Source organism: Tachypleus tridentatus, chromosome 1, assembly GCF_004210375.1.
Source record: "Tachypleus tridentatus isolate NWPU-2018 chromosome 1, ASM421037v1, whole genome shotgun sequence".
Lineage (NCBI taxonomy): Eukaryota > Metazoa > Arthropoda > Merostomata > Xiphosura > Limulidae > Tachypleus > Tachypleus tridentatus.
In genome coordinates this window covers 5,388,031-5,459,144 of record NC_134825.1, presented here as the reverse complement: position 1 = coordinate 5,459,144, position 71,114 = coordinate 5,388,031, and the positions used below count along the sequence as shown (strand labels likewise).

Genomic DNA, 71,114 nt, shown 5'->3' with positions numbered 1-71,114 from the left:
ATGTAAACAATACATTTAGAAGTCAATGTATTCTACTGTTTTCTGGGTTTTTGTAGAGCTACCCAATGTCCAGTACTGGATGATGGTCAGTTGATCAAGCCAGAAGCAAGCGATGGAGCTATTTTAAATACAATAGTAAACTATTGTTAAGTTCCTAACAATAATTATTACCATTTTCTGTAAGTTGTAATACAATGTACGCTACTAAAGTGTTTTGTTTTGACAGATTCTTTAAATAGATTTGGCAAGTTTCATCTCCTCCCTACCTACAAAAGGTTTATACACTGTTCTTAATGTTTCTGAGCGTAGAATTAGAAGGTCTGTCATGTGTTTAGAATAACGTAGAACTAGTTTATTCAAGTTTCGTTGTTCGGCGTATCTTCGAGCACACGTGGGCAAGGAACAGGATAAGCCTAACTGTTTACAATGTGTTACTGTAGGTTTAAATATGCATGACATTAAGAATAGTGTTTCAGGGTTATCTTGTATTATAAAAACAAAAATAACAAAACAACTGTAACATGAATGTTATTCCCACATTATATGAACAATATGTATGTATTAATTAACGGAAATGTTGCTGAAGCCAGTTGTAACCTTAATGGAATGAGGTTACCACCTATTTATATGAACAATATGTGTGTATTAATTAAGGGAAATGTTGCTGAAGCCAGTTGTAACCTTACTGGAATGAGGTTACCACCTATTTATATGAACAATATGTGTGTACTAATTAAGAAAAATGTTGCTGAAGCCAGTTGTAACCTTACTGGAATGAGGTTACCACCTATTTATATGAACAATATGTATGTATTAATTAAGGGAAATGTTGCTTAAGCCAGTTGTAACCTTACTAGAATGAGATTACCACCTATTTATATGAACAATATGTGTGTATTAATTAAGAAAAATGTTGCTTAAGCCAGTTGTAACCTTACTAGAATGAGGTTACCACCTATTTATATGAACATTATGTATGTATTAATTAAGGGAAATGTTGCTGAAGTCAGTTGTAACCTTACTGGAATGAAGTTACCACCTATTTATATGAACAATATGTACTAATTAAGAAAAATGTTGCTGAAGCCAGTTGTAACCTTACTGGAATGAGGTTACCACCTATTTATATGAACAATATGTATGTATTAATTAAGGGAAATGTTGCTTAAGCCAGTTGTAACCTTACTGGAATGAGATTACCACCTATTTATATGAACAATATGTGTGTATTAATTAATAAAAATGTTGCTTAAGCCAGTTGTAACCTTACTGGAATGAGGTTACCACCTATTTATATGAACAATATGTGTGTAATAATTAAGAAAAATGTTGCTTAAGCCAGTTGTAACCTTACTGGAATGAGGTTACCACCTATTTATTTCGTTTCTAGTGAATTTCAGACCTTTAAGCCACTTAACATGAGGTTTGATACTCACAGTGAATATAGTGTTGAATAATGCTGAGAAAATACAAAGATATATAAATATATATTTGGTATGAGAGTAAGTATATATATAAATTTGTTATTTTAACTCATAAACAAGCCGAAACAAATTCAAATTAAACAAAATAACGCTGCATCAACTGAAAATATCCCAGGGTACAAGTTACAATGTAAGGTTATAAAATGTACCCATTGCAAAGACAGAATATTGTAAAACTGTGTATAACTAAGAGAAACATTATTTTATTGTTCTCACTGGAAAAAATTAACTTCCCACAACTTAAAGTTTAGAAAAATAAACGAACTTCAAAATGACATCCATTACCCATCTTAATCAGATTGAAGGGTACCATTAATAAACAGAACATCAGACCTCATAACCTCACTGTGATAAAACAGTGTTATGGAAATAATACGAATCACTTTATATCAACTCTCAAGTACCTTAGCTGCAAATAACTTTTATGTTTAAACTTGGTCCTCAAATCAAACGTCTGTATACAGTAAAGGAAAAATTTGTCAATATTTCTAATATAAGATTGACCTCACCATTTTTTAAAAACTTGTTACAATGGAAGTTGAAATGTTGGACAATAATGTGTAGCGATGGTCACCAGAATGTCAAAGATAGTTAAAGATATTTTGATCACAGAAGTGCTACTTTAGAAATCACAATGTTTGTTTGTTCGTTTTGAATTTCGCAAAAGTTACTCGAGAACTATCTGCGCTAGCTGTCCCTAATTTAGCAGTGTAAGACTAGAGGGAAGGCAGCTAGTCATCACCACCCACCGCCAACTCTTGGGCTACTCTTTTATCAACGAATAGTAGGACTGACCGTAACATTATAAGCGAGCATGTTTGGTGTGACGGGGATGCGAACCCACGACCCTCAGATTACGAGTCGCACGCCTTAACTCACCTGGCCATATATAAGAAAAAATCACATTTTTATGCGTATATTGCATGATATAAAGATACTCAGATCTATATAAACAGCCATATATCACAGACAACCTGTGTTAAGGAACACAAAATATACTTGCACGAATCTGTAGTTTAACTTTAAGAGAAACTGAATATCCAGTGAGGTGATCTTAGCCACAAATATTGTCTTGGGTATTCATAGTTGGTATTACTGAGCTCTCCTGTGGTAAATGTCCCAAGTTAGCGAAGATCACTCCACTTAATCTATAATAAATAATACTTTATATATATTTAATTATTTACACATATTTACTGACACAAGCTTATTTATCATACCGAAAGAAAATTGATACACAAAATGTGTTACTGAAATATTCTAATTGTCCAAAACATTTCATGAACATACATTATTGTTAAGCCTTTCGTTTACATTAATATTTGTTACAAGTTATAGTTATAACTTTAGTCTGATGTGTAAAGCAGCACCATGGTAACACACAGGTGCTTCAGATTGCACAGTGCTTCTATGAAAATAATTTTATTAAAGTATGATATTTCTGTGGATGGATTATCGTTATTAGAAGCTGAACATTAGTGCTTATACAGTGGCTAATCAGAATTTTCTCATTTGTGAAGAATATTGTATCAATAGTTTTATAACCTTCATTCCCCATTGGTTACAAGCTCTTTTCTCATGTATCTATAGTTGTACAACCTTCATTCCCCATTGGTTACAAGCTCTTTTATCATGTATCTATAGTTTTATAACCTTCATTCCCCATTGGTTACAAGTACTTTTCTCTGTATCTATAGTTTTATAACCTTCATTCCCCATTTGTTACAAGCTCTTTTCTCATGTATCTATAGTTGTATAACCTTCATTCCCCATTGGTTACAAGCTCTTTTCTCTGTATCTATAGTTGTATAACCTTCATTCCCCATTGGTTACACGCTCTTTTCTCATGTATCTATAGTTGTATAACCTTCATTCCCCATTGGTTACAAGCTCTTTTCTCTGTATCTATAGTTTTATAACCTTCATTCTCCATTGGTTACAAGCTCTTTTCTTTGTATCTATAGTTTTATTATTTATTTTCCATTACACCTAAGCTTTATGCCCCTATATTTATAGTCTTATTCCCCCCTTCTTAATTGAAACAAAGGTCAATTCCTTTAACAATCCCACAATGTGAGCTGTAACTCTGCTGAGATTGTTGTTAGGAGACATACTAGTCACGTGTATTTCCATACAAAACTTGTTAGGCTAAAACGTTCACGAGTGCTTGAATTTATCTGTAGAAATGGGATTTGACAAATGAAGTAGCTTCATTGGTCTAATAAAAATCAGCTTTTAAATCGAATTTAGAGCTAAAACTTTTCACATTTACCTCAATTTCTGATCATTCATGATTTAAATAGAAGATATTAAATTATTCACCTTTACAATGAGTTTTCCAACTGTCACGATGTTTCTTTAACCTTAATTTAAAATTGAATAAACTATCCATAGTGTATTATTCTTTCCATTTGCCCAGCTTCACCGCCTTTATAATTGGTAAATGTCAGATTAACCCGTAAAAATAAGTTATTCAAGGTTAGGATTGTTGAATGACAAGAGAATGAAATTTGATTGGTTGTCACATACGATAATGTACAACTGCTCACATTTTATAAATATCAAATGTTTAATATGTTTCACTGGCGGTAGGAAAGCACTTTTCAAGGTAACAAATCGAGAAAAACCTGTGTAGAAAATTATAATAAAACGTACAACAAGACTAGAGTCAACAAAATTGTCAGAGGTGTCGTTTTCAATGGTCCTGGCTTAAATAAATTAATTAAACTAATAGACATACGTGAGTGTATGAAACATTGCTCATTTGATTTGAATATGATCCAGACTGTTAAAAAGTCGATAAATGAAAACATAAAAAATTATTTCCATGAGTATTGTTTTCATTTCAAAATTTCATTTGTTATGGAAACTCTACAGAAGGGAAGAACACTTTATAACCACTTACATTCATCACTGTAAATTATATAGTTCTCTTTCAACATTCTTATGCTATAATATTTGTGACATGAACTTGCGTAAAACTTAAATATTTACATGTAATTAAGTTAAAATATATTAATTTTTGTTTCATTCAAAACTATTAATTCTTCTAATTTATTGTAAATTAAGAAGCTTCAAGTTTGACAGATAGATACAGATTTATTCTTCACATAGTTTTAGACTGTGTCTAGTCCCTGTACTTCAAGTTTGACAGATAGATACAGATTTATTCTTCACATAGTTTTAGACTGTGCCTAGTCCCTGTACTTCAAGTTTGACAGATAGATACAGATTTATTCTTCACATAGTTTTAGACTGTGTCTAGTCCCTGTACTTCAAGTTTGACAGATAGATACAGATTTATTCTTCACATAGTTTTAGACTGTGTCTAGTCCCTGTACTTCAAGTTTGACAGATAGATACAGATTTATTCTTCACATAGTTTTAGACTGTGTCTAGTCCCTGTACTTCAAGTTTGACAGATAGATACAGATTTATTCTTCACATAGTTTTAGACTGTGTCTAGTCCCTGTACTTCAAGTTTGACAGATAGATACAGATTTATTCTTCACATAGTTTTAGCTGTGTCTAGTCCCTGTACTTCAAGTTTGACAGATAGATACAGATTTATTCTTCACATAGTTTTAGACTGTGTCTAGTCCCTGTACTTCAAGTTTGACAGATAGATACAGATTTATTCTTCACATAGTTTTAGACTGTGTCTGGTCCCTGTACTTCAAGTTTGACAGATAGATACAGATTTATTCTTCACATAGTTTTAGACTGTGTCTTGTCCCTGTACTTCAAGTTTGACAGATAGATACAGATTTATTCTTCACATAGTTTTAGACTGTGTCTAGTCCCTGTACTTCAACGCAGTCAGGTCACAGATTCATTTTAACCTCATAATACATTTCTCTAGTGATTGTTGTCCCGATGACTGCCCGAATATTATCTGTGTATCTGAGATTTCCACACTTTTTCAAGTCACATTTGAAGTGAAACGTGAAAACAAAAACCGCCAAGAAACAACAACAACAACAAGGTGTCTTTCTTCCAGGTAACAACCTTTTTTATCTATTGTTCCACATCTTGGGTACTGCTGTGAATATTTAACCCTTGAAATGGTAGCTTAAAATATCTAATCCTTGAAGATATAATTGAAGATATAAAATAAGAACCAAAACTAGTTTACTTTATTGTGAATTACTTGTTTCCTGCCTGATACTTGACGTCACTCTCAGAACAGTAAACAGCTAACAATTTAATATATTTCAGAGAAACTGCTACAACAGTTTTAACACTATTGTGCTAGGTTTTTGAAAAGCCTTTGATCCTGTTTATCACCACAGTTACGCTACACTACATATCTTTAACTACTGTAACTACAGTCTTGGATCGTACCGTGGACATCAATTTTTCGTACAGAGGGCGCAAAAGATACAATATATGGAACTAACACCATGTATCTGTAAAAAATTCTGATAAAAGGTAAAATAGTTATACAAATTATGAACTGAAATAATGTAGAATATTCCGGTTAGATTTAGTTTGTTCAGGATATTAGAGGAAGTTTAACAAAGACTGTCTTTGCTAGCCATTCTTAAATTTCAACTAATAGACTTGAACAAAGACAACTAGTCAACAGCGCCTGCCACAAGAACTTTGTAGAATTATTGAGCTGAATAACAGAGTTATTTGTTACATTTCATAATTCACTCAGACCATTGTCATAATCATTAGGTCACTCTCGGTGCAATATCGTAAATCAGTAATTTAAGAAACTTAAACTTATGATTATATTTAACTTAATCACAATTTTAGTTGCATTGCATTTAATATTAACAGGCTAAGCAAACACACCATAAAAATCCAAATTTTAAGTTTACAAATATTCAGAATTAACACTGAGGAACTGGAAGCTCCTACTTTAAAGTTCACACACGCACACAGTGCTGAAATATGCAATATGGTGTTCACAAGTTCAAAATATTTTAAACTATAGCTGAAGTATCCGTCACCTGGACGAAGGCTATACAAATTCATTATTAACAAATGGCTGTCTTAGAGCATGAAAAGTTACTTCCCTTATATGTAATTGTAAAAAGTACAACAAACAAACGCAACTACGCCTATAAAAACTGCAAAGCACGAAATGTGAAACGAAATTTCTATGTATCTCCGAATAATTTGTGGTGGGTAATGTTGACTAGCTTCATTCACTCTAATCTGTATTTTCTGTATTTTCATTTGTTATTTCGCATATTTTCATTTCACCGAATCAGTTAATTTCCTTTCCTCAAATTTTCTCAAATGGCTTCCTTTATATTATTTCCTGCAGTATTGTTAGCAACAGACAACATCAAAACTCAGCTCCTGCCATCTAGTGCATTAAACGTACATTAAGAGCTAAATATCTGCTGACGGAAAATATTTATTTTCGCCAGTTTATGACTCATTTCATTGGGATTATGTAAAAAATTAATCATTTTAAAATAAAAGATAATTACCATATCGATGATTCTTAAAAGTTTATCTTCACTCATTTACAAAATTCTGGTTTTCTTCCCAAAATTACTTCATCTGTTCTAACCCAATCTTATACTTTAAATTGATACGAACATCAGGACATAAAATATAATATTTATGACGTATATAAACACGACATAAACAAGTACGTAAAATGAGAAGTCATTTTTATATGAGTCATTAAACAGCACTACTTTAAGATGATGTACTTTGACAAACATTCATAGCTCATGAGAACTACAACATAGTGTAGTCATCTTTCTGTGAAGTTCTATTACTCGGTATCTCACAATAAATATCATAATTAAGTTTCCTCGTCATAATACCATTAACTATATTACCTCACTGGTACGTTCAAATTGACGCATAACACTTTTAGGATACAGAGACTCTCTTGATACATAGTTGCAACTCATGAAAGGACCAACTAATAACACGGCAGTTATTTGTTTTCCAGGACACATAAGAAATGGTGAGAAAGATAATTCAATCATATTTGCGTATTTAATCTTGTGATTATTGAAATGACATAATAAGCCAGCTCGGGCATCGGCAAGTAATAACGCATATGTATATATATGCGCGCAACCTGGTTGTAATGTTGTTGTTTTTTTAAATAGCAAGTTATCACTTCTGCCCGATAGCCCTAAGTGACTATTCTTAGATAATTTTGACGGTAACATATAGCCTAAGAACGACGTTAACATATTAGGCCTACTACAGTATTCTTTCGATCAGTTGATAGTTTTTTTATTGGTTTTAATTTTTAGAATGTCACAATCTATTGGGAGAAATAATGTAGGCCTAATGTCTATACACGTTTTACTTTTCTTTTTATACCAATAGGTGTTAAGAATGTTGACTACAGATACGCAGTTTGGGAGCATTTGTAAAAACACGTAAAACATTTATATTTATGAGCCGCTTGATGAACGTCGATAAACTGTTAAAAACGCAAGTATTGGTGAGTTTACGCTCAATTAAAAACAATATATTTATGAACCGCTTGATGAACGTCGATAAATTGTTAAAAACTCAAGTATTGGTGAGTTTACGTCTCAATATTGGTGAAAACAATATATTTATGAGCCACTTGATGAACGTCGATAAATTGTTAAAAACTCAAGTATTGGTGAGTTTACGCTCAATTAAAAACAATATATTTATGAGCTGCTTGATGAACGTCGATAAATTGTTAAAAACTCAAGTATTGGTGAGTGTACGCTCAATTAAAAACAATATATTTATGAGCTGCTTGATGAACGTCGATAAACTGTTAAAAACTCAAGTATTGGTGAGTTTACGCTCAATTAAAAACAATATATTTATGAGCCGCTTGATGAACGTCGATAAATTGTTAAAAACTCAAGTATTGGTGAGTGTACGCTCTATTAAAAACAATATATTTATGAACCGCTTGATGAACGTCGATAAATTGTTAAAAACTCAAGTATTGGTGAGTTTACGCTCAATTAAAAACAATATTTATGAGCCGCTTGATGAACGTCGATAAACTGTTAAAAACTCAAGTATTGGTGAGTTTACGCTCAATTAAAAACAATATATTTATGAGCTGCTTGATGAACGTTGATAAATTGTTAAAAACTCAAGTATTGGTGAGTTTACGCTCAATTAAAAACAATATATTTATGAGCTGCTTGATGAACGTCGATAAATTGTTAAAAACTCAAGTATTGGTAGGTTTACGCTCAATTAAAAACAATATATTTATGAGCTGCCTGATGAACGTCGGTAAACTGTTAAAAACTCAAGTATTGGTGAGTTTACGCTCAATTAAAAATAATATATTTATGAGCCGCTTGATGAACGTCGATAAATTGTTAAAAACTCAAGTATTGGTGAGTTTACGCTCAATTAAAAACAATATATTTATGAGCCGCTTGATGAACGTCGATAAATTGTTAAAAACTCAAGTATTGGTGAGTTTACGCTCAATTAAAAAAAAAAAGTCAGTGGAGCTACTTTGAAAAATAATGGGGTGTATTTTTTTTTAAATGGCGTGACTCATAAGAGTAGTTTAAAGTCATTAAATATGGAGTATAGTGTACAATTTAGCCTAATAGTTATGCTTAAAGATGGTGTCGCGCATATAAAAGTCACATAAGTACAAGGACCTGTAATTTAAAAGAAATACTTATTTTCCCTATCTAGAATGTGCTAAAGTGGTCATATCGCACGAAAAATGTGTGAAATATCCACATTATTTGGGGCCAAGGCACAGAAACCAAAAATCACACCAACCAGACGGTGTGCGTACTGTACATATGTTATTAGTTGCCGACGCTCCATTTAGCGTGTTATTTTACTTCAATAATCATGAGATGAAATATGCAAATATGCATGGCTTACGTTTATCGGTGGAGTTCATCTCTGAGTACTTCTAAAAAATAGCAGATAGAGGTACTCTATCCCCTACTTCCAATGACCACTATTGTAATATTGATTAAAAATTTATCTTATTCTTTACACTGTAATATAGTGTATTTTTTTACTTATGTATCACACGTAAGTCACCCCAATAGTACAGTGGTATGTCTGCAGACTAAGACCCCTAGAAATTGGGCTTCGATAACCGTGGTGGCAGACCACAGACAGCTCATAAATGTTGCTTTGTGCGTAATTCAAAATAAACAAACCAATCGACAATAAGGTTGTGAGAGAGTATTCATAAAAGTTTTATTATTTTTTATGAAATTATACAATAGGAGTTTAGTATATATAAAACCTGAAAAGTAATATGTTATCAAGATGCCTACTGTTATTCTATAAAGAGACCTAGCACCTCGTAGGGTGCGCTTCTCATCCAGATGAAGATATAAAGTTTTACATCTCAAACCAAACCATTTTAACATTTTCTTCTATAAAGGATATGAGATATAATACATGTTGTCTTTAAAAACAAAGATAGAGAGGATATAACTTTAATTTTGCGCATATTGTTAATCCAGAAGAAATAAATTATTTATTCGCTTGACTTTGAGACACGTGTTGACAATATTCAAATATTGGTTAGATTAAAAACAAATTAAGTACAGATAACACTTGATATACATTTTTGTTAAACACGTTCACTGTTGTTCTTTCATTACATCTCATGATCGTATAGTTTGGAACATTAAATTAATTCATTCTTAACGAAAAGTAAAATCAAAGGTAAGATTCAAGTCCTGTTTCATCACATAAAGACACGTAAAGTTATTTTTTATATCAACTAATATCTCTCTAATTCAGTCGGTAATGAAACTGATTTGGTTCTAAGCTACAGTAGGTCCTGTTAAGTGGTATAAATAATACCATTCATATTTTATTACTACATATGGTTATTTTGGATAAATATTCTAAAACGTTGCGGGTTGCTATTATTCGGCGTCTTATGGATGTTAATTTTCAGATTTAAAATGTTCCCTTTGTAATTTAATAACTGTCTCTACAATTTAAAATAGTTTGGTTTCGTGTTTAGACAACTGTCTAAAAACTAGGTATATTTATTGTTGTTGTTGTTAAATAATATATTTTCATTTACTTTCTACATATGTGTCTGGAGAGTTTAATATTTAAATTATTATATATTAAAAAGATAAGATAATGTTATGACTTATTTTTCAAATTACCATATTATGTGATTATAATATAATGAATAATATTATAATTCTAAGATACAATACAACTTTTTATTAATTAAGATTTACACCCTGATGGCCAAAATCTTAAGGCCAATGAACATAAAGAAAAAAAATATGCATTTTGCGTTGTTAGACTCAACCACTTATTTGAATAAATATAAAAGGGGAAATAAAAAAACAACGTTTTTTTAGCATTTAATAGGAAAAATATGAACACAATGAAATTAGCCTGAATACATGTTAACACATGTTTATTCATGTTTTTGTTGTAAGACATTTTCACTCAAATTCGTCCTTAATACGGCCCAGCATGGCAAGGTGGGTTGAGGCGTTCGACTCGTAATCTGAAGATCGCGGATTCGAATCCCCGTCACAACAAACACGCTCGCTCTTTTAGCCGTGGGGGCATTATAATTTGACAGTCAATCCCACTATTCCTTTGTAAAAGAGAAGCCCAAAAGTTGGCAATGGGTGGTGATGACTAGCTGTCTTCCCTCTACTCTTACACTGCTAAACTTGGAACGGCTAGCGCAGATAACCCTCCTGTCGCTTTGCGCGAAATTTAAAACAATTTTGTTCTTCACAAATATTGTTCTTTCTTCAAAGTATGAAGAAAGTTGTTTTTTCGACTTGTTAAACTACTTGAACTATTTTTGAATTTTGGTTCAAATAACGAAACAATAGCAAAACGACTTTGTTTGTTCCTTTATAATACATCACGAATAAAGCTGTGAGAATATACTTAACACTATAAAATAAAAATCTGAGGAAGTAATATATATATAGTATATATATATATATAGTTATATATATAGTAAAATTAAATAATTTGTATGTAAATGAAGTTTAATGAATAAACACAATCATGAAGAAGGACTGCGTTAAAAACAACAAATCACTAAATCATTTTTCATGTAAAAATCAAAACTTATAAAAATAAACAATGTACACAAACATTAATCCAACACTTGGCACAAAATCTCGAACAAATACCAACTTCTTCCATATCCACTGCTGGTTTATAGTTACAAATAAAACAAAATAATGGACACAGAAACCAAGTGAAGTATTCTGTGGAGTTATTTTGCTGGGAGCAATGGAGGATAGCTAACACGTGCTTAGTAAGCCATGACAGACTTGTTATGCCTTGATTTTCATGTGGTATATGTCACGTCTTTGTCTGGATATCAATAGATATCTGATTTAAGAACTCACGATCATTTTATTAGTTTCTTATATTACATTTACCCCAATATATACTAACTGTTTCCAGCTTCAGGGTAGTAAAGGAAGGAGTTAGTACACTTCTAACTCTCTTCCAGTGAGTTCCACGCTGGAAAGATATGACTAGGTTAATAGCAGTTTTCTTAGTGGTTCTAATTCGAAAAGACCCGAAAAAAAACAGTGATAAAAGTCGATGTAACAACAGAAAAAACGTTCTATATGAGCCACAGATTCTATGCAATTATTTTCTTAAATCTCACTATGTTGTAAAGAGAACAATTTATTACATTTTGGTAAATATATACCAAATATATACATATATACATATGTAAAAATATACATATATAACACCGTCAACAGAAATAAAAAACAGCGCCATTTTGGTTGTACCGGAGGGAATTATATATAGTTATTGGAATTTTGGATCACATATTTAAATAACAGTTAGTTGCCAATATGTAGAGTTACAAGGTACAGAGTCGAACAACACAGACAAGGTTTGGAAGTCATTGTCATACCACAGGCTACGTAGTTACTATTTTATATCTATTTGATATTACTTTTTATATAGAAATCACCTTGTCATAATTACATTGGATAGATCTTTATAACATCCTTAGCTTGTAAATATTTGGAACATCGAGTAGTCTGAAAACAATGACACAGGCCTTTATTGGAAGGACCCAGCGAGCGAAAATGTGGCTTGTCATGACGGATAGTCGTAAAATCCAAGGCTTATTTATGAAAAATACGTGGCAAAGGGTTACGAAGAAAGTGGTCTTACAAGACAGGAGAATTTAATATGGAATACAATACAAGTTAATATATTACACATTTACTAGTCAAAGATCATAAAATTTAGGTCTCGTCACTAAAATCAATTTCGACTCACCTACAGGACTTTAGTGTTGGTTTCTAGGCCTACTTTGAAGAGGAATCTAGCGCGACTATCGTTATTGACAGGATGGAACAAGGATCAAAGTGTCAATAATAACTTTTCTGCATGTTTGTTTATATCTTTACTTGTATATATTGTCCAATTTGTTAGTAAATTCGTGAAAACTGAACGGAGAACTAGCTGAGTTGGTTGGAGAAACCAAATATTCACGAATAATATTTACATGTAATACTGCAGGAATTATTCTCGTGTTAATTTGGTCACGTGACTCCATTGTTCCTCCAGCGAGAAAAGAAAATTAATAAATATTTTGTTAAACCGTAAAATAGAATACCATAGGAACTTAAGATTTTTCGAATTTTTGTTTAAAGTTAAAAACATTAAATTTAATTATTTCTGAATGTTGAAAAGTTTAATATGTACTTAGTTCTGTTGGTCCATAAAAATCCAACAACAAAGGGTGTTAACAGAAAATATAGATTAGAGTAAAAGCAGCTAGTCAATAGAAAATATAGATTAGAGTAAAAGCAGCTAGTCAACAGCAAATATTGGTGAGTGAATGCATCTAGTTAATACAAAATACATGTCTGATCAACTGTTGGGATCTGACCGTATCTCTTATAGTCCGAGTGTATTTTTCATTTTATTGCGACATGGATCCACAATCCTAAACACTATGTACTAGCCCACCTGTCTCTCTGATATTTTGTGAACTGGATTTTGCTTAAAGGGTTAAATAAGGACAGTTTAAACATGTAATGTACACAGACGATGTGACAAAGGTCACTGTATTAGTATACATAACACAACAGTAGGAACAATGCTGTTATAATGATGACAGTGTTGTTAGATTACTATTCATACCACATTATGTAGAATACTTCTTGAACTATAATGGTACTCAAACAAAATATGGTAATCTGACGTATTCTTATAGAATCTCACTTACTTCAAGTGTAAAAATCTGAATAATAAGCACTCTACACGTATATTCAATCCGTTTGACAGAGACATTTCTTAAGAGTGATAAGGAAACACTTAGAGTTAGTATCGAAATCTTATCAAATTTATCTTATGTGTAATGAGTGTTCTAGACACGAAAACAAACACATCGAAACAGAACAGACAAGGTAATAAATTCTACACAAGAAATTAAACTACCACTTGCATTGCCTTTATCTAGACACTTATTCTGTCGGTTATCACACAACATAACGTATACTAATTCTATATGGGTGAAGTGGAATTTCATCAAATGGTTCGATATGCACAACAATCCCACCTCATACAGTGTTGTCGTTTAATATTGAGGATGTTTTATGTGTGACAATACAAAAAGTAGTTACACCTCATATTGAGTTTTTCCTTAACGTTCTATCTGTGTGTGAATAATGTTCTTACGTCAGTTAAACCTTATACAAGAAGTACCAATTCTTCAGATAGGTCAAATATAAAAATATATCAGGGAAGTTATCCTTCTTATCAAGGTCTTGTGATTTTATATATTAGTTTATTCACTTAAGGTGGTGGTATCAACCATTATATTATAATTACATATTCAGTAAATAGAAATGTTTGAATTTACTCTGTACAAACATCTCTACTATTTGAATGTTACAATCACAGAAAATACAGACCGATATCTATGTTTAGAATCTCTACTAAATAGTCAGGATCAAAACAACATTACATATACATATTCATTAATTAGAAACCAAATGGTCATTAATAATTGTCTAATAATGCTCTGTTTATATATATATACTTTTTTTCAGAACATTTATGTGTGTCGGATAAGATAAAAAATTCAAATTTTGAAAGTAGTGTTTACCGTTCTTGTTTTTATATCTGATCAAAATACCATACTGTAATAATAACAAGTTAAAACTTACCGTTATTTAAAAACTGATGAGAGAGACGAGATACATTTATATTAAAACTGACTTGTGAAATAAGACGAATTCACTCAGAACGAAAGACGAGAATCTTTACGGTGACCTTCAAATGTAAGGGTAGAAATGCTAAATGATACTGTAACATGATGAAAACCTTTTATAATGGTGAGCGATCAAGAACCACAATAAATAATAAATCATGTCACGAAAAGACTGACTCTACTAGTCCAGTACAGATCACGTGGTGTATATACGTATCATCTTACATCAGATAAGAACGTTCTTGTTGAATCACTTATTTATGAAGTACCATTTCTTTAAACAGGTCAAACATAAACATATATCAGGGATGGTAGTCTTCATATCAAGGTCTTACGTTTTTATATAATAGATTATTTACTTAAGATGGTGGTATCAACCATTATATTATAATTACATATTCAGGAATAATAGAACAAGAAATGAGGTAATTTAACAAATATTTATAGGATATTACTTGTAGTATTGTTATCTGAATAATAAACATTACATATATATTAAGAAAACGTTACATAAAGTACAGGTCCAGAACAATATAAAATGTATCTCAACGTTTGATAAAATTGTATTTGTCCAAAAGAACCATTTCTACCACTAAAATGTGAATGTTGTAATTCATACCAGAGATAAATCAGTTTCACATGCTTGTATTTTTACTTTTTGATTTTATTTTCCAGTATTGGTGAGTTAATTTGATATTCCAAACTATAAGATCATAAGACGTAATGACAGAATAAGACTGAATGTATTTAACAAAAGTGTACATCACACCATAATTGTACTTTATTTGTTTTGAATGTAACCAATATTTCAACATTGTCACATGTGTACCTCCTACAGTGAATAAATGATTTATTGTTTCTAGGTTTACAATGTATAGAAGAATTGAATTTATATCCTTGATACACTTGTGTTTTTAACAAAATATCAATTATATCTCACATTTTTTTGAGAATATTAAAATCATCTCGTTTGATTATCCATAACACTTTGTTCTTTCATCTAAATAAACATGCCATAATTACTGTTGGACACAAAATATGTTCAGAATATTCCTTTTTGTTCTATCTCTAAACAAAAGAACCGATAGGGTCATTTATGCTCAAATATTAAAAGACTGGTACGCGTGTCGACAAGAAGCAGATTCAATATAATTTCCGTAATCTATCAATATTTATTTAAACAGTAATTATTAAAGATCAATAGACAATTATGTTTGTATGGTGTTCTGAGAGAATTTCAACAGAACTCAAAATGATGAAGTGACGTATCAATGCCTGTATAGGCTTTTTGGTAATAATACTTTTAACTCTCTCACGTCCCAATCATACTTATGAAATAGAGTTCACAGAATATAACATTAATCAGTAAAGTAAACTGTGTGTTTCATTTCTTATAGAAATATTAATGTTGGTCTCTGGATCCCAAAGTGTGCTTTCTGTGTATGTTAAAATTGGTTACCAAGATACTGGAATATGGTTCATCTTTTGAACCCCTTTCTAACGTGAGGTAATAATTGTATGTATAAAAAATGGAACGTTCATGAGTTGCTCCATGTGGATCCTTAGAACCTTTGCTTTAAAACACTAACAATGTGATTTTAAACTAAAGATAGAACTTTAGTATTTCATACGAACCATTTGATGAAATTTCACTTTTCCCATATAGAATTAGTATACGTTATGTAGTGTGATAACCGACAGAATAAGTGTCTAGATAAAGGCAATGCAAGTGGTAGTTTAATTTCTTGTGTAGAATTTATTACCTTGTCTGTTCTGTTTCGATGTGTTTGTTTTCGTGTCTAGAACACTCATTACACATAAGATAAATTTGATAAGATTTCGATACTAACTCTAAGTGTTTCCTTATCACTCTTAAGAAATGTCTCTGTCAAACGGATTGAATATACGTGTAGAGTGCTTATTATTCAGATTGTTACACTTGAAGTAAGTGAGATTCTATAAGAATACGTCAGATTACCATATTTTGTGTGAGTATCATTATCGTTCAAGAAGTATTCTACATAATGTGGTATGAATAGTAATCTAACAACACTGTTATCATTGTACCAGCATTGTTCCTACTGTTGTGTTATATATACTAATACAGTGACCTTTGTCACATCGTCTGTGTACATTACATGTTTAAACTGTCCTTATTTAACCCTTTAAGCAAAATCCAGTTCACAAAGTATCAGAGAGACAGGTGGGCTAGTGGATAGTGTTTAGGATTGTGAATCTATGTCCCAATAAAATGTAAAATGCACTCGGACTATAAGAGACACGGTCAGATCCCAACAATTGATCAGACATGTATTTTGTATCAACTAGATGCATTCTCTCACTTATATTTGCTGTTGACAAGCTCTGTTCACTCTGATCTATATTTTCTGTTAACTAGCTCTATGTACTCTAGTCTATATTTTCTATTGACTAGCTGCTTTCACTCTAATCTATATTTTCTCTTGACTACCTCTGTTCACTCTAAGCTATACTTTCTGTGACTTTTTCACACAGTTTAGTTTCTACTTGTCACTCAAAGTACAATCTGATATCAGTGTTTTCATTTGTTATTTCGATACACATATTTTAACATTATTTGATTTCATCATAATGAAGTTATTACAGAAATTTCCTTTGCTTCTTAATTTTACTGTTTTCTCATATGATTTCTTTTACATTATTGCATCTTGAAATGTGTTTACTAACTCATAATATTAAAATTACATAAACACCTCCTGCCATCTAGGTTGTTAAACTTACATTAAAAGTCAAATATCTATTGACAGAAGAATATTTACTTTTGCCAGTGATTGACTCGTATTACTAGGATTTTTAATAGTTCATTATCTTATAAAAGTACTAACCCTATCACGTGTTCTTAAAAGTTTAACCTTGAGTTACTTACACACTTATGGTTTTTATTCCCAAAATAACATCATCCTTTTTATCCTAGTTTTATCTCTAACTATAAATTCACACGAATATCAGAACATAACGTATGATATTTATGAAGTACTGAAACACGTACGTGGAATGAATGGTCATTATTATATGAATTATTAAATAGTGCTTCTTCATAGCTCATAAGAACTACAACTTAATGTATTCATCTTTCAGTAAAACTCTGATTTCACTCGGTACTCTCACAATAAATACTCCAATTAAGTTTACTACTGAAAATACGCTTTAGTAACAAAAAATCTCTGATCATTATATTTTAATGAGTAACAAAACGATTGAGGATTTCGAAGTGATTTACTGAATCAATCAAATGTGTAATAAATCAATAAACATATTTTTACAGATAGTCAGGTACTATTGTTTAACTTTGTAACCTTGACCTTAATCGTTCATTAATGACCCAGGCGTTTGATTTATACCGCCAAAAGAAACCAAATCACGTTAAAAAATCCTTAACGTTGAAACTGGAGAATAGATCTGTAGTTACATCACTTGGAGCTACTGGTTGGATTTTTATGGACCAACAGAATTAAGTACATATTATTATTTCTATTAAACTTTTCAACATTCAGAAATAATTAAATTTAATGTTTTAAACGTTAACCAGAAATTTGAAGAATCTTAAGTTCCTTTGCTATGCTATTTTACAGGTTAACAAAATATTTATTAATTTGCTTTTCTCGCGTTAGGAAAGATGAAGCCACGTGACGAAACTTAGCAGAGCAACAATTGCTGCCATTTTCACGTAAATAACACTCGCGAAAACAAGTCTTCTGGTCACTCAGTTCTATGTTCAGTTTACACGAATTTACTACTTACAAATTTGATAATATGTGCAAATACAGATATGAAGAAACAAGCAGAAACGTTTTTATTCACACTTAGATCCATCCTGACAATAATGACAGTCGCTCTACATTCCTCTTCAAAGGTAACATCCGAGATAGACCTACAAACCATCATTAAAGTCCCGTAGGTGAGTCGAAGTTGATTTTAATGACTAGGCCTAACTTTTATGATCTATGACCAGCAAATGTACATTGTAACTATTATAACTTGTTCTGTATTCCATATTTAATTCTCTTGTCTTGTAATACTACTTTCTCCGTCACACTTTGCCACGTATTTTTCACAAATAAGCCTTGGATTTTAAGACTATCAGTCATAACAAGCCACATTTTCGCTCCCTGGGCCTTTCCAAAAAAGCGCTGCTTATATGGGCCTGTTTCATTGTGTTTAGACTACTCGAAGTTCCAAATATTTACAAGCTAAAAATTTTATTATGATCTATCAATGTAATTATGACAAGGTGTATTCTATATACAAGTAACATCAAACAGATATAAAATAGTAACTACGTAGCCTGTGGTATGACTGTGACTTCCAAACCTTGTCTGTGTTGTTCGACTTTGTACCTTGTAACTCTACATATTGGTAGGTAACTGTTATTTAGATATTTGATCCAAAATTCTAATACCAATAAATGGTACATCCAAAATGGTGGTATTTACTTTTTACCTTGATATTGATATATGTGTGACGTCACACGCATAACACCTTTATGATAAAGAAATTCTTGAACCACAGCACAACTCGTGAAAGACCCAAGTATGAACATTACAGCTACTTTCGGGACAAACAAGGAATGGCCAGAAAGACAAACTAGTCATATTTTCTTATTTCATTTTTCTTATTATTCACCGACATAATGAGGTATTTTCGACATTGGCAAATAATAACGTGTGTATGCGGGCGAAGTTATTGGTATGGTTATTTGGTAATTGGAAAGTGATAACTTCTGTTACTGATAACTATGTTATTATTTTTAGAGAATTTTGATGGTAACGTATTGTCTAAAAATGACGTTCACATACGAGGCCTACTACGTCTTTGGTTGACGGATTTTTTTTAATTTCACACTCTGTTGAAAAGACTAAAATCGGCCTATAAATGTCCTTCTTTTTTGTATACCAATAGGTGTCAAAGAGTGTTGATTACGGATTCGCAATTTGGGTGCATTTGTAAAAACACAAACACGTACGTTTAAAATGGTTAAAACCCCAAGTAACCAAAAGGAGAAACAGTAGAGCTACTTTGAAAAATCAAAATAATGGGGTGTATTTCATTGGAAAATCGTGTTTCTCGTTAGATTTGGATAACGTCTACACATATGGAATATGGTGTAGAATTTAGCTTAGTAGATTTGTTTCGATATGGTGTCGCGCATAGCACAGTTACGTGAGTACAAGGACCTTCTTTTTAAAAGAAATACTTTTCCTATCTAGAATGTGCTAAACTGGTCATGTTGCATGAAAAAATGATGAAATACACACATGATATGGGGCTATCGGATGGAAGCCAAAAACCATATCGACCAGACATTTTGCGTACTGCACGTACGTTACAAGTGTGTCATTTGTTTGTTTGTTTGTTTGTTTGTTTGGAAATTTCGCACAAAGCTACTCGAGGGCTATCTGTGCTAGCCGTCCCTAATTTAGCAGTGTAAGACTAGAGGGAAGGCAGCTAGTCATCACCACCCACCGCCAACTCTTGGGCTACTCTTTACCAACGAATAGTGGGATTGACCGTCACATTATACACCCCCACGGCTGGGAGGGCGAGCATGTTTAGCGCGACGCGGGCGCGAACACGCGACCCTCGGATTACGAGTCGCACGCCTTACGCGCTAGGCCATGCCGGGCCAACAAGTGTGTCATTTAAGTTCAGTTATCATAAGGTGAAATATTCAAATATGAAGGGCTTCTCACCTTTGGTTATCTCTCCTGAAAAAAAAATCAAAAGAAGTGATAAACCAGTCACCACATGACAGTGGCGTCCATCTTTGAGTACTTCTACGAGACAGGAAATTGAAAGACCTCATCACCTACTTCCAATGGCTTCCAATGTAATATTACATGAAAATTTTATCTTATTCTATATGTTATATTCTAGTGTAGTCTGTTACTTATATATTCACAGTAAGTAACTCCAGTGCCACAGCGGGGTGTCTGCAGACTAAGGCTGCTAGAAACTGGGGTTTCGATACCCGTGGTGAGCACAGCGTAGACAGTTCATAGTATAGGTTTGTTATTAATTCCAAACAAACAAATCATCAGTAAGGTTTGGTTTTGTGAGAGTGAAAAGTATATTTACCAGAGAGTTTTCACAGGCCTTCATACGTCACTTCTTCAAACTCAGTTCAGGTAACTGTCAGTTTATCTTTTACAGTTACTGTTTAGGTGTACTCACATTTTACAGAAGAACCAACAAATGTTTAATGTTTAACCTACTTCTTATGCAATAGCCTTTGCTCCAGCAACATGAACGAAGTGATATAAATTATTAGACGCGACTAATAAGTCATAACTTATGAATATAAATTTATAATATAATGATATCTATTATAGTTTTCTTATTTTTTATGAAATTTTACAACACGACTTTATTGTTTATAAAGACTGAAAAATAATATCTGATCAATATCCCAAGATACCTAGATTTGTCTATCTGGAGACCTATACAGTTTGTGCACCTCATAAACTTCTCTTCTGATCCAGATGAAGATGAACAGTTTTATCAAACCAGATAATTTTAACATTCTCTTCTATAAAGGATGTGAAATATAATACATATTTTCTTTAAAAACAAATACAAAGAGGATATGAACTCAATTTTGCGCATATTGTTAATCCAGAAGAAATAAATTATTTATTCGCTTGACTTTGAGACACGTGTTGACAATATTCAAATATTGGTTAGATTAAAAACAAATTATATACAGATAACACTTGATATACATTTTTGTTAAATACGTTCACTGTTGTTCTTTCATTACATCTCATGATCGTATAGTTTGGAACATTAAATTAATTCATTCTTAACGAAAAGTAAAATCAAAAGTAAGATTTAAGTCCTGTTTTATCACATAAAGACACATAAAGTTCGTTTATATCAACTAATATCTCTCTAATCCAGTCGGTAATGAAACTGATTTGGTTCTAAGCTACAGTAGGTCCTGTTAAGTGTTAATAATACCATTCATATTTTATTACTACACATGGTTATTTTAGATAAATATTTTAAATACGTTACGCATCGTTCAGTGTCTTATGGACATTAATTTAAAATGTTCCCTTTGTAATTTAATAACTGTCTCTACAATTTAAAATAGTTTTGTTTTGTGTCTATACAAGAATTATATATTAACTAATATATTTATTAAGTAATTGGAATGTACCCGTCACTTGGATAGAAGTTATGTAAATTCCTCATTAATAAAATATTATCTTAAGTCTTGAGAAGTTGTTTCCGTAAGAAACGTCAATAAACACTGCAAAACAAAAAGTGAAGCTTCAAATTTGTATATATATATATATATGTTCATAGGCATAATGAAGCTACATAACAGTATTCGTGAGATTCATCCACCTTCTACGAAGTAGTTACATTCACATACAACCGACAGTGCTGTTATACGTATTCAGATGTAAGATCGTGGTCTAAAATAAAGGTAACATCTGCTTTCATATGTAAATATTTATTTCAAATTTCCATTCAAATGTTTTTATGTCTTTATACGAAATTTATACTTCATGATTGATACACGAAGCAAAATCTTTATTTTGGTGTTATATGATATAGTATATACACAGTGTGACCGATAAAGTGACACGAGATCACTCGAGCATGTAAATATCAGGAATGATCTAACTGTTACGTAATCAGGAATGTATAATTTGTGTAACGCTTCCCACATTAACTGTAAAAGAGCATCTAGAAACTGGACACATCCAGTCATACTGGTCTTTGCGATTGATATATTTCTTCCTTAGTTTTTCTGTTTTAAGAACTAATTAGCTTTTCAACAATAACTCTCCTAATTGTAGAATCGAATATCGTATAAGTATGTAATAATTATGTATCACTACTTTAGGCGTTTAAACTGTTCAAAGAGGTTTCAAAGAACTCTTATTCATAACATACTTATTATTTATTATGAGGCTTAAAATTCACTACATTGATTAGTGCACTAAATATTTAAACAAAAATCATCATACATGTATCCAAATATGTGGAGAAGATTGTTGGTAATTATTCACAAAGCTGCACAATGGGCTATATGTGTTCAGCTCACAGATATTGTTCAATGACGGGCGTTAAAATAGAAAACTGAGATTAAATATTATCTTCTTTTAATTTGTAAATTTAGTTGAAATAATTTGAAACCAATAAATACAAGAATGTTTAAGTTTAATATAAATCACAATAGTTTTACGTTGTAATCTCTCAAATAATGGAATAAAAGTTTAACACAAGTTACAACACCGTAATGTTTTAAACTCAGGAGACACAACACTGACAGATAATTCATTGTTTTATTTAATTTGTGAGTTCATGGTATTTCCCAAAGTTATACCATATTTACTGTGTTAAATTATAATGATTTTATAAAATGTTCCATTGTATATCATTCATTTGAAAGACACACATATAAACCTCTTTGCTACTGACTTCTAGAGTGTTTTTAGTCTATGAAGATGGAAAGTTTGAACTTCCAAGTTATAAAAAATCTATATATGTTGTGTTCATGTGTCAACACGTCTTTGTATGAATGTTATGAACACCTCTGTTATTCTTCAACTTTCTGATGTAACCAGCGGATGAAGAAAATGTCGTGGAATTAGTTTGTGTGCACGTGACTTGAGTTTTTGTCACGTGCTACGTACAGTTGACGATAGATCGACTGTTAGAAACATCAATGTCGGCGTTAAAAATGTTACTGAGAGTCAACTAACTGATTAACTGCTGATGATGAAACATACAAATCAAACCCTCGTGAAAGTACGAATGGTATCAACTAGTTTAATTGTATTTATTAGAACCTGTTAATATATACTTCTGTCTCTGTGTCTATAATTCAGATTTTAGAGACGAATAGGTAGAAACTCGAAACGTTCTAAGAGATAGAAACACAGTGAATATTTTCATTAAACTTTCGGCCCGGCATGGCCAAGTGTGTTAGGCCTTCGTTCGACTCGTAATCCGAGATTCGCGGGTTCGAATCACGGTCGCACCAGACATGCTCGCCCTTTCAGCCGTGGGGTTTTTATAAAGTGACTGTCAATCCCACTATTCGTTGATAAAAGAGCAGCCCAAGAGTTGGCGGTGGGTGGTGATGACTAGCTGCCTTCCTCTAGTCTTACACTGCTAAATTAGTAACGGCTAGCGCAGATAGCTTTCGAGTAGCTAATTAACAGTTTCTGCATGCATTCATTTTCTTCATGATAGAAGTTATTAAGAGTTTTATTGAACTGGGGTCAAATCGATACAGATTACTGCACCTCACCAAACAACTAATGTACAGGCTTCAGAGGACCACTATTCTATAAGACAGCCACTGAGATAGAACATGTGGTCAATAACACTGGATTAACTCATTATGTCTGACTTTAAGGCACTGGTTGTTCCAGCTAGAAAATGGAAACACTTATAAAACTTTAAACTAAAGATTAAAATGTTCGGTTTGTTTATGTGTTATCCAATGTATTTTTTTCAGATTGTGCAGATGGTTTGAATCTTAAAGAGCTTGTTGTAGCAGTCAAAGGTTTTATGACTTGCCAAACAAGCTTCATTCAATAACTTTTGTTCATTAGCACAACCCTCCCTAATGTTCTATGACAAGTGATTCTCTCAAGACATAGTAACATGACAGTGTAGATAACAACATGCTATTAGAGGTAGCATAGCAACATACTATTGGAGAAGAGATAACAACATGTTACAACAGTTTGAAGATGAAACAACAACTATATTCTACTATTGTTACATAAATGTAACACAGTAGTTTATGTATAAAACACTTCACTCTTTAGTTACTTTTATCATGTTATTCACACGTCTTTAACTTTTATATGTAAATCTTAAAATAATACTTATTTAACTGTGACAATCTTACACTTTTACTGATCTTTCTTTATGATTTCTATTGAACTATGATTTTCATTGTACTTAACAAAATATTTCATTTTATACATGCGACTTTATAGTCTTAACAGACATACGTTTTACAAATGAAATAATGTTACAATATTCATATGATATAACTAAATGTATTGTGTTAATAAGGGTCTTAAGGTGGACATTGTAATAGAAGTTTTACATTCTACTATGGTTTTAATATCTGATAAACAAAACATTAATTTTTCGGTTTCACTTTTTTCAAAACTCGTTAAATAGAAGTAACAAAGGCTGACAGTCCTGTAGGGATTAGTACAGATCTTAAGTTATGTTTTTTATTCGACATATTTTTTTATTGAATGTGTTTCACAAAGATGAATAATGTCTGCAGGATTTCAACTTATTTTTATAATTTTCATTTATGTGTTACTTATGTTTGATAGTATGTTTGTACATTGATCACAGTTTTATTTTCATTATTGAAACATACGTTTGACAACTACTTTAACAACTTCATTATAACTTATTAATTATCCAAGGCCACTAGTGCAAATAATTGTAAAATTAACTTTATTTATTATGCAAGTTTTATTTCAAATATTATGAAACAACTTTTAACATTAAATTTCTCAAGCGACTATTGTTATATAAAACTCACTTTTCTTCTTAGCCAAATATGCTATCATACATACATAATAAACTTATGACAGTTCTAATCCATCTGTGTTAATACAGTTAGTATCGTTACCTGTTCCTGGATAAAACAATTGTCTTCTCAAATTGTTAATAAAAGAATGTTTTTTGTTTTAATAAAAAATAACTCTGAATGTATTTTCACTTGAAAACTATTATTCTTTTAATTCAGTTTGCAACATAATAAAGTTATAATAGCAAGAAAATTGTATCCAAATGTTATAACTTACATTCTTCAAAATAATTTTGATTCAGGTATATGAGTGTAAATAAGTTTCTATAGACTAAAAAAGTCAAGTCAGTAATTTATTGAATACCATATTCCAGTTCTTAGTTGAATATTGAATATTAGAAGACACAGCGTATTTGAAGAAATAAATGAGATATACACTTCGACAAAAATATACCTGAAATTGCACCATCATTTCAAAATTAAATCTTAAACATTTTTATTCTAATGATGAAATATACAATTGCGTTCTAGGTTATGTAACGTTATTTTGGTATTCTAAGAGGTCATTTTTAGGTATTTCTTTGGACAAATTTTACAAAAATTCCATTTGCTGGATTGATAGTTGATGTACCAGTTCTGATGGCGAGTTTCTGTAAAAGAATAGAATAATGTGATAAAGACTCTAATTTAAATTTGTCGTTTATAACCTAGATCGAGAATAATTAATAATTTATAATTCTATTGTAATTCAGATAATTTACAAAATAAGATTGGAGAGTGAATTATATGCAATCAGTTTGAAATTACAAGAGATTTGTTGTAATCTAGTCGGAGTAAGTTATGTTAATTTGATTAAACCTGTATTCTCGATTAATATTATCAAAAAACAATAATTTTCTATGTCAAAATTGAAGCCATAAATATTTGTACTTAGGAACTGAATATCACTTAGATCATCATATTCCCTTTAAATTTATCTCTAAGAAACATTATTTGAAATTAATCGTTACTCAATTGAATAATTACAAGTTTTAAGAGGAGAATTATATTTCTTTAAACGTAAATTTTAATACGTGGGAAACAGAAAATAACCAAGGAATCATAGGACATACTGCACATATATATAAATTACACACTAATAAAGACCTGTCTCTGTGTTACTTTAACTACAAATCGCAGTACTACAATATCAGACAAGATTATACAAAAGAATGTAATAATTCTAAAAATTCTTAAACCACGGTAGTTATTATATACGTAGGTCGCACAGAAATTTACAAAAATCTCTAATTTAATATTTGGAACAAGAACCACCATGGAAACAGACTTATTGTTGAAAAAACATCAAACCTTCTTTCACAACAGTTGAGATCATCCGAAAACCGACAATAAGGAACACGAGTCTTTTAACGATTCTTAAATAAAATCAAGATTTCACATTTGTTCATATTATTGTAATTATTATTCTCATCGTCTACAGTAAAGTTGGCTGTATATTTTTCGTGAAACAGCTATACTGCATGAAGACCTGGGAATGTTCTTGATCTATTTAAACGTTGTATTTTTTAATGAAAGTTGAGTTACGTCTTTACAAATACATAATAGATAACATGTTGTTAAATGCAGATCCTTTCATACTTGGCTCTGTTTAAAACATTCAACACAGCATGGAAATGAGAAAGTATAGAACATGTAAATAACAGTAATATAAAATTAAAACACCTACATCTTTTTCAAAGTATCATATATTGAATAAATACGTGATAAAACACCTATTTTATTTTGGTTACCGTTTCAGTTTTCTCACAAGGCGTCAAGTAGTACTCGTGAACTAATCTCGCTAAGGCCATCTTGGCTTGCAATTGAGCAAAGCTCTTCCCAATACAGTTTCTAGGCCCATGTCCAAATGGTTGCCAAGCAAGTATATTGTAGTTGTGGTTGTCAGGAGAAAATCTGAAAAATGGTTATTGTTAAACTTTGAGTAATGTATTGATAAATTTACTAAAACAAGAAAACTGTACAAATATATTCGTATAAGGTATTCACATTCACATAGTGTGAATTCACACATAAACACATATAAAAGTGTTCGTTAATTTTTAAAAGATAAATAGTTTCTTTCCTTAATCGAATAATTCAATCGATTACATTGAGTACAATATTTCAAAGCAGACGAAATACTGAATTCACTTTCTAACACAAATCTATAAATATGGCGTTTAATTGACCGGTCACAACGATGAAACCGTTTTAGAAGGTAATCACATCCAATTTCCTCTTCAAGGAAAGTTACTTATAAAATCAAATAAAAAAACATTTAAACTAAAAAAATTCATGTACAACTTAAAGATTTCTTATTACGTGAAATATGGAAGAAGAAACAGAATAAAAGTAATCCTAGTCAATCATATACCTGAAAAGTACCCTAGTGTAACCATGATTTTATTCCTTTGGTTTGTTTTAATGTCGTCCGACAATGAAGTGGTTAATACAGAGTTCGTATTTACAGTTGAACATTCTCTTTCACAAGTAAAGAGCTAAATAGGTACTGCTGTTCAGATAATCTCACCCTATTAGTTACATTGTCACAGTTATAACGCTCCACAGTTGAGAGCTTGATTGCTTTAAATTATATTTCATCACTCAAACCTTGGACCTTCCAACAGTTACATCTACACACTAACGGTGATGTCACTCACAGTATCAAAATAGTTTTCATTAAGTTCAGTTTTTATACAACATTTTTGAAAGTTCGTCAGAATAAAATTTATCACCATGACGATAACAGCCACTAGGTCATAGAAGCTGGAAAACCAGAAACAACAATATTTTATTTTTCTATTTACCTTTCTGGATCAAATTTTTCAGGGTCTGGCCAGATACCTGGATTGTGGTGAAGGTTGTAAATGGGAACCTGTACTGCCATTCCCTTCGGAATATGAATGGATCCGTACGTTACATCTTTATTTGCCTCACGATTAGCAAACCTGTCATTATAGAATAACGAATTATTATAACATAACCGTAATTCTTAGACAAAATCTGAAACACACTGAAAGGCTAACGTTGTGATCGATATTATTTTCTCTATAATTAAATCAAGTTGATCAATTTTTGATGAAACAAGAATGATCCGAGTCAGTTGATAACAACAGCTATACGGACGCAATTTGTATTTTTTTGACGGGCAAGTATGATCAACGCTGATTAGCTGGTGTATGAACTCTACTGATTGACCTTTGAGTTTCTTGTGTATTGGATACAAACCGTTCATCTGAACTTGTCTGACCAATAAAGAGGAACTACAACAGGAAACACCATGTTCTTTGTAATTCATCGTAGTAAATCGTTTTAGACCCAACTGCTGTTGTTGTTTTTTCCATATCGCTGGTTTCAGACATTTTTCTATTTTATAGTCTCCATTGCATTAATATGGCCTACAACGGATCACGTGGTACTTTAGAACAAATATACCAACGGTTTATTGTTCACTAAATAATCATTTCCTCTTTTAAACCAATGTAAAGTTCTATAATACACTACTTCTCTCAAGATATTTATTACTTATTAACCTCTAAAAAAGTAAAATTCCTCAATCTGAACATGGACTCTCTTTTCCAAATATTAATCTTGTGATATCTCGCTCTTAGATCTTCAAAATACAGTGAAAAATGTCAGATACTTTTATCTTATAGATCTCACAGATACTCGCATAAAAGTTGGTAAGATCTCCGATTATCCTTATTTTATCTAAAGAAAGAATGTCAAAAGAGAGTAAGATATCCACATGAGATAACCTTTCACCTTCACAATAATTCGGGTAACCCTTATTTGAACCGTATCCTCAGTTGCTTGAGTAAGGAAGTGAAAAACTGTATTAAGTATTACCAGTAAGTCCTCGCTTATGACTTGTATATAGCACTTGTAGTCCTCGCTGTTTGACTTGTATATAGCACTTGTAGCCCTCGCTGATGACTTGCACTTGTAGTCCTCGCTTATGACTTGTATATAGCACTTGTAGTCCTCGCTGATGACTTGTATATAGCACTTCACCATCATACAATCCAACTATCTAGACTTCACCAACCTTTTCCAGGTAATTTAGTTTGCTAACCTTCAGTGTGCTGACACATTAACAAAAGCTTTACAAAATCAACATTATACTATTCCGATCGTCCAGATAAGTCATTAATAAGGCAGGGTTATTATATAGTATATTTAATTTAGCTTTATTTTATTATACATGTCACTAAATATACCATATTTTTTTCAACTTTTCTGCAGAGTTGTCTTCTATACAGTTTATTACAACCTGAATATGGGTAATACAAACACTTACCTTAAAATTTTAAAACTATGCTGTTTAGATTAATTATAAGCATGTTTATTTTATAAACTTAAAACTTACGAATGAACGGAAAGAAACATATGTTATATGTCAACCACACTACGTGTATAATATCTCGTAATCTGGTATCTACCTTTTATAGTTCAAAGTCTGTATGACAATATAATTATACTGATTAATTATTTATAAATAACACACAATAATCATATATTAATTTGCATATTTATATGTTACGGGATTAACTAAGGATCAATCCGTTTTAGAAGGTATTCACATCTAATTATCTTCTGTTGTTCGTTTGAAGTTAAGCGAAAATCTACACAATGAGCTATTCGTCTTCTACCCTTCACATTTATCGATTTCTGACGTTTTATCGATGCAAACATTGTTTTGTATCGTTAGTGGGCGTACCATTACGACGTCAATGAATTACTTGTCTTAATTTATTTCAACTGCCTGTATCTAACTTATAAATTTAACATTTTTACAAATAACCATGTCACTTTGTGTTGTCAAACTTTGGAGTTACTTCAAGTATCAAACAAAACCAGATCAAAATATCTAGTTCACTCTGAGATTAAGTTAGAAACACTCAAAATAATATCAAATATTTCCGAAATACAAAGTTTTGTAATCAAAGGGTCGTGGCTTCGAATTCCCGTCGCACGAAACATGCTCACTCTTTCAGCGTGGTGGCATTATAATGTGATAATCAATCCCACTATTCGTTGGTGAAAGAGTTGCCCAAGAGTTGAGGATGGGTGTTGATGACTAGCTGTCTTTTCTTTAGTCTTACACTGCTAAATTAGCGACTTCTAGCGCAGTTAACTTTCTTGTAGATTTGCGCGAACTTTAAAAACAAACAAACAAATACGAAGTTAACAATTACAAAACTATAAATCAAATATATGATAATAATTAAATACAATTTCAATTACTTCGTATGAGAATTGTTACTTTCGATAGCTTTTATGAAGTTAAGAAAGTTCATACATATAGAAAACGACGTTTGTGATTATTATAGGGTTTAAAATAATAATAAAGATATTCTTATTATATTTTTGTTGTCCTTATGGTAAAACATTCCACTCGTACTTGTAGGCTACCAAAATATTTTTCTTTTGTTTTTAAATAAAAATATTGAAAACTCACAGGTAAACTGGTGGATAAACACGGAGACTTTCGCTAAAAACCTGATCCAGGTAACGCAGTTTATGGACAGACACGTAGTCCAAGTTTTCTCCCTAAAATAATAAATATTTATATAAAACAAAACAAAGGTCAATTTGATCTTATCTGACACTTGGAATAATCTACATTTCATCTACCTTTCACATAAAAGGTTACTTAGTGTTCCAGGTCATTGTACCCAATGTTATGTTCTAAAGTGAACTGAGTTGTTGTAACTTTAATAGTAGCTAATACTACACTAAAAACGATAAAATAATCTATAATACGAGATAATGGTGGTCTATTTGAGAGCACTTCTGCAATAGGTGTTATATCGTTTTGTATCTTGAATTATTGAAGTACGTATTTTTCTGGCATCATACATAATGCTTTACGTTAATAATCTCAACATTCTTTGTTTAAATTTACATTTTTGTGAAAAATATTTGCCGAACGATATTTAAACTGAGCTCTATTTACAACAGTTTAACCAAACAAACCGATATATCACTAACGAGCCATTGTGATGAATTATTGTGTATTTTACGTACTTCATTTTCAATGAGCTCGTCTACCTCTTGTCTTAATTTTTCTTGGATATCTGGATGCTGCACCAGTAGGTGTGTGGTGTACCCAAGAGCAGAACTAGTTGTTTCAAAGCTAAAAGTAAAATATAATATCTTTGTTTCTTCTTAAGCAAATTGGACTACCTTTATCAAGTTCACAACCAATATTGAAACTCGATTGAAAGCAATATAATTACTTTGCATTACTTCTGAGCCACAAAGGGTCAAATTTAACTACAAATGAATTACATTAAAATGTGACATTGTTGTGACAATTTTGAAATTAAATTTATTTCCAATGTATTCACACTTAACTATTGAATTTAGAAATATCAATAATACCCGAAGTGTTATATTATTAGTTCTAGGTATTTCTAAGAGTTAAAATAATTTAATTAATGATGGCAAATATATAAGAAGAAAAGATTTTCGATAATTAGTGATACGGAATACATTAAACTAATTATAATTAATCTGTCATTACAGCCAGCAATGTGTTGTAACTAATGATAAAAAGAAGTGAAAAGAAACTGCAGTTACCCTGCTAATAAAGTCACTAAAGCATTGTACACCACTTCATCATCAGATAAGCCACTCTTGGAAACTGTGATGATACAAAATATATCATTACTATTTAATTCAAGTGATGTTAAAACTTCTTTTAAATTACGGTATCAGTGAATACAATTTTACTTATATCTACAAATCAGAGTATATATAACAGAATGTTAAGTTAGTTATTGTCTTAAGTTGAGTAAACGTTCATTTCTTTGATCATATCATTCAATAAAGAATTCCAGAGAGAAGGTATTAGGGTATCACGAACATTTTCGTTGTATTTGTATCTCTGATAACAATTCCCACCTTATTAGTTTCTAAAGTCTGAATCATAGCCACAGAGACTGAACAATATATTTTAATAGGTCATAATAAATGCTGGTTGATACCATTTGTACTTTCACCAGGGTTTGATATGTGTCTTTCGTCTCCAGGAGTTAGTTGATTCCTGGTAACCTTCGTAACGTCAACATTTATGTTCTGAGAGTCGATCATTACCTGGAGAAGATCATTCCGTCGTTTCTATGTAACAACAATTCGAAAACTTAATGGTTACCGTCAACAACATTTAAGTCGTATAGGAAACACACATGAGAAAACTGTAGGATTGTTATACTATGATCCATGTTACTAGTCTAAAGTTTCCATTAACAGTTTATCTTTTATAAAAGAACATCACACTTTGTTAACAACTCATGATTTATGAAACTTTAGAAGTAGGTGGACAAAAAATGTAGCATTCTAAGGGTTTAGTACGTTATATTGAAACGACTTTACATAATCATGTCAGCAAGTTTGGTATTCTGTGGTGAATTCGAACTCGCCACTTCCGGAATACGAGTTCAATGTTTTAATCACTTTGTGTTAGCAGCACAGATTCGTTAGAAGGAATGCTGAACTTAGTGCTAATGTTTTGTTCGTATACATAAGGGTTAGCTAGTTGGTATTGAAGTATATATTTACACGTACCGTTGGATCAGCTGCTCGAGATTTCATAATTTCACGACAAACGTCCACAAGATCAAGTATTGGATCGGAACCTTTGTTCCGATATTTAAACTGAAGAGTTCTGATATTCCGGGTGAGACACTGGAAAGCCGGAAATGACACTAAAACACAATCTTAACATTTTAAAATCCCACGACAAAAAACAACGTGTTTGTTATAAACGTTGTAATAAAATATTGTGTGCTAAGTTTATAACATTTCCTGTATAAAAACTAAATATAATAAAACCGTATATTTTTTATTACCTATAAATCTGGTAATGTTTGCTTACTCCAAAAGTGAAAACATGTTACATTCAAAAATTCCATTGTAAATATTAATGAACATTGGGAAAGATAAATTAGTGACACACGTTTCTTACTTTGTTATAAGAAATCATTGTACGATATCTTGTATACGCTAATTACTAATGATAGAAACTTACTTTATAATCATTTCATCACAAACTATATCCTGTTATTATCCACTTTCTATTCTATGCATTGTCTGGTAGTTTTATCATGAATCAAAACACAGTCATTCATAAAGATAGACATTATTAGGCAAATATTTTAAATTTAAACATTTTCGTACAGAATTTCTTGGATCACAACAAACTCGTTAAATCTATAATACACAAGAAAATATTATAACTCTTACCATGAATGAGGAAAAGCAAGGATTGAATTGAAGAAGAGAAGAATACTTTGGCATGATTGAGTAACTCGTTTTCTGTTGGATTTATTTGAACATGCGCGTCAACACCTAAAGCACATTTAAAAATTACGTCCAGAGTCATGGCCTTGAATAGATCATATACATCAAGATAACTTTCTTTTCTTGAATATTTTTCGATATTTCTGAGTAAGTCATCAATTGTTTCATCCATAGTTTGTGACATCTGGTGAAGATAAAAGAATGTTTAGTTTCAATGACTAGAAATTTAAAACCTGCGTGGTATGACCGTGGGTTGTAAATAAAAGCATGTTTTCTTTGCTTAGAATGGAGCACAAAGCTAAGCTTTTTAGTAGTTTGAATCTGCAGACATACCGCTGTGGAGAGTATGTGAAGATACAACTTGTAAAACAATAATTACATATCCTTTTGTCTCTGAGGTAGAGGAAAGAAGTATCAAAAGATACTTATAAAAGATATAATTTCTTTAAAGTAAAAAACATGGTGTTCCAGTATTACGTTAACAATATTAGTTTTGTATAAGGATGGTTTTAAATTTCGTTTTATGGCCCAGCTTGGTCAGGTGGATTAAAACGTTCGACTCGTAATCTGAGGGTCGCGGGATTGAATCCCAGTTGCACCTATCATGTTCGCCCTTTTAGCTGTGGGGGCGCTCAATCACACAGTTCGTTGGTGTTGTAACCCAAGTATTGGCGTTCGGTTGTGATGACCAGCTGCCTTACCTCTAGTCTTACACTGCGATATTAGGAACAACTAGGGGCAGAAAGATCTCGTATAGCTTTGCGCGAAATAATAAACAATTTTTGTTCTTCACAAATATTGATCTTTCTTCAAAGTATGAAGAAAGTTGTTTTTCCGACTTGTTAAACTAGTTGAACTATTTTTAAATTTTGGTTCAAGTAAACCAACAAGGGTATTTATAATACATCACGAATTTAAGCTCTGAGAAAATTCTCAACACTATGAAATAAAAATCTGAGGTAGTTATATATATATATAGTGAAATTAAATAATTTATATCTGAATAAAGATAAATGAATAAACAAAATCATCAAGAAGGACTCCGTTCAAAACATCAAATCACAACCTCTGATTAATTATATTTGCATAAAACATCTTGTATGGAAAGAGAAAGCCGTTTTTTACATAGATAATTTATTATACAAGTGAGTTTTCTCGTCATCACGGATCACTCTGATTAATTATATCATCACCGTAAAATATACAGAACATAAAACAAAATTTATGTTCATGTATTTCTCTATGGAGAAATCAAAATTTAAGTCAGAAATGTATACAATCATTAATCTGATTAGGTTTAGGATCAATAGAGGATAGCTAACACCTGCTTAGTAAGCCATGACAAACTTATTAAGACTTGATTTTCATGTGGTATTTCTCACGTCCTTGTCTGGATATCAATATAAGTTTGATTTAAGAACTCATGATCTACATATTATTAGATTCTTATATGGAACACATTTATCCCAATCAATACTTACTGTTTTCAGCTTCAGTGTAGTAAAGGAAGGACTAAGTACATTTCTAACTCTCCTCCAGTGAGATCCACGCAGGAAAGATACGATTAGGTTTATAGCATCTCCAGGTTTTCTTGGTGGTTCTAATTCGAAAAGATCCTAAAAATCACAATGATAAATGTTGATGTAATAGTAACATATTGAAGAAAATCACAATACTGATTTATGTCACTACTGGATACATTGTTCGTTGTTAATACATACCACGTACAACCAGTATTATATTTATTAAATTAATATTAGTTTTGGGTTAAAATACGAAATGTGTGTGAACGTATTCAAACATAGTATAACATTAAGTACTTGTACATTTTAACAAACCTTTAACGAAAGACAAAGATAAAAAACAATTCTTACTGGTCGATCTACGAAATCCGTGAAGTCCTTAATCTGAATTTGTTTTGTCAATGTATTCTACTGTTTTCTGGGTTTTTGTAGAGCTACCCAATGTCCAGTACTGGATGATGGTCAGTTGATCAAGCCAGAAGCAAGCGATGGAGCTATTTTAAATACAATAGTAAACTATTGTTAAGTTCCTAACAATAATTATTACCATTTTCTGTAAGTTGTAATACAATGTACGCTACTAAAGTGTTTTGTTTTGACAGATTCTTTAAATAGATTTGGCAAGTTTCATCTCCTCCCTACCTACATAAGGTTTATACACTGTTCTTAATGTTTCTGAGCGTAGAATTAGAAGGTCTGTCATGTGTTTAGAATAACGTAGAACTTGTTTATTCAAGTTTCGTTGTTCGGCGTATCTTCGAGCACACGTGGGCAAGGAACAGGATAAGCCTAACTGTTTACAATGTGTTACTGTAGGTTTAAATATGCATGACATTAAGAATAGTGTTTCAGGGTTATCTTGTATTATAAAAACAAAAATAACAAAACCTTCACTGTTGGTACAGAGACACTTATTAGTTAACTGTTTATATAACATAGTTAGCATAATAAAGGTGTAGTTTATTCCAAGTCATGGAAGTACAGAACTGTTGTATCAGTTTCACACTGAACATATATAGTATCGATAGAATTAGTTTACACACCTGTCATATGAAATCCAAAACGAACAAGTTAAAGGAATGTAAAAACAAAACCTTTGTAGATTATGGATTTTTTTTAACAAATGTAATAACTTTAGGAGTTTATAACCGGAACTGTCAGTCTAGAAATACTATATTTGATTTTTAGAATTCAAAAGTATCAGAACAGTAACTTTCAATATCTATAGAACGGTAAAATTATGAAATGCTTTTGGAATATACTGTCTTTAATATCATTCGTCTGTAATAATATGTAGATATACTATATGTTATAAAATGTTATTCATCTCTTTATTACTAGTATGTTATTATATTACTTGGTGAACTGTCTCTACCAGTACGCTACTGTAACATGAATGTTAATCCCACATTATATGAACAATATGTATGTATTAATTAAGGGAAATGTTGCTGAAGCCAGTTGTAACCTTACTGGAATGAGGTTACCACCTATTTATATGAACAATATGTGTGTATTAATTAAGGGAAATGTTGCTGAAGCCAGTTGTAACCTTACTGGAATGAGGTTACCACCTATTTATATGAACAATATGTGTGTACTAATTAAGAAAAATGTTGCTGAAGCCAGTTGTAACCTTACTGGAATGAGGTTACCACCTATTTATATGAACAATATGTATGTATTAATTAAGGGAAATGTTGCTTAAGCCAGTTGTAACCTTACTGGAATGAGATTACCACCTATTTATATGAACAATATGTGTGTATTAATTAAGAAAAATGTTGCTTAAGCCAGTTGTAACCTTACTGGAATGAGGTTACCACCTATTTATATGAACATTATGTATGTATTAATTAAGGGAAATGTTGCTGAAGCCAGTTGTAACCTTACTGGAATGAGGTTACCACCTATTTATATGAACAATATGTGTGTATTAATTAAGGAAATGTTGCTTAAGCCAGTTGTAACCTTACTGGAATGAGGTTACCACCTATTTATATGAACAATATGTGTGTATTAATTAAGAAAAATGTTGCTTAAGCCAGTTGTAACCTTACTGGAATGAGGTTACCACCTATTTATATGAACAATATGTGTGTATTAATTAAGAAAAATGTTGCTTAAGCCAGTTGTAACCTTACTGGAATGAGGTTACCACCTATTTATTTCGTTTCTAGTGAATTTCAGACCTTTAAGCCACTTAACATGAGGTTTGATACTCACAGTGAATATAGTGTTGAATAATGCTGACAAAATACAAAGATATATAAATATATATTTGGTATGAGAGTACGTATATATATAAATTTGTTATTTTAACTCATAAACAAGCCGAAACAAATTCAAATTAAACAAAATAACGCTGCATCAACTGAAAATATCCCAGGGTACAAGTTACAATGTAAGGTTATAAAATGTACCCATTGCAAAGACAGAATATTGTAAAACTGTGTATAACTAAGAGAAACATTATTTTATTGTTCTCACTGGAAAAAATTAACTTCCCACAACTTAAAGTTTAGAAAAATAAACGAACTTCAAAATGACATCCATTACCCATCTTAATCAGATTGAAGGGTACCATTACTAAACAGAACATCAGACCTCATAACCTCACTGTGATAAAACAGTGTTATGGAAATAATACGAATCACTTTATATCAACTCTCAAGTACCTTAGCTGCAAATAACTTTTATGTTTAAACTTGGTCCTCAAATCAAACGTCTGTATACAGTAAAGGAAAAATTTGTCAATATTTCTAATATAAGATTGACCTCACCATTTTTTAAAAACTTGTTACAATGGAAGTTGAAATGTTGGACAATAATGTGTAGCGATGGTCACCAGAATGTCAAAGATAGTTAAAAGATATTTTGATCACAGAAGTGCTACTTTAGAAATCACAATGTTTGTTTGTTCGTTTTTGAATTTCGCGCAAAGTTACTCGAGAACTATCTGCGCTAGCTGTCCCTAATTTAGCAGTGTAAGACTAGAGGGAAGGCAGCTAGTCATCACCACCCACCGCCAACTCTTGGGCTACTCTTTTATCAACGAATAGTAGGACTGACCGTAACATTATAGGCGAGCATGTTTGGTGTGACGGGGATGCGAACCCACGACCCTCAGATTACGAGTCGCACGCCTTAACTCACCTGGCCATATATAAGAAAAAATCACATTTTTATGCGTATATTGCATGATATAAAGATACTCAGATCTATATAAACAGCCATATATCACAGACAACCTGTGTTAAGGAACACAAAATATACTTGCACGAATCTGTAGTTTAACTTTAAGAGAAACTGAATATCCAGTGAGGTGATCTTAGCCACAAATATTGTCTTGGGTATTCATAGTTGGTATTACTGAGCTCTCCTGTGGTAAATGTCCCAAGTTAGCGAAGATCACTCCACTTAATCTATAATAAATAATACTTTATATATATATATATTTATATTTAATTATTTACACAGATTTACTGACACAAGCTTATTTATCATACCGAAAGAAAATTGATACACAAAATGTGTTACTGAAATAATCTAATTGTCCAAAACATTTCATGAACATACATTATTGTTAAGCCTTTCGTTTACATTAATATTTGTTACAAGTTATAGTTATAACTTTAGTCTGATGTGTAAAGCAGCACCATGGTAACACACAGGTGCTTAAAGTAACACCATGGTAACACACAGGTGCTTCAGATTGCACAGTGCTTCTATGAAAATAATTTTATTAAAGTATGATATTTCTGTCGATGGATTATCGTTATTAGAAGCTGAACATTAGTGCTTATACAGTGGCTAATCAGAATTTTCTCATTTGTGAAGGATACTGTATCAATAGTTTTATTAACTTCATTCCCCATTGGTTACAAACTCTTTTCTCATGTATCTATAGTTGTATAACCTTCATTCCCCATTGGTTACAAGCTCTTTTATCATGTATCTATAGTTTTATAACTTTCATTCCCCATTGGTTACAAGCTCTTTTCTCTGTATATATAGTTGTATAACCTTCATTCCCCTTTGTTTACAAGCTCTTTTGTCATGTATCTATAGTTGTATAACCTTCATTCCCCATTGGTTACAAGCTCTTTTCTCATGTATCTATAGTTTTATAACTTTCATTCCTTATTGGTTACAAGCTCTTTTCTCATGTATCTATAGTTGTATAACCTACATTCCCCATTGGTTACACGCTCTTTTCTCATGTATCTATAGTTGTATAACCTTCATTCCCCATTGGTTACAAGCTCTTTTCTCATGTATCTATAGTTGTATAACCTTCATTCCCCATTGGTTACAAGCTCTTTTCTCATGTATCTATAGTTTTATAACTTTCTTTCCCCATTGGTTACAAGCTCTTTTCTCTGTATCTATAGTTGTATAACCTTCATTCCCCATTGGTTACAAGCTGTTTTCTCATGTATCTATAGTTTTATAACCTTCATTCCCCATTGGTTACAACTCTTTTCTCATGTATCTATAGTTTTATAACTTTCATTCCCCATTGGTTACAAGCTCTTTTCTCTGTATCTATAGTTGTATAACCTTCATTCCCCATTGGTTACAAGCTCTTTTCTCATGTATCTATAGTTTTATAACCTTCATTCCCCATTGGTTACAAGCTCTTTTCTCATGTATCTATAGTTTTATAACTTTCATTCCCCATTGGTAACAAGCTCTTTTCTCTGTGTCTATAGTTTTATAACCTTCATTCTCCATTGGTTACAAGCTCTTTTCTTTGTATCTATAGTTTTATTATTTATTTTCTATTACACCAAAGCTTTATGCCCCTATATTTATAGCCTTATTCCTCCCTTCTTAATTGAAACAAAGGTCAATTCCTTTAACAATCCCACAATGTGAGCTGTAACTCTGCTGAGATTGTTGTTAGGAGACATACTAGTCACGTGTATTTCCATACAAAACTTGTTAGGCTAAAACGTTCACGAGTGCTTGAATTTATCTGTAGAAATGGGATTTGACAAATGAAGTAGCTTCATTGGTCTAATAAAAATCAGCTTTTAAATCGAATTTAGAGCTAAAACTTTTCACATTTACCTCAATTTCTGATCATTCATGATTTCAATAGAAGATATTAAATTATTCACCTTTACAATGAGTTTTCCAACTGTCACGATGTTTCTTTAACCTTAATTTACTATTGAATAAACTATCCATAGTGTATTATTCTTTCCATTTGCCCAGCTTCACCGCCTTTATATTTGGTAAATGTCAGATTAACCCGTAAAAATAAGTTATTCAAGGTTAGGATTGTTGAATGACAAGAGAATGAAATTTGATTGGTTGTCACATACGATAATGTACAACTGCTCACATTTTATAAATATCAAATGTTTAATATGTTTCACTGGCGGTAGGAAAGCACTTATCAAGGTAACAAATCGAGAAAAACCTGTGTAGAAAATTATAATAAAACGTACAACAAGACAAGAGTCAACAAAATTGTCAGAGGTGTCGTTTTCAATGGTCCTGGCTTAAATAAATTAATTAAACTAATAGACATACGTGAGTGTATGAAACATTGCTCATTTGATTTGAATATGATCCAGACTGTTAAAAAGTCGATAAATGAAAACATAAAAAAATATTTCCATGAGTATTGTTTTCATTTAAAAGTTTCATTTGTTATGGAAACTCTACAGAAGGGAAGAACACTTTATAACCACTTACATTCATCACTGTAAATTATATAGTTCTCTTTCAACATTCTTATGCTATAATATTTGTGGCATGAACTTGCGTAAAACTTAAATATTTACATGTATTTAAGTTAAAATATATTAATTTTTGTTTCATTCAAAACTATTAATTCTTCTAATTTATTGTAAATTAAGAAGCTTCAAGTTTGACAGATAGATACAGATTTATTCTTCACATAGTTTTAGACTGTGTCTAGTCCCTGTACTTCAAGTTTGACAGATAGATACAGATTTATTCTTCACATAGTTCTAGACTGTATCTAGTCCCTGTACTTCAAGTTTGACAGATAGATACAGATTTATTCTTCACATAGTTCTAGACTGTGTCTAGTCCCTGTACTTCAAGTTTGACAGATAGATACAGATTTATTCTTCACATAGTTTTAGACTGTGTCTAGTCCCTGTACTTCAAGTTTGACAGATAGATACAGATTTATTCTTCACATAGTTTTAGACTGTGTCTAGTCCCTGTACTTCAAGTTTGACAGATATATACAGATTTATTCTTCACATAGTTTTAGCTGTGTCTGGTCCCTGTACTTCAAGTTTGACAGATAGATACAGATTTATTCTTCACATAGTTTTAGACTGTGTCTAGTCCCTGTACTTCAAGTTTGACAGATAGATACAGATTTATTCTTCACATAGTTTTAGCTGTGTCTAGTCCCTGTACTTCAAGTTTAACAGATAGATACAGATTTATTCTTCACATAGTTTTAGACTGTGTCTAGTCCCTGTACTTCAAGTTTGACAGATAGATACAGATTTATTCTTCACATAGTTTTAGACTGTGTCTAGTCCCTGTACTTCAAGTTTGACAGATAGATACAGATTTATTCTTCACATAGTTTTAGACTGTGTCTAGTCCCTGTACTTCAAGTTTGACAGATAGATACAGATTTATTCTTCACATAGTTTTAGACTGTGTCTAGTCCCTGTACTTCAACACAGTCAGGTCACAGATTCATTTTAACTTCCTAATACATTTCTCTAGTGATTGTTGTCCCGATGACTGCCAGAATATTATCTGTGTATCTGAGATTTCCACACTTTATCAAGTCACTTTTGAAGTGAAACGTGAAAACAAAAACCGCCAAGAAAGAACAAAAACAACAACAAGGTGTCTTTCTTCCAGGTAAGAACCTTTTTTATCTATTGTTCCACATCTTGGGTACTGCTGTGAATATCTAACCCTTGAACTGGTAGCTTGAAATATCTAATCCTTGAAGATATAAATGAAGATATAAAATAAGAACCAAAACTAGTTTACTTTATTGTGAATTACTTGTTTCCTGCCTGATACTTGACGTCACTCTCAGAAAGGTCAGTAAACAGCTAACAATTTAATATATTTCAGAGAAACTGCTACAACAGTTTTTAACACTATTGTGCTAGGTTTTTGAAAAGCCTTTGATCCTGTTTATCACCACAGTTACGCTACACTACATATCTTTAACTACTGTAACTACAGTCTTGGATCGTACCGTGGACATCAATTTTTCGTACAGAGGACGCAAAAGATACAATATATGGAACTAACACCATGTATCTGTAAAAAATTCTGATAAAAGGTAAAATAGTTATACAAATTATGAACTGAAATAATGTAGAATATTCCGGTTAGATTTAGTTTGTTCAGGATATTAGAGGAAGTTTAACAAAGACTGTCTTTGCTAGCCATTCTTGGATTTCAACTAATAGACTTGAACAAAGACAACTAGTCAACAGCGCCTGCCACAAGAACTTTGTAGAATTATTGAGCTGAATAACAGAGTTATATGTTAAATTTCATAATTCACTCAGACCATTGTCATAATCATTAAGTCACTCTCGGTGCAATATCGTAAATCAGTAATTTAAGAAACTTAAACTTATGATTATATTTAACTTAATCACAATTTTAGTTGCATTGCATTTAATATTAACAGGCTAAGCAAACACACCATAAAAATCCAAATTTTAAGTTTACAAGTATTCAGAATTAACACTGAGGAACTGGAAGCTCCTACTTTAAAGTTCACACACGCACACAGTGCTGAAATATGCAATATGGTGTTCACAAGTTCAAAATATTTTAAACTCTAGCTGAAGTATCCGTCACCTGGACGAAGGCTATACAAATTCATTATTAACAAATGGCTGTCTTAGAGCATGAGAAGTTACTTCCCTTATATGTAATTGTAAAAAGTACAACAAACAAACGCAACTACGCCTATAAAAACTGCAAAACACTAAATGTGAAACTAAATTTCTGTGTATCTCCGAATAATTTGTGGTGGGTAATGTTGACTAGCTTCATTCACTCTAATCTGTATTTTCATTTGTTATTTCGCATATTTTCATTTCACCGAATTAGTTAATTTCCTTTCCTCAAATTTTCTCAAATGGCTTCCTTTATATTATTTCCTGCAGTATTGTTAGCAACAGACAACATCAAAACTCAGCTCCTGCCATCTAGTGCATTAAACGTACATTAAGAGCTAAATATCTGCCGACGGAAAATATTTATTTTCGCCAGTTTATGACTCATTTCATTGGGATTATGTAAAAAATTAATCATTTTAAAATAAAAGATAATTACCATATCGATGATTCTTAAAAGTTTATCTTCACTCATTTACAAAATTCTGGTTTTCTTCCCAAAATTACTTCATCTGTTCTAACCCAATCTTATACTTTAAATTGATACGAACATCAGGACATAAAATATAATATTTATGACGTATATAAACACGACATAAACAAGTACGTAAAATGAGAAGTCATTTTTATATGAGTCATTAAACAGCACTACTTTAAGATGATGTACTTTAACAAACATTCATAGCTCATGAGAACTACAACATAGTGTAGTCATCTTTCTGTGAAGTTCTATTACTCGGTATCTCACAATAAATATCATAATTAAGTTTCCTCGTCAGAATACCAATAACTATATTATTATTACTATATTACCTCACTGGTACGTTCAAATTGACGCATAACACTTTTAGGATACAGAGACTCTCTTGATACATAGTTGCAACTCATGAAAGGTCCAACTAATAACATGGCAGTTATTTGTTTTCCAGGACACATAAGAAATGGTGAGAAAGATAATTCAATCATATTTGCGTATTTAATCTTGTGATTATTGAAATGACATAATAAGCCAGCTCGGGCATCGGCAAGTAATAACGCATATGTATATATATGCGCGCTACCTGGTTGTAATGTTGTTGTTTTTTTAAATAGCAAGTTATCACTTCTGCCCGATAGCCCTAAGTGACTATTCTTAGATAATTTTGACGGTAACATATAGCCTAAGAACGACGTTAACATATTAGGGCTACTACAGTATTCTTTCGATCAGTTGATAGTTTTTTTATTGGTTTTTATTTTTAGAATGTCACAATCTATTGGGGAGAAATAATGTAGGCCTAATGTCTATACACGTTTTACTTTTCTTTTTATACCAATAGGTGTTAAGAATGTTGACTACAGATACGCAGTTTGGGAGCATTTGTAAAAACACGTAAAACATTTATATTTATGAGCCGCTTGATGAACGTCGATAAACTGTTAAAAACTCAAGTATTGGTGAGTTTACGCTCAATTAAAAACAATATATTTATGAGCCGCTTGATGAACGTCGATAAATTGTTAAAAACTCAAGTATTGGTGAGTTTACGCTCAATTAAAAAAAATATTTATGAGCTGCAGATGAACGTCGATAAATTGTTAAAACTCAGCTACTTTGAAAAAATAAATGGGGTGTATTTTTTTTTAAATGGCGTGACTCGTAAGAGTAGTTTAAAGTCATTAAATATGGAGTATAGTGTACAATTTAGCCTAATAGTTATGCTTAAAGATGGTGTCGCGCATATAAAAGTCACATAAGTACAAGGACCTGTAATTTAAAAGAAATACTTATTTTCCTTATCTAGAATGTGCTAAAGTGGTCATATCGCATGAAAAATGTGTGAAATATCCACATTATTTCGGGCCAAGGCACAGAAACCAAAAATCACACCAACCAGACGGTGTGCGTACTATACACATGTTACTAGTTGCCGACGCTCCATTTAGCGTGTTATTTTACTTCAATAATCATGAGATGAAATATGCAAATATGCCTGGCTTACGTTTATCGGTGGAGTTCATCTCTGAGTACTTCTAAGAAATAGCAGATAGAGGGACTCTATCCCCTACTTCCAATGACCACTATTGTAATATTGATTAAAAATTTATCTTATTCTTTACACTGTAATATAGTGTATTTTTTTACTTATGTATCACACGTAAGTCACCCCAATAGTACAGTGGTATGTCTGCAGACTAAGACCCCTAGAAACTGGGCTTCGATAACCGTGGTGGGCAGATCACAGACAGCTCATAAATGTTGCTTTGTGCGTAATTCAAAATAAACAAACCAATCGACAATAAGGTTGTGAGAGAGTATTCATAAACGTTTTATTATTTTTTTATGAAATTATACAATACGAGTTTATTATATATAAAACCTGAAAAGTAATATGTTATCAAGATGCCTACTGTTATTTTATAAAGAGACCTAGCACCTCGTAGGGTGCGCTTCTCATCCAGATGAAGATATAAAGTGTTATATCTCAAACCAAACCATTTTAACATTTTCTTCTATAAAGGATATGAGATATAATACATATTGTCTTTAAAAACAAATACAAAGAGGATATGAACTCAATTTTGCGCATACTGTTAATCCAGAATAAATAAATTATTTATTCGCTTGACTTTGAGACACGTGTTGACAATATTCAAATATTGGTTAGATTAAAAACAAATTAACACTCCTACGAAAAGACGTTTCTAGTCCTGATTTCTCCAAGCCCGTTCCCCTGGCTGTGGTTTCGCTAGATAGTAGATAGGGACAGTGGGAATCTCGTTAATCCATTCATTAATGGATTTAAATGGCAATTTCATTTAAATACAAAATTATTAGCCTAATATTAATAACCTTTCAAGTTGCTCTGGGGCCTATTAGGCCCCACTTTTCGTAGCAGTGTTAAGCACAGATAACACTTGATATACATTTTTGTTAAACACGTTCACTGTTGTTCTTTCATTACATCTCATGATCGTATAGTTTGGAACATTAAATTAATTCATTCTTAACGAAAAGTAAAATCAAAAGTAAGATTTAAGTCCTGTTTCATCACATAAAGTTCGTTTATATCAACTAATATCTCTCTAATCCAGTCGGTAATGAAACTGATTTGGTTCTAAGCTACAGTAGGTCATGTTAAGTGGTATAAATAATACCATTCATATTTTATTACTACATATGGTTATTTTGGATAAATATTTTAAAACGTTACGCATCGTTCAGTGTCTTATGGATGTTAATTTTCAATTTAAAATGTTCCCTTTGTAATTTAATAACTGTCTCTACAATTTAAAATAGTTTGGTTTCGTGTCTAGACAACTGTCTAAAAACTAGGTATATTTATTGTTCTCTCCGAAATCTGTTCTGAACTTCCCTTCGTTGTTGTTAAATAATATATTTTCATTTACTTTCTACATATGTGTCTGGAGAGTTTAATATTTAAATTATTATATATTAAAAAGATAAGATAATGTTATGACTTATTTTTCAAATTACCATATTATGTGATTATAATATAATGAATAATATTATAATTCTAAGATACAATACAACTTTTTATTAATTAAGATTTACACCCTGATGGCCAAAATCTTAAGGCCAATGAACATAAAGAAAAAAAATATGCATTTTGCGTTGTTAGACTCAACCACTTATTTGAATAAATAAAAAAGGGGAAATAAAAAAACAACGTTTTTTAGCATTTAATAGGAAAAATATGAACACAATGAAATTAGCCTGAATACATGTTAACACATGTTTATTCATGTTTTTGTTGTAAGACATTTTCACTCAAATTCGTCCTTAATACGGCCCAGCATGGCGAGGTGAGTTGAGGCGTTCGACTCGTAATCTGAAGATCGCGGATTCGAATCCCCGTCACAACAAACACGCTCGCTCTTTTAGCCGTGGGGGCATTATAATGTGACAGTCAATCCCACTATTCCTTTGTAAAAGAGAAGCCCAAAAGTTGGCAATGGGTGGTGATGACTAGCTGTCTTCCCTCTACTCTTACACTGCTAAACTTGGAACGGCTAGCGCAGATAGCCCTCCTGTCGCTTTGCGCGAAATTTAAAACAATTTTTGTTCTTCACAAATATTGTTCTTTCTTCAAAGTATGAACAAAGTTGTTTTTCCGACTTGTTAAACTAGTTGAACTATTTTTAAATTTTGGTTCAAATAACGAAACAATAGCATTACGACTTTGTTTGTTCCTTTATAATACATCATGAATAAAGCTGTGAGAATATACTTAACACTATAAAATAAAAATCTGAGGAAGTAATATATATATAGTTATATATATAGTAAAATTAAATAATTTGTATGTAAATGAAGTTTAATGAATAAACACAATCATGAAGAAGGACTGCGTTAAAAACAACAAATCACTAAATCATTTTTCATGTAAAAATCAAAACTTATAAAAATAAACAATGTACACAAACATTAATCCAACACTTGGCACAAAATCTTGAACAAATACCAACTTCTTCCATATCCACTGCTGGTTTATAGTTACAAATAAAACAAAATAATGGACACAGAAACCAAGTGAAGTATTCTGTGGAGTTATTTTGCTGGGAGCAATGGAGGATAGCTAACACGTGCTTAGTAAGCCATGATAGACTTGTTATGCCTTGATTTTCATGTGGTATATGTCACGTCTTTGTCTGGATATCAATAGATATCTGATTTAAGAACTCACGATCATTTTATTAGTTTCTTATATGACATTTTCCCCAATATATACTAACTGTTTCCAGCTTCAGGGTAGTAAAGGAAGGAGTTAGTACACTTCTAACTCTCTTCCAGTGAGTTCCACGCAGGAAAGATATGACTAGGTTAATATCAGTTTTCTTAGTGGTTCTAATTCGAAAAGACCCGAAAAAAAACAGTGATAAAAGTCGATGTAACAACAGAAAGAACGTTCTATATGAGCCACAGATTCTATGCAATTATTTTCTTAAATCTCACTATGTTGTAAATAGAACAATTTATTACATTTTGGTAAAATATTTTACACGAAAGAAGTAAGTTATATTTCATAATAACACTCGTGTTGTCTTAAACATGATTTGTCAAAACTTCACATGTAATTTTATTTATTAAATTAACGTAAGTTTTGGGGTAAAATACGAAATGTGTGTGAACGTATTCAAACATAGTATAACATTAAGTACTTGTATATTTTAACAAACCTTTAACGAAAGACAAAGATAAAAAACAATTCTTACTGGTCGATCTACGAAATCCGTGAAGTCCTTAATCTGAATTTGTTTTAATAGGTCGAGATCTATCACGACCAAAACTGGTCTCATTCCAAGGAAGTAGCTGAAATACAGAAATAAACACATGAATTGTAGCTTGTTTTTTATACAGATAACACCTTTGTTTCAGGTCTAGTTGTTTGAAATTAAAATAAGGAAGTTATATTGTCTCACACTGACTTTCATTCACATATATTAGGACTAATATAACTACATTGATGAAAATTTGTGGTTATTTCTCGGTGGGCCTAGCAGATAGGCCGATGTGGCTATACTCTAAGAAACCATCCACACACACAAGTTGTCATGATTATTCTTTAACAATAATCACTTAGGGCCATGGAATAAAGTGACTACTTTCCAATTTACAAAAACCATACCAACGAGTTAACGCGCATACATACGTTATGACTTACCAAAGCCCAGAATAGCTTATTATGCCCCTTGAATAATTATAAAATGAAATACGACGATATGACTGGCTCATCTTTCCCCCCATTGCTTATTTGTCCCAAAATATAAAGAAGTAGGTGTAATGTTCATAGTTGGGCCTTGCACTAGTTGCAGCTGTGTTTTAACACTCCTACGAAAAGTGGGGCATAAGGCCCCAGAGCAACTTGAAAGGTTATTAATATTAGGCTAATAATTTTGTATTTAAATGAAATTGCCATTTAAATCCATTAATAAATGGATTAACGAGATTCCCACTGTCCCTATCTACTATCTAGCGAAACCACAGCCAGGTGAACGGGCTTGGAGAAATCAGGACTAGAAACGTCTTTTCGTAGGAGTGTTAAGCGAGTCTCTGGATCCTAAAAATGTTATGCGCATGACGCCACATATATAACACCGTCAACAGGAATAAAAAACACCGCCATTTTGGTTGTACCGGAGGGAATTATATATAGTTATTGGAATTTTGGATCACATATTTAAATAACAGTTAGTTGCCAACATGTAGAGTTACAAGGTACATAGTCGAACAACACAGACAAGGTTTGGAAGTCATTGTCATACCACAGGCTACGTAGTTACTATTTTATATCTATTTGATATTACTTTTTATATAGAAATCACCTTGTCATAATTACATTGGATAGATCTTTATAACATCCTTAGCTTTAAATATTTGGAACATCGAGTAGTCTGAAAACAATGACACAGGCCTTTATTGGAAGGACCCAGCGAGCGAAAATGTGGCTTGTCATGACGGAGAGTCGTAAAATACAAGGCTTATTTATGAAAAATACTTGGAAAAGGGTTACGAAGAAAGTGGTCTTACAAGACAGGATAATTTAATATGGAATACAATACAAGTTAGTATATTACACATTTACTAGTTACAGATCATAAATTTTAGGTCTAGTCACTAAAATCAATTTCGACTCATCTACGGGGGTTTGTAGGCCTACTTTGAAAAGGAATCTAGCGCGACTATCGTTATTGACAGGATGGAAGAAGGATCAAAGTGTCAATAATAACTTTTCTGCATGTTTGTTTATATCTTTACTTGTACATATTGTCCAATTTGTTAGTAAATTCGTGAAAACTGAACGGAGAACTAGCTGAGTTGGTTGGAGAAACCATGTATTCACGAATAATATTTACATGTAATACTGCAGGAATTATTGCCGTGTTTAATTTGGTCACGAGACTCCATTGTTCCTCCAGGGAGAAAAGCAGATTAATAAATATTTTGTTAAACCGTTAAAAAAGAATACCATAGGAACTTAAGATTTTTCGAATTTTTGTTTAAAGTTAAAAACATTAAATTTAATTATTTCTGAATGTTGAAAAGTTTAATAGAAATAATAATATGTACTTAATTCTGTTGGTCCATAAAAATCCAACAACAAAGGGTGTTAATAGAAAATATAGATTAGAGTGAATAGAGCTAGTCAATAGAAAATATAGATTAGAGTAAAAGCAGCTAGTCAATAGAAAATATAGATTAGAGTAAAAGCAGCTAATCAATAGAAAATATAGATTAGAGTGAATAGAGCTAGTCAACAGCAAATATTGGTGAGTGAATGCATCTAGTTAATACAAAATACATGTCTGATCAACTGTTGGGATCTGATCGTATCTCTTATAGTCCGAGTGTATTTTTCATTTTATTGCGACATGGATCCACAATCCTAAACACTATGTACTAGCCCACCTGTCTCTCTGATATTTTGTGAACTGGATTTTGCTTAAAGAGTTAAATAAGGACAGTTTAAACATGTAATGTACACAGACGATGTGCAAAGGTCACTGTATTAGTATATATAACACAACAGTAGGAACAATGCTGGTACAATGATAGCAAGTTGTTAGATTACTATTCATACCACATTATGTAGAATACTTCTTGAACGATAATGGTACTCAAACAAAATATGGTAATCTTACGTATTCTTATAGAATCTCACTTACTTCAAGTGTAACAATTTGAATAATAAGCACTCTACACGTATATTCAATCCGTTTGACAGAGGTAATAAATTCTACACAAAAAATTAAACTACCACTTGCATTGTCTTTATCTAGACAATTATTCTGTCGGTTATCACACTACATAACGCATACTAATTCTATATGGGAAAAGTGGAATTTCATCAAATGATTCGTGTGAAATCTTTAGTTCTATCTTTAGTTTAAAATCACATTGTTGGTGTTTTAAAGCAAAGGATCTAAGGATCTACATGAAGTAACTCACGAACGTTCCATTTTTTATATATACAATTATTACTTCACGTTAGTAAGGGGTTCAAAAGATGAACCATATTCCAGTATTTTGGTAACTAATTTTAACATACACAGAAAGCACACTTTGGGATCTAGACACCAACATTAATATTTCTATAAGAAATAAAACACACAGTTTATTTTATTGATTTATGCTATATTCTGTTAACTCTATTTCATAAGTATTATCGGGACATATTTTGTGTTCAACTGTAATTATTGCATGTTTATTTAGATGAAAGAACAAAGTGTTATGGATAATCAAACGAGATGATTTTTATATTCTAAAAAAATGTGAGATATAATTGATATATTGTTGAAAACACAAATATATCAAGGATATTAATTTAATTCTTCCATACATTGTAAACCTAGAAACAATAAATCATTTATTCACTATGGAGGTACACTTGTGACAATGTTGAAATATTGGTTACATTTAAAACAAATAAAATACAATTATGGTGTGATGTACACTTTTGTTAAATACATTCAGTCTTATTCTGTCATTACGTCTTATGATCTTATAGTTTGGAATATCAAATTAATTCACCAATACTGGAAAATAAAATCAAAAAGTAAAAAATACAAGCATGTGAAACTGATTTATCTCTGGTATGAATTACAACATTCATATTCTAGTGGTATAAATGGTTCTTTTGGACAAATACAATTTTATCAAACGTTGAGATAAATTTTATATTGTATTGGATATTTACTTTATGGAACGTGTTCTCAATATATATGAACTGTATATTATTGAGATAACAATACTACAAGTAATATCCTTCAAATATTTGTTTAATTACCACATTTCTTGTTCTATTATTCCTGAATATGTAATTATAATATAATGGTTGATACCCCCATCTTAAGAGATAACTAAAATATAAAAAACGCAAGACCTTGATGTGAAGACTACCATCCCTGATATATGTTTATGTTTGATCTGTCTAAAGAATTGGAACATCTTAAATAAGTGATTCAACAAGAACGTTCATATCTGGTGTAAAATGATACGTATATACAACACGTGATCTATACTGGACGAGTAGAGTCAGTGTTTTTCTGACACGATTTATTCTTTTTTGTGGTTCTTGATCGCTCACCATTATAAAAGGTTTTCATCATGTTACAGTATCATATAGCATTTCTACCCTTACATTTGAAGGTCACCGTAAAGATTCTCGTCTTTCGTTCTGAATGAATTCGTCTCATTTCACATGTCAGTTTTAATATAAATGTATCTCGTCTCTCTCATCAGTTTTTAAATAACGGTAAGTTTTAACTTGTTATTATTACAGTATGGTATTTTGATCAGATATAAAAACTAGAACGTAAACACTACTTTCAAAATTTGAATTTTTTATCTTATCCTACACACATAATTGTTCTGAAAACAGTATATATATATAAACAGAGCATTATTAGACAATTATTAATGACCATTTGGTTTCTAATTAATGAAGATGTATATGTAATGTTGTTTTGATCCTGACTATTTAGTGGAGATTCTAAACATAGATATCGGTCTGTATTTTCTGTGATTGTAATATTCAAAGACGTAGAGATGTTTGTACAGAGTAAATTCAAACATCTCTATTTACTGAATATGTAATTATAATATAATGGTTGATACCACCACCTTAAGTGAATAAACTAATATATAAAATCACAAGACCTTGATAAGAAGGATAACTTCCCTGATATATTTTTATATTTGACCTATCTGAAGAATTGGTACTTCTTGTATAAGGTTTAACTGACGTAATAACATTATTCACACACAGATAGAACGTTAAGGAAAAACTCAATATGAGGTGTAACTACTTTTTGTATTGTCACACATAAAACATCCTCAATATTAAACGACAACACTGTATGAGGTGGGATTGTTGTGCATATGCCAGACATCAACACAACACTAAACCGCACGTCTGAATTAGGTGTAACTATTTTGTACATTGCCAGACACTAAACATCCTCAACACCAAACGATAATTATGTGTGGTGGTTAAGTGTGTTTCGTATTGCCATATCCCAAACACTCTGAAGGTTGAAAACAACACTGTACGAGGTGAGAGTTTTCTGTGTATTTTGATGATCTAAACATTCTAAACCTTAAACGACAGCTCTGAATGAGGTTTAACTGACGTAATAACATTATTCAAATAACATAATTAATTTAGCATAACTTATTTCAATCTTCAATACAAATCCTATTGTAGTTTTAGCTATATATTTGTTCTTATCTCTCAGAAGTAAATAATTTACCTTTTCAACTTTAACAGTTTGTAAGATGATAAACCTATACTTCTTATTATGAGTGTAAATAGTATTAATTTTGTGTATTTTTGGTGCTGCACAAAACCTTGTGACAAAGAAATTATTTTATATTTATAATTTATTCTTCAAAATAACTCGAGCTAAATACTTTTAACGGCCCGGCATGTCCAAGCGTGTTAAGGCGTCCGACTCGTAACCTGAAGGTCGCGGGTTCGCCTGTGCGTAGCGCCAAACATGCTCGCCCTTTCATCTGTGGGGGCGTTATATTGTGACGGTTAATCCCACTATTCGTTGGTAAAAAAAAAGCCCAAGAATTGGCGGTGGGTGGTGATGACTAGCTGCCTTCCTTCTAGCCTTACACTGCAAAATTAGGGACGGCTAGCACAGATAGCCCTCGAGTAGCTTATCACTTGTTTTCGTATTTTATTGATTTGTTTAATAAGAACTTTTCAGATTTACTAAGCTTTTAATGATATAAATAAAATAAATTATTGTCGTTCTAAAGAAGTTAATGAACGTCTATAGATAAAAATATTAACTGTTGACGTAATAAAATTTGGCTGATTCTTTCTTACCAATCATATTAACGTCACTACTTCAATGTTTGAACAGTTTATTTTCTGTCTTAAAAATCGACACATTTCTGACAACGATGGTGTCCACTTTATATTTATGAATATTCCAGAAATATGTAAACACGATTCTAAATATAAAGAACATTATGTGAGCACACACTTTGAAGATAATAAAATACTTACACGCAAGCTCAAGTTATCGGTCTTTCATAACCATGAACACTTTGGTAACCACAAATAAATTATTATATATGGAAGGCCTGTCTTAACATCCATAATAAGGAGGTCAAGTTGTTCCTGTCACCAGTTCTGACTAAATGTGAAGAAAACTTGTGTAGAGATACATATATAGAAGTCATACTTCGCTATATAAAGTTTTAAGAGTTTCAGTTTTCTTATTTCAGACATCATAACTGTTGTTAGTTCTTACAATGTTCTGGACGGTAACCATCACACTTTTCTTCGTACTCTTCACAACCTGGCTACTGTAAGTAGATATTTGTATATTTAAAACAGTAATTAAAGACATTTGAACAACAAATATGTCAAAAACTAGTAATTTGTAAGTGGAATTATCTTCAAAGTAAATTGTGCAGAATATTTTGATTTGTATTTTGATTGTTTGAAATTAGGTTTAATATGTATTATAGAAATAGTTGAATATTGAATATTAGAAGACACAGCGTATTTGAAGAAATAAATGAGATACACACTTCGACAAAAATATACCTGAAATTGCACCATCATTTCAAAATTAAATCTTAAACATTTTTATTCTAATGATGAAATATACAATTGCGTTCTAGGTTATGTAACGTTATTTTGGTATTCTAAGAGGTCATTTTTAGGTATTTCTTTGGACAAATTTTACAAAAATTCCATTTGCTGGATTGATAGTTGATGTACCAGTTCTGATGGCGAGTTTCTGTAAAAGAATAGAATAATGTGATAAAGACTCTAATTTAAATTTGTCGTTTATAACCTAGATCGAGAATAATTAATAATTTATAATTCTATTGTAATTCAGATAATTTACAAAATAAGATTGGAGAGTGAATTATATGCAATCAGTTTGAAATTACAAGAGATTTGTTGTAATCTAGTCGGAGTAAGTTATGTTAATTTGATTAAACCTGTATTCTCGATTAATATTATCAAAAAACAATAATTTTCTATGTCAAAATTGAAGCCATAAATATTTGTACTTAGGAACTGAATATCACTTAGATCATCTAGATCATCTTGGAATTTATCTCTAAGAAACATTATTTAAAACAAGTAGTTACTTATTTGAATAATTACAAGTTTTAAGAGGAGAATTATATTTCTTTAAACGTAAATCTTAATACGTGGGAAACAGAAAATAACCAAGAAATCATAGGACATACTACACATATATATAAATTACACACTAATAAAGACCTGTCTCTGTGTTACTTTAACTACAAATCGCAGTACTACAATATCAGACAAGATTATACAAAAGAATGTAATAATTCTAAAAATTCTTAAACCACGGTAGTTATTATATACGTAGGTCGCACAGAAATTTACAAAAATCTCTAATTTAATATTTGGAACAAGAACCACCATGGAAACAGACTTATTGTTGAAAAAACATCAAACCTTCTTTCACAACAGTTGAGATCATCCGAAAACCGACAACAAAGAACACGAGTCTTTTAACGATTCTTAAATAAAATCAAGATTTCACATTTGTTCATATTATTGTAATTATTATTCTCATCGTCTACAGTAAAGTTGGCTGTATATTTTTCGTGAAACAGCTATACTGCATGAAGACCTGGGAATGTTCTTGATCTATTTAAACGTTGTATTTTTTAATGAAAGTTGAGTTACGTCTTTACAAATACATAATAGATAACATGTTGTTAAATGCAGATCCTTTCATACTTGGCTCTGTTTAAAACATTCAACACAGCATGGAAATGAGAAAGTATAGAACATGTAAATAACAGTAATATAAAATTAAAACACCTACATCTTTTTCAAAGTATCATATATTGAATAAATACGTGATAAAACACCTATTTTATTTTGGTTACCGTTTCAGTTTTCTCACAAGGCGTCAAGTAGTACTCGTGAACTATTCTCGCTAAGGCCATCTTGGCTTGCAATTGAGCAAAGCTCTTCCCAATACAGTTTCTAGGCCCATGTCCAAATGGTTGCCAAGCAAGTATATTGTAGTTGTGGTTGTCAGGAGAAAATCTGAAAAATGGTTATTGTTAAACCTTGAGTAATGTATTGATAAAGTTACTAAAACAAGAAAACTGTACAAATATATTCGTATAAGGTATTCACATTCACATAGTGTAAATTCACACATAAACACATATAAAAGTGTTCGTTAATTTTTTAAAAGATAAATAGTTTCTTTCCTTAATCGAATAATTCAATCGATTACATTGAGTACAATATTTCAAAGCAGACGAAATACTGAATTCACTTTCTAACACAAATCTATAAATATGGCGTTTAATTGACCGGTCACAACGATGAAACCGTTTTAGAAGGTAATCACATCCAATTTCCTCTTCAAGGAAAGTTACTTATAAAATCAAATAAAAAAACATTTAAACTAAAAAAATTCATGTACAACTTAAAGATTTCTTATTACGTGAAATATGGAAGAAGAAACAGAATAAAAGTAATCCTAGTCAATCATATACCTGAAAAGTACCCTAGTGTAACCATGATTTTATTCCTTTGGTTTGTTTTAATGTCGTCCGACAATGAAGTGGTTAATACAGAGTTCGTATTTACAGTTGAACATTCTCTTTCACAAGTAAAGAGCTAAATAGGTACTGCTGTTCAGATAATCTCACCCTATTAGTTAGATTGTCACAGTTATAACGCTCCACAGTTGAGAGCTTGATTGCTTTAAATTATATTTCATCACTCAAACCTTGGACCTTCCAACAGTTACATCTACACACTAACGGTGATGTCACTCACAGTATCAAAATAGTTTTCATTAAGTTCAGTTTTTATACAACATTTTTTTGAAAGTTCGTCAGAATAAAATTTATCACCATGACGATAACAGCCACTAGGTCATAGAAGCTGGAAAACCAGAAACAACAATATTTTATTTTTCTATTTACCTTTCTGGATCAAATTTTTCAGGGTCTGGCCAGATACCTGGATTGTGGTGAAGGTTGTAAATGGGAACCTGTACTGCCATTCCCTTCGGAATATGAATGGATCCGTACGTTACATCTTTATTTGCCTCACGATTAGCAAACCTGTCATTATAGAATAACGAATTATTATAACATAACCCTAATTCTTAGACAAAATCTGAAACACACTGAAAGGCTAACGTTGTGATCGATATTATTTTCTCTATAATTAACTCAAGTTGATCAATTTTTGATGAAACAAGAATGATCCGAGTCAGTTGATAACAACAGCTATACGGACGCAATTTGTATTTTTTTGACGGGCAAGTATGATCAACGCTGATTAGCTGGTGTATGAACTCTACTGATTGACCTTTGAGTTTCTTGTGTATTGGATACAATCCGTTCATCTGAACTTGTCTGACCAATAAAGAGGAACTACAACAGGAAACACCATGTTCTTTGTAATTCATCGTAGTAAATCGTTTTAGACCCAACTGCTGTTGTTGTTTTTTCCATATCGCTGGTTTCAGACATTTTTCTATTTTATAGTCTCCATTGCATTAATATGGCCTACAACGGATCACGTGGTACTTTAGAACAAATATACCAACGGTTTATTGTTCACTAAATAATCATTTCCTCTTTTAAACCAATGTAAAGTTCTATAATACACTACTTCTCTCAAGATATTTATTACTTATTAACCTCTAAAAAAGTAAAATTCCTCAATCTGAACATGGACTCTCTTTTCCAAATATTAATCTTGTGATATCTCGCTCTTAGATCTTCAAAATACAGTGAAAAATGTCAGATACTTTTATCTTATAGATCTCACAGATACTCGCATAAAAGTTGGTAAGATCTCCGATTATCCTTATTTTATCTAAAGAAAGAATGTCAAAAGAGAGTAAGATATCCACATGAGATAACCTTTCACCTTCACAATAATTCGGGTAACCCTTATTTGAACCGCATCCTCAGTTGCTTGAGTAAGGAAGTGAAAAACTGTATTAAGTATTACCAGTAAGTCCTCGCTTATGACTTGTATATAGCACTTGTAGTTCTCGCTGATGACTTGTATATAGCACATCATCATACAATCCAACTATCTAGACTTCACCAACCTTTTCCAGGTAATTTAGTTTGCTAACCTTCAGTGTGCTGACACATTAACAAAAGCTTTACAAAATCAACATTATACTATTCCGATCGTCCAGATAAGTCATTAATAAGGCAGGGTTATTATATAGTATATTTAATTTAGCTTTATTTTATTATACATGTCACTATATATACCATATTTTTTTCAACTTTTCTGCAGAGTTGTCTTCTATACAGTTTATTACAACCTGAATATGGGTAATACAAACACTTACCTTAAAATTTTAAAACTATGCTGTTTAGATTAATTATAAGCATGTTTATTTTATAAACTTAAAACTTACGAATGAACGGAAAGAAACATATGTTATATGTCAACCTCACTACGTGTATAATATCTCGTAATCTGGTATCTACCTTTTATAGTTCAAAGTCTGTATGACAATATAATTATACTGATTAATTATTTATAAATAACACACAATAATTATATATTAATTTGCATATTTATATGTTACGGGATTAACTAAGGATCAATCCGTTTTAGAAGGTATTCACATCTAATTATCTTCTATTGTTCGTTTGAAGTTAAGCGAAAATCTACACAATGAGCTATTCGTCTTCTACCCTTCACATTTATCGATTTCTGACGTTTTATCGATGCAAACATTGTTTTGTATCGTTAGTGGGCGTACCATTACGACGTCAATGAATTACTTGTCTTAATTTATTTCAACTGCCTGTATCTAGCTTATAAATTTAACATTTTTACAAATAACCATGTCACTTTGTGTTGTCAAACTTTGGAGTTACTTCAAGTATCAAACCCAAAACCAGATCAAAATATCTAGTTCACTCTGAGATTAAATTAGAAACACTCAAAATAATATCAAATATTTCCGAAATACAAAGTTTTGTAATCAAAGGGTCGTGGCTTCGAATTCCCGTCGCACGAAACATGCTCACTCTTTCAGCGTGGTGGCATTATAATGTGATAATCAATCCCACTATTCGTTGGTGAAAGAGTTGCCCAAGAGTTGAGGATTGGTGTTGATGACTAGCTGTCTTTTCTTTAGTCTTACACTGCTAAATTAGCGACTTCTAGCGCAGTTAACTTTCTTGTAGATTTGCGCGAACTTTAAAAAACAAACAAACAGATACGAAGTTAACAATTACAAAACTATAAATCAAATATATGATAATAATTAAATACAATTTCAATTACTTCGTATGAGAATTGTTACTTTCGATAGCTTTTATGAAGTTAAGAAAGTTCATACATATAGAAAACGACGTTTGTGATTATTATAGGGTTTAAAATAATAATAAAGATATTCTTATTATATTTTTGTGTGTCCTTATGGTAAAACATTCCACTCGTACTTGTAGGCTACCAAAATATTTTTCTTTTGTTTTTAAATAAAAATATTGAAAACTCACAGGTAAACTGGTGGATAAACACGGAGACTTTCGCTAAAAAACCTGATCCAAGTAACGCAGTTTATGGACAGACACGTAGTCCAAGTTTTCTCCCTAAAATAATAAATATCTATATAAAACAAAACAAAGGTCAATTTGATCTTATCTGACATTTAAAATAATCTACATTTCATCTACCTTTCACATAAAAGGTTACTTAGTGTTCCAGGTCATTGTACCCAATGTTATGTTCTAAAGTGAACTGAGTTGTTGTAACTTTAATAGTAGCTAATACTACACTAAAAACGATAAAATAATCTATAATACGAGATAATGGTGGTCTATTTGAGAGCACTTCTGCAATAGGTGTTATATCGTTTTGTATCTTGACTTATTGAAGTACGTATTTTTCTGGCATCATAAATAATGCTTTACGTTAATAATCTCAACATTCTTTGTTTAAATTTACATTTTTGTGAAAAATATTTGCCGAACGATATTTAAACTGAGCTCTATTTACAACAGTTTAACCAAACAAACCGATATATCACTAATGAGCCATTGTGATGAATTATTGTGTATTTTACGTACTTCATTTTCAATGAGCTCGTCTACCTCTTGTCTTAATTTTTCTTGGATATCTGGATGCTGCACCAGTAGGTGTGTGGTGTACCCAAGAGCAGAACTAGTTGTTTCAAAGCTGAAAGCAAAATGTAATATCTTTGTTTCTTCTCAAGCAAAGTGGACTACCTTTACCAAGTTCACAACCAATATTGAAACTCGATTGAAAGCAATATAATTACTTTGAATTACTTCTGAGCCACAAAGGGTCAAATTTAATTACAAATGAATTACATTATAATGTGACATTGTTGTGACAATTTTGAAATTAAATTTATTTCCAATGTATTCACACTTAACTATTGAATTTAGAAATATCAATAATACCCGAAGTGTTATATTATTAGTTCTAGGTATTTCTAAGAGTTAAAATAATTTAATTAATGATGGAAAATATATAAGAAGAATAAATTTTCGATAATTAGTGACACGGGGTACATTAAACTAATCATAATTAATCTGCCATTACAGCCAGCAATGTGTTGTAACTAATGATAAAAAGCAGTGAAAAGAAACTGCAGTTACCCTGCTATTAAAGTCACTAAAGCATTGTACACCACTTCATCATCAGATAAGCCACTCTTGGAAACTGTGATGATACAAAATATATCATTACTATTTAATTCAAGTGATGTTGAAACTTCTTTTAAATTACGGTATCAGTGAATACAATTTTACTTATATCTACAAATCAGAGTATATATAACAGAATGTTAAGTTAGTTATTGTCTTAAGTTGAGTAAACGTTCATTTCTTTGATCATATCATTCAATAAAGAATTCCAGAGAGAAGGTATTAGGGTATCACGAACATTTTCGTTGTATTTGTATCTCTGATAACAATTCCCACCTTATTAGTTTCTAAAGTCTGAATCATAGCCACAGAGACTGAACAATATATTTTAATAGGTCATAATAAATGCTGGTTGATACCATTTGTACTTTCACCAGGGTTTGATGTGTGTCTTTCGTCTCCAGGAGTTAGTTGATTCCTGGTAACCTTCGTAACGTCAACATTTATGTTCTGAGAGTCGATCATTACCTGGAGAAGATCATTCCGTCGTTTCTATGTAACAACAATTCGAAAACTTAATGGTTACCTACCGTCAACAACATTTAAGTCGTATAGGAAACACACATGAGAAAACTGTAGGATTGTTATACTATGATCCATGTTAGTAGTCTAAAGTTTCCATTAACAGTTTATCTTTTATAAAAGAACATCACACTTTGTTAACAACTCATGATTTATGAAACTTTAGAAGTAGGTGGACAAAAATGTAGCATTCTAAGGGTTTAGTACGTTATATTGAAACGACTTTACATAATCATGTCAACAAGTTTGGGATTCTGTGGTGAATTCGAACTCGCCACTTCCGGAATACGAGTTCAATGTTTTAATCACTTTGTGTTAGCAGCACAGATTCGTTAGAAGGAATGCTGAACTTAGTGCTAATGTTTTGTTCGTATACATAAGGGTTAGCTAGTTGGTATTGAAGTATATATTTACACGTACCGTTGGATCAGCTGCTCGAGATTTCATAATTTCACGACAAACGTCCACAAGATCAAGTATTGGATCGGAACCTTTGTTCCGATATTTAAACTGAAGAGTTCTGATATTCCGGGTGAGAAACTGGAAAGCCGGAAATGACACTAAAACACAATCTTAACATTTTAAAATCCCACGACAAAAAACAACGTGTTTGTTATAAACGTTGTAATAAAATATTGTGTGCTAAGTTTATAACATTTCCTGTATAAAAACTAAATATAATAAAACCGTATATTTTTATTACCTATAAATCTGGTAATGTTTGCTTACTCCAAAAGTGAAAACATGTTACATTCAAAAATTCCATTGTAAATATTCATGAACATTGGGAAAGATAAATTAGTGACACACGTTTCTTACTTTGTTATAAGAAATCATTGTACGATATCTTGTATACACTAATTACTAATGATAGAAACTTACTTTATAATCATTTCATCACAAACTATATCCTGTTATTATCCACTTTCTATTCTATGCATTGTCTGGTAGTTTTATCATGAATCAAAACACAGTCATTCATAAAGATAAACATTATTAGGCAAATATTTTAAATTTAAACATTTTCGTACATAATTTCTTGGATCACAACAAACTCGTTAAATCTATAATACACAAGAAAATATTATAACTCTTACCATGAATGAGGAAAAGCAAGGATTGAATTGAAGAAGAGAAGAATACTTTGGCATGATTGAGTAACTCGTTTTCTGTTGGATTTATTTGAACATGCGCGTCAACACCTAAAGCACATTTAAAAATTACGTCCAGAGTCATGGCCTTGAATAGATCATATACATCAAGATAACTTTCTTTTCTTGAATATTTTTCGATATTTCTGAGTAAGTCATCAATTGTTTTATCCATAGTTTGTGACATCTGGTGAAGATAAAAGAATGTTTAGTTTCAATGACTAGAATTTTAAAACCTGCGTGGTATGACCGTGGGATGTAAATAAAAGCATGTTTTCTTTGCTTAGAATGGAGCACAAAGCTAAGCTTTTTAGTAGTTTGAATCTGCAGACATACCGCTGTGGAGAGTATGTGAAGATACAACTTGTAAAACAATAATTACATATCCTTTTGTCTCTGAGGGAAGAAGTATCAAAAGATACTTATAAAAGATTCTTGTTATAAAAGATATAATTTCTTTAAAGTAAAAAACATGGTGTTCCAGTATTACGTTAATAATATTAGTTTTGTATAAGGATGGTTTTAAATTTCGTTTTATGGCCCAGCTTGGTCAGGTGGATTAAAACGTTCGACTCGTAATCTGAGGGTCGCGGGATTGAATCCCAGTCGCACCTATCATGTTCGACCTTTTAGCTGTGGGGGCGCTCAATCACACAGTTCGTTGGTGTTGTAACCCAAGTGTTGGCGTTCGGTTGTGATGACCAGCTGCCTTACCTCTAGTCTTACACTGCGATATTAGGAACAACTAGGGGCAGAAAGGTCTCGTATAGCTTTGCGCGAAATAATAAACAATTTTTGTTCTTCACAAATATTGATCTTTCTTCAAAGTATGAATAAAGTTGTTTTTCCGACTTGTTAAACTAGTTGAACTATTTTTAAATTTTGGTTCAAGTAAACCAACAAGGGTATTTATAATACATCACGAATTTAAGCTTTGAGAAAATTCTCAACACTATGAAATAAAAATCTGAGGTAGTTATATATATATATAGTGAAATTAAATAATTTATATCTGAATAAAGATAAATGAATAAACAAAATCATCAAGAAGGACTCCGTTCAAAACATCAAATCACAACCTCTGATTAATTATATTTGCATAAAACATCTTGTATGGAAAGAGAAAGCCGTTTTTTACATAGATAATTTATTATACAAGTGAGTTTTCTCGTCATCACGGATCACTCTGATTAATTATATCATCACCGTAAAATATACAGAACATAAAACAAAATTTATGTTCATGTATTTCTCTATGGAGAAATCAAAATTTAAGTCAGAAATGTATACAATCATTAATCTGATTAGGTTTAGGATCAATAGAAGATAGCTAACACCTGCTTAGTAAGCCATGACAAACTTATTAAGACTTGATTTTCATGTGGTATTTCTCACGTCCTTGTCTGGATATCAATATAAGTTTGATTTAAGAACTCATGATCTACATATTATTAGATTCTTATATGGAACACATTTATCCCAATCAATACTTACTGTTTTCAGCTTCAGTGTAGTAAAGGAAGGACTAAGTACATTTCTAACTCTCCTCCAGTGAGATCCACGCAGGAAAGATACGATTAGGTTTATAGCATCTCCAGGTTTTCTTGGTGGTTCTAATTCGAAAAGATCCTAAAAATCACAGTGATAAATGTTGGTGTAATAGTAACATATTGAAGAAAATCACAATACTGATTTATGTCACTACTGGATACATTGTTCGTTGTTAATACATACCACGTACAACCAGTATTATATTTATTAAATTAATATTAGTTTTGGGTTAAAATACGAAATGTGTGTGAACGTATTCAAACATAGTATAACATTAAGTACTTGTACATTTTAACAAACCTTTAACGAAAGACAAAGATAAAAAACCAATTCTTACTGGTCGATCTACGAAATCCTTGAAGTCCTTAATCTGAATTTGTTTTAATAGGTCGAGATCTATCACGATCAAAACTGGTCTCATTCCAAGGAAGTAGCTGAAATACAGAAATAAACACATGAATTGTAGCTTGTTTTTTATACAGATAATAACCTTTGTTTCAGGTCTAGTTGTTTGAAATTAAAATAAGGAAGTTATATTGTCTCACATTGCCTTTCATTCACATATATATTAGAACTAATATAACTACATTGATAAAACATGTGGTTATTTCTTTAACGAGTAATTTCCTTTATCTATTTGTTATTATCAAATATGTACAATTGTAACTGATTTTATCGTAAAAAACACCAGAAATAAAAACAATATAAACGATAATTATTTTTTACTGTCTTTTTACTTCAAACTGAATTTAAGACACATTTTTTATTTGAATTTTAATATTCAGTGTTAGCTAATTTCTTAATAAATTTTTAAGTATAACTTTAAGTGACTTTACTGATCCGATAAATAATCAAAATTATGTTTTTTATATGAAAGTATATGTAATATACATCTCTTCAAGATCAGTGTAGTCGTACGACCTGACAGTAAATAATAAAAATCCCTCTGGTAAGACACTAAGTTGAAATATTTTAATGCAAATGGTACATAGTTAAATTATTTATTGTTTAAAACTATTATAATTAGATAAACTCAATAGAATGTTGCAATTTTATTTCAGTAATTAGAGTTGCTTTACCAACCAATCAAATACACATGTATACATACCTTAGCTAACATCGATTCTAAGATTAGTACTTTACAGAGTGTAGTTTTTTACCTGATCATGTCAGGTTAACCAACTGAAACGTACTGTAAAAAAATACGCTCTTGTTTACCACACTATGAAACAAAATGTTTACTTTTTCTTGTTCCAGGGCAGAAAGTGTTGTTTCCCAATTGCTTAGGCCTAAAGTAAATTGAAAAGACCTATTTTTCTCTTTAAACTTTGCTTTCGTGACCTGGAAGCTTATAACGAAAACATGGTGGGAGACTATATGTGGGGGCTGATGTGTGAAAGTGATTTACAATACAATCGAAAATCTCGAAAAACTACTGACTTCTAAACATTTGTGAATAACTTTAGTGTAAATATATGTCAATTTTGATTAATATGTGGTTCTATTCAGACCTTACGTAAATAAAAATGTGCAAATTTGCCCATTTTTACATATAAAATAGGTTGATATCTAAATTTCATCGGGGCGGGCAGGGCCAAGCGTGTTAAGGCGTGCGACTCGTAACCTGGGGGTTGCGGGTTCGCATTCCCGTCACACCAAACATGATCGCCTTTTCAGCCGTTGGGCCGTTATAATGTGACGATCAATTCCACTATTCGTTGGTAAAAGAGTAGCCCAAGAGTTAGCGGTCGGTGGTGATGACTAGCTGCCTTCCCTCTAGTCGTACATTGCTAAATTAGGGATGGCTAGCACAGTTAGTCCTCGTGTGGCTTTGCGCGAAATTCGAAACACAAACAAACTGTATATTACAAAAAACTAGTATACCAAGACAGGTTGCTTTGTAAAGGACAGTTTTATATTCTTGAATACGGTAGCTGTCTTCCCTCTAGACTTACACTGCTAAATTAGGGACGGCCAGCACAGATAGCCCTCGAGTAGCTTTGTGCGAAATTCAAAAACAAAACAAACAATTTCTAAATTTCATTATTAAGGTCAAAAAAGCAAAGTTTGTAGGAAATAATAAGCAATTAAAAAATAACACACACTATCCAGAAACAAAATTTGTGTTACATAGTGTAATAGTTAAGAATATTAGCTAGTTAAACCAAAAATTTAATTAACTTATCCCAATGAGAATAATCTACTTTGTTTGAAAATAGAATTTTTGTACCTTCTAGAAGGATAACTATATTCAAACTATATTTCACAGGAAATCAACCAACAAATGTGTTAATATAACAAACCTGAAGGGCTGGTATTTGTGTGGAGTTTTACTGAATGTTCAATTGTTCCCCGGTTAGCTTAGCTGAGTGTTTATTTAATAACACTTTATATCTACATTAGACTAGAGAAACTGTTAACTACAGGCATCTACTGTTAATTACTGTAGTTAATTAAGTTAATTTAATGTTAATAAACAAAACCAGTGTGGCTGGATATGTCCAACTGAATGTTATTTAACACAATGCATACAAATTGTTCGTTTACCTTGTATTAATTTATAAAACTCAGAGAAACTATTAAATTTATTCAGCGCTGAGAAGGTAGAAAACTGAGAATATTCTAGTTTAAGAAACTTATTAGTAATATAGAAAACGGTATTAATAATAAATATAAAAACCAACTTAACCTAAATAACTCTATACATCGTTGGAAAGTGTGATTAGAGAGAGAATTATATGTTAAGAGTAGTTAACGTAATTATAACGGATAAACATTACTGACCTGGGTAGTTTTATTTACTGTTGAGAAGATAGAATTTTTTGGATATGTTTACCATATTCGATATTAACTACAAGACTACACGTAGGAACAAGCAACTGCATTGTTCTTTATGATTTAAGAATTAACTAGTTTAATGACAACAAGTGCATTAACCATACAAACTTATATGTTACAAGTATATAAAATTATGTATCACTTACATAAAAAGCATTCCATATTGATCTATCCAATCTTGAATACAAGAAAGAGGTCCCTATATTTATAGACAGAAGATATTCATTTTTCACATGACAGCAGTTCATTCGCCTGTATAATAAGTACTAGATTTATCTGTTTTTCATGTTTCACATACGTTAGAGGTTTAAACCGTAACTTTCTTGCAAATAAATAAAAATCACTTATTTACAATGTAGTTATTACTATTACAGAAATAAAATTTATGCTTAAAATTCAGTATCATATATTAGTGCGCTAAACATCTAAACCAAAATCATTATACACTTATCTAAAGACGTAGATAAGTACAAGACTGTAATGTTTTTAACGTTAGAAAATTAAAGTATCTGTTAACACATCTGAATTGTATTTTAAATAAAGAACAACAAATCGTACCTTCCAGTATAGTTCCCACATGTTACCAAACAACAAATTAGGTTTAGGTCCTGGAATTCCAAGCTTTAAAAATCTGTTGAAATGTTTCCTTCTTCTTCTAATGTTTAGAAAATAAATAAAATCATGTGTTACGATTCAACATATACTACTTCTGATTAGTGCTAAGTTAGGATAAAAATAGATTTGTAACACACAGAAAACAAAACCATAATTATATATGGATGTTGAAGTTAACAACTATCACCCAAAATATATCTATAGAAATTAAAAACACTCATGGATAAAGTCCTTTATACGGTTGTATACAATGTGATAAGTTGTGCTTTTACAACAATACTTTTAATTGAATACATGCTTTTGTAATATGAATATGACATCAATACAGTAAATTATGTATTACAGCTCTTCACTCAGTGCACGTGCAACTTCAACGATTGTCATTAGTGAATCTTAATTATCATGTGATCAACTGTATTGTGTTGTTTTACTTTGAAAACTATTGTGACAGTACACAGACATTGATAGAAACATTGGTGTGTCTTTCTTACTAGTTTTCTCTGTAGCAATTCTAGAAGCTATGTTCCGTATATACCACCAGGATTTTACGCTACTTTAATTTTTGTTATATACAACACATAGCAATTAATCTAAAATTATTCATGAGAAGTTGTTTTGGTTTTCTATAATACATATTAAACCTAATTTCAAACAATCAAAATACAAATCAAAATATTCTGCACAATTTACTTTGAAGATAATTCCACTTACAAATTACTAGTTTTTGACATATTTGTTTTTAAATGTCTTTAATTACTGTTTTAAATATACAAATATCTACTTACAGTAGCCAGGTTGTGAAGAGTACGAAGAAAAGTGTGATGGTTACCGTCCAGAACATTGTAACAACTAACAACGAAGTTATCATGTCTGAAATAATAAAAGTGAAACTCTTAAAACTTTATATAGCGAAGTATAACTTCTCTATATGTATCTCTACACAAGGTTTCTTCACATTTAGTCAGCACTGGTGACAGGAACAACTTGACCTCCTTATTATGGATGTTAAGACAGGCCTTCCATATATAATAATTTATCTTTAAAACTGACCAATGAAAATCATTTTAAGAAGAGTTAACAACAAAAGTTGCACGCAAACCTCACAGGACCGGATACAAAATATATTATATACTGTTTATTCAGTGTTTTTTAAAGATCTAATAATTTAGAAGTAGCTTTCACTAAATAATGTGCAGTCACTTGATTTGAAGGTTATTTTTTAGTTTCACATTTCCAGTGAGAGTTGGGTTACTTTAACCCTGGAAAATAAAGATTAATCCTTCTAAATCACTGACGTTCCTGGGTATCGTTTTTTCTGTTAAATTCAGTTCAAGAACACACGTGTTCTTCTAACATCATAAATGGTTAAGCATTGTCAGGCATAAGAGTTATTTATGGTTACCAAAGTGTTCATGGTTATGAAAGACCGATAACTTGAGCTTGCGTGTAAATATATTGATATCTTCAAAGTGTGTGCCCACATAATGTTCTTTATGTTTAGAATCGTGTAAACATATTTCTGGAATACTCATAAATATAAAGTGGACACCATCGTTGTCAGAAATGTGTCGATTTTTAAGACAGAAAATAAAATGTTCAAATATTGAAGTAGTGACGTTAATATGATTTGTAAGAAAGTAGAATAATCAGCCAAATTTTATTACGTCAACAGTTAATATTTTTATCTATAGACGTTCATTAACTTTTTTAGATCGACAGTAATTTATTTTATTTACATCATTAAAAGCTTAGTAAATCTGACAAGTTCTTATTAAACAAGTCAATAAAATACGAAAACAAATATGAAAATTGTTTAGCTCGAGTTATTTTGAAGAATAAATTATAAATAGAAAACTATTTCTTTGTCGCAGGGTTTTATTCAGCACCAAAAATAGACAAAATTAATACTATTTAGACTCATAATAAGAAGTATAGGTTTATTATCTTACAAACTGATAAAGTTAAAAAGGTAAATTATTTACTTCTGAGAGATAAGAACAAATATATAGCTAAAACTACAATAGGATTTGTATTGAAGATTGAAATAAGTTAGCCTAAATTAATTGTGTTATGTGAATAATGTCATTACGTCAGTTAAACCTCATTCAGAGCTGTCGTTTAAGGTTTAGAATGTTTAGATCATCAAAATACACAGAAAACTCTCACCTCGTACAGTGTTGTTTTTCAATCTTCAGAGTGTTTGGGATATGGCAATACGAAACACACTTAACCACCACACATAGCTATCGTTTGGTGTTGAGGATGTTTAGTGTCTGGCAATGTACAAAATAGTTACACCTAATTCAGACGTGCGGTTCAGTGTTGTGTTGATGTCTGACATATGCACAACAATCCCACCTCATACAGAGTTATCGTTTAATATTGAGGATGTTTTATGTGTGACAATACAAAAAGTAGTTACACCTCATATTGAGTTTTACCTTAACGTTCTATCTGTGTGTGAATAATGTTATTACGTCAGTTAAACCTTATACAAGAAGTACCAATTCTTCAGATAGGTCAAATATAAAAATATATCAGGGAAGTTATCCTTCTTATCAAGGTCTTGTGATTTTATATATTAGTTTATTCACTTAAGGTGGTGATATCAACCATTATATTATAATTATATATTCAGTAAATAGAGATGTTTGAATTTACTCTGTACAAACACCTCTACGTCTTTGAATATTACAATCACATAAAATACAGACCGATATCTATGTTTAGAATCTCCACTAAATAGTCAGGATCAAAACAACATTACATATACATATTGATTAATTTGAAACCAAATGGTCATTAATAATTGTCTAATAATGCTCTGTTTATATATATATACAGTTTTTCAGAACAATTATGTGTGTAGGATAAGATAAAAAATTCAAATTTTGAAAGTAGTGTTTACCGTTCTTGTTTTTATATCTGATCAAAATACCATACTGTAATAATAACAAGTTAAAACTTACCGTTATTTAAAAACTGATGAGAGAGACGAGATACATTTATATTAAAACTGACATGTGAAATGAGACGAATTCACTCAGAACGAAAGACGAGAATCGTTACGGTGACCTTCAAATGAAACGGTAGAAATGCTATATGATACTGTAACATGATGAAAACCTTTTATAATGGTGAGTGATCAAGAACCACAAAAAAGAATAAATCATATCAGAAAGACACTGACTCTACTCGTCCAGTATAGATCACGTGTTGTATATACGTATCATTTTACACCAGATGTGAACGTTCTTGTTGAATCACTTTTTTAAGAAGTACCATTTCTTTAAACAGGTCAAACATAAACATATCAGGGATTTCAACTTCTCATCAAGGTCTTGCGTTTTTTATATTTTAGTTATCTCTTAAGATGGTGGTATCAACCATTATATTATAATTACATATTCAGGAATAATAGAACAAGAAATATGGTAATTTAACAAATATTTATAGGATCTTAATTTTACTATTGTTTTCTGAATAATAAACTCCTTACACATATATTAAGCGTACGTTACTTAAAGTAAATATCGAATACAATATAAAATTTATCTCAACGTTTGATAAAATATTATTTGTCCAAAAGAACCATTACTACCACTAGATTGTGAATGTTGTAATTCATACCAGAGTTGAATCAGTTTCACATGCTTGTATTTTTTACTTTTTGATTTTATTTTCCAGTATTGGTGAATTAATTTGATATTCCAAACTATAAGATCATAAGACGTAATGACAGAATAAGACTGAATGTATTTAACAAAA

At 31.3% G+C, this 71,114-nt stretch overlaps 2 protein-coding genes across 3 annotated transcripts; both read right to left on the bottom strand.

The window, feature by feature from the left end:
- Window positions 1-25,559: 25,559 nt before the first annotated feature.
- On the bottom strand, window positions 25,560-68,539 carry LOC143234866 (cytochrome P450 3A24-like). Of its 2 annotated transcripts, XM_076472586.1 has the most exons (14): window positions 68,132-68,539; window positions 67,290-67,386; window positions 66,878-66,930; window positions 48,186-48,282; window positions 35,047-35,181; window positions 33,509-33,749; window positions 32,831-32,970; window positions 32,251-32,383; window positions 31,844-31,907; window positions 31,289-31,397; window positions 30,720-30,811; window positions 28,066-28,206; window positions 27,010-27,172; window positions 25,560-25,869 (listed from the first exon to the last, which is right to left on the bottom strand). In XM_076472586.1, exons 1-14 carry the CDS (start codon window positions 68,212-68,214, stop codon window positions 25,789-25,791), a joined length of 1,629 nt encoding a protein of 542 aa, XP_076328701.1. In that variant the 5' UTR covers window positions 68,215-68,539; the 3' UTR covers window positions 25,560-25,788. The 2 variants fall into 2 exon arrangements, with proteins under 2 accessions (XP_076328701.1, XP_076328760.1); XM_076472645.1 differs by lacking the exons at window positions 66,878-66,930; window positions 67,290-67,386; window positions 68,132-68,539 and adding an exon at window positions 53,993-54,196.
- LOC143235004 (cytochrome P450 3A8-like) lies at window positions 54,478-60,649 on the bottom strand. Its single transcript, XM_076472746.1, has 6 exons — window positions 60,622-60,649; window positions 60,067-60,175; window positions 59,497-59,589; window positions 56,935-57,075; window positions 55,876-56,038; window positions 54,478-54,734 (listed from the first exon to the last, which is right to left on the bottom strand). The coding sequence occupies exons 2-6, from the start codon at window positions 60,069-60,071 to the stop codon at window positions 54,654-54,656; spliced, it is 483 nt and encodes a 160-aa protein (XP_076328861.1). The 5' UTR covers window positions 60,072-60,175; window positions 60,622-60,649; the 3' UTR covers window positions 54,478-54,653.
- Window positions 68,540-71,114: the final 2,575 nt, after the last annotated feature.

Coding starts and splice junctions, on each gene's coding strand:
- LOC143235004 (XM_076472746.1), bottom strand. Junction 57,076..59,496: donor GTTTATCCACCAGTTTACCT/GTGAGTTTTCAA, acceptor CTATAATGACAG/GTTTGCTAATCGTGAGGCAA. Junction 56,039..56,934: donor GAAAAATTTGATCCAGAAAG/GTAAATAGAAAA, acceptor ACCATTTTTCAG/ATTTTCTCCTGACAACCACA.
- LOC143234866 (XM_076472586.1), bottom strand. CDS start 68,214: ATGATAACTTCGTTGTTAGTTGTTACAATGTTCTGGACGGTAACCATC. Junction 66,931..67,289: donor TGTGGGAACTATACTGGAAG/GTACGATTTGTT, acceptor CTATAAATATAG/GGACCTCTTTCTTGTATTCA. Junction 31,908..32,250: donor CCCTGGTGAAAGTACAAATG/GTATCAACCAGC, acceptor GTATCATCACAG/TTTCCAAGAGTGGCTTATCT.